The sequence below is a fragment of the Gadus morhua genome, chromosome 7, assembly GCF_902167405.1.
Source record: "Gadus morhua chromosome 7, gadMor3.0, whole genome shotgun sequence".
NCBI classification, from domain to species: domain Eukaryota; kingdom Metazoa; phylum Chordata; class Actinopteri; order Gadiformes; family Gadidae; genus Gadus; species Gadus morhua.
In genome coordinates this window covers 6,943,984-7,015,475 of record NC_044054.1, presented here as the reverse complement: position 1 = coordinate 7,015,475, position 71,492 = coordinate 6,943,984, and the positions used below count along the sequence as shown (strand labels likewise).

The window sequence follows — 71,492 nt, the reverse complement described above, 5'->3', positions numbered from 1 at the left end:
GAAAGGTTGAATGACTGGGGAAGATATACAGGTGGGCGTGATTGGTGATGATGGTCAGGTGCGGGTGATCACCGTGGCTGGGTTGGGGAGTTCAGCAGGCCACGCCCCCGTACATGAAACAGAACATGACAGACAGACAAGACAAACAGAGAAAACTAGCGGCAGCTAGGATCCGGTGGGAGAGACCGTGACAGTACCCCCCCCTCTACGAACGCCTCCTGGCGGACGTCTGGCAGTAGGATGCGCTTTATGGAAATCCGAAATCAATGTATCATCCATGATCATATTCCGTGACAGCCATTGCCGGTGTTCTGGTCCGTAACCCTCCCAATCCACCAGGTACTGGAAACCACGCCCCCTAGGACGTATGTCCAGCAACTGCCGGACCGTCCACACCGGGTGATTGTCAATGATGCGCGGTGGAGGTGGCGCAGGCGTAGCGACCGCCAGAGGGCTGGAGGAGACAGGCTTGATCAATGACACATGAAACGTGGGGTGAACCCGAAGAGAGGGAGGAAGCCGGAGACGTACAGCACAAGGGTTTATGATGGCCTCGATTTCAAAAGGTCCAATGAACCGGGGCGCGAGTTTCCGAGAGGCTACCTTCAAATGGAGATCCTTAGTTGAGAGCCAGACCTTCTGGCCGGGGACGTAATGAGGTGCCGGTGTCCGGTGGCGATTGGCCTGCCGCTGGGAGCGGGTGGAAGCCCGAAGCAGCGCAGCCCGAGCTTTGTTCCATGTTCGTTGGCAGCGTAGGATGTGGGACCGAACTGAAGGAACAGCAATCTCTGCCTCCTGCGAGGGAAACAGCGGGGGCTGGTAGCCCAGGGAGCAGAGAAAGGGAGACATTCCGGTAGTGTCATTTCTGTGCGTGTTGTGTGCGTACTCAACCCAAGGAAGATGAAGGCTCCATGAAGCGGGATTGGCGGCTGTGACGCAGCGTAGCATGCCCTCCAGTTCCTGGTTTGCCCGCTCCGCCTGGCCGTTGGTCTGAGGGTGATATCCAGAGGAGAGACTGGCTGTGGTTCCCAGGGCCAAACAAAAGGCTCGCCACACCTGGGAGATAAATTGGGGGCCCCGGTCCGACACGATGTCCGCAGGGATGCCGTGTATTCGGAAAACCTGAGAAACCATCAGCTCTGCAGTCTCTCTTGCAGAGGGAAGTCCGGGTAGAGCGATGAAGTGGGCTGCCTTCGAAAAACGATCAATTATGGTGAGTATGGTGGTGTTACCTCTGGATGGAGGGAGACCGGTAACGAAATCCAGGGCGATGTTGGACCACGGACGACTGGGGATGGGGAGCGGGCGAAGCAGTCCCGACCGGGGTTTGTTGGTTGTCTTGTTGCGCGCACAGGTGGTACATGCGGCGATGAAAGACCTGGTGTCCCGGTCCATGGTAGGCCACCAGAACCGGCGTTGCAGGAAAGCCAGAGTCCGGTTGATCCCGGGATGACAAGCCAGCCTCGATGAGTGACCCCACTGTAATACGTCTGAACGGACTGCATCCGGAACAAACAACCGACCGGGAGGGCCCGTGCCCGGATCGGCCTGATGAGCCTGGGCCTGGGTAACCAAGGACTCAATCCTCCAGACCACTGAGCCCACCACACAAGTGGGTGGTAGAATGGAGTCCAAAACAGAACACTCCCCGTCCACGGAGTGCAAACGGGACAATGCGTCCGGCTTGGTGTTGCGGGAACCCGGGCGATAGGAAAGGGAGAATTTAAAGCGACCAAAAAATAGCGCCCACCTTGCCTGGCGGGAGTTGAGACGTTTTGCAGACTGGATATAACTCAGATTCTTGTGGTCCGTCCACACGACGAACGGCAGTTCCGCCCCCTCCAGCCAGTGACGCCACTCCTCGAGCGCGAGCTTGACGGCGAGGAGCTCCCGATTTCCCACGTCGTAGTTCCGCTCTGGGGGAGATAGCCCTCGAGAGAGGAAAGCACAAGGGTGAAGCTTACCGTCCGAAGCTGAGCGTTGGGACAGTACAGCTCCAACCCCAGTGTCCGATGCGTCGACCTCCACCACGAATTGCAGCTTGCCATCGGGCTGCGTGAGAACCGGAGCGGAGACGAAGCGTCGCTTCAACACCTCGAGGGCCGCCGCGGCCTCCGAGGTCCATCTGAAGGTCACCTTGACGGAGGTCAGCGCTGTGAGGGGCGCGACGATGCGGCTGAAGTTCCTAATGAACCTTCTGTAGAAGTTTGCAAACCCCAGAAAGCGTTGGAGCTGCTTGCGATTGGTGGGAGTAGGCCAATCAGCTACAGCAGCTACCTTTCCTGGATCCATCTCCAGCCTCCCCTGGCCGATAACGAATCCCAGGAAGGTCACCGATGGCGCATGGAATTCGCATTTCTCCGCCTTGACAAATAGACGATTCTCCAAGAGGCGCTGCAGCACTTGACGGACATGCAGCTTGTGTTCTGCGAGGGACCGGGAGAAAATCAGGATATCATCAATGTACACGAACACAAACTGATGGAGCATGTCTCTCAATACGTCATTGACCAGGGCCTGAAATACTGCAGGGGCATTTGTAAGACCAAAAGGCATCACCAGGTACTCGAAATGACCTAATGGAGTAGTGAAGCCTGTCTTCCACTCGTCCCCTTCTCGGATGCGGACCAAGTGGTAGGCGTTACGGAGGTCCAGCTTGGTAAAAACTGTAGCACCCCGCAGGGGAACAAAGGCAGAGTCTATGAGGGGCAACGAGTACTTGTTCTTAATCGTAATGTCGTTGAGTCCCCTATAATCAATGCAGGGGCGAAGGGACTTATCCTTCTTGGAAACAAAAAAAAACCCTGCTCCTACCGGTGAAGATGAGGGCCGAATAATCCCTGCGGCAAGAGAGTCCCGGATATACCCCTCCATGGCCTCTCGTTCTGGAAGTGAGAGGTTAAACAGGCGGCTGCTAGGGAGAGGGGAACCAGGAAGTAAATCAATGGCACAATCATAAGGGCGATGTGGTGGCAGGGATAGTGCGTGTTGTTTACTGAATACAGATCCTAAATCATGATAGTCCAGGGGCACCAACGTGAGGTCCGGGGACTCCGGAACCGTCGGTGGGGAGACTGCCGTAGGTGCTGAGGCGGAGCGTAAACAGTTCAATAGGCAATGGGTACTCCAAGCAGTGATCCTACCAGAAACCCACTCCAAACTGGGGTTATGGAGACGAAGCCAGGGATGGCCCAGGACCACAGGAGTCTGGGGTGAGTCAATGAGGTGAAAGGAAATCTTTTCCTGATGGTTACCGGAGAGCAGCAAGGACATGGGAGCGGTCTTGTGCTCAATTCTGTCCAGGTGCAATCCGTTGAGCGCACTCACCTCCATAGGCACGTCGAGTGGGATGAGGTCTACTCCCAGCTGTCGAGCCACCCTTCGGTCCAAAAAGCTCTCGTCTGCTCCGGAATCGACGAGGGCGGAGAGGGGCAAGGAGCGGTTCTGCCAAGACAGAGTGGCCTTCAGCAGAGTACGGGAGTTAGAATAGTTAGGGACACAACTCGATCGATAAACTCCCATTACGACCGAGCCGGACCGTTTCCCGGGCGCCGGGGACAGTGAAGGAGGATATGGCCCGTCCTCCCACAATACATGCAAGCGCCCGTCCGTCGGCGCTGGTCGCGTTCCTCCATGGTTAGGTGGACGCGCCCCAGCTGCATGGGCTCTGGCTCGGGAAGGCTCGGAGGCTCACGAAAGGCCTCGGTAATCCGCGGCGGAGGTCTCACTGTCGTGTGCTGGGAAGGAAACGATGACGGGGTCCGGACGACACTCTCCCTCCTTCGCTCCCGAATGCGGTTGTCCAATTGCATGGCGAGAGTAATGAGTGCCTCCAAGTCGGACGGCTCGTCCCGCAACGCGATCTCATCCCGTAGATGATCAGCCAGGGAGCGCTGAAAAACGTCTCTCAGAGCGTCGTCACGCCAGCCGCTCTCTGCTGCGTAGATACGGAAGTCAATCACCAGCTCCGCCACGCTGCGACTGCCCTGGCGTAAATCCAAAAGTCTCTGGGCAGCCTCTCGGCCCCGAACTGGATGATCGAACGTCCGTCGCAGCGCCGTAGTAAAGGCTAAATAGTTCGAGGCCTCGGGACCCCCGCGGTCCATCTCAGCCGAAGCCCAGGTAAGCGCCACCCCTCGAAGGCAGGCGACGAGGTAGGCGATGCGGGAGGTCTCGGTGGCGTAGGTGAGTGGCTGCTGCTGGAAAACTCCTCCCACCTGGAGAAGGAACCCATGACAGGCTCCAGGATCGCCCCCATATGGTGCCGGGGTTGGGACGTAGGGCTCCCGACGAACGATAGGGACCGTAGCGGGGGGATCCGCGGACGGACCAGAGGGAGGGGTCAAGAGTGCCAGCCGGGACTCGAGGGACGACAATGCCGTAGCAAATCGGGCTAGGCTTGCGGAAGCCTCCCTCAGGTTCCGGGAATGTTCTACCCCGAGGCCGCCTTGGCGGCGTACCTCCTGGGTTAAATTCGCTAAGCGAGCGGCCAAGGAATCGGCTGCGTCATTTGTGTCGGCTGGGTCCATCTTTTGGCCAGATCGTACTGTTACGGGCCAAGACGGGGTGAACCCAAACGCACGGCACAAATGACGACAGGAAGAGGTTGGTAGCAATTAACCAGTTTATTGCTACACAGAGCAGAGGAGAATGTCTGTGGCGATCCGGAGATGGTTGGTCGGGTGGATTGCCGGACAGGTAGTCACCCTCGACGGTTCGGAGGAACAGGTATTCCTGCAGGAGAGGAGAGTCGAGTGGTGAACGAGAACAACGAGAATACTAGGAAAGGGCTAGAGAGGTCGGAGGATAACTTAGCTAGGTAAGTGTAGTTGACGATCTGGCGACGAAAGGTTGAATGACTGGGGAAGATATACAGGTGGGCGTGATTGGTGATGATGGTCAGGTGCGGGTGATCACCGTGGCTGGGTTGGGGAGTTCAGCAGGCCACGCCCCCGTACATGAAACAGAACATGACAGACAGACAAGACAAACAGAGAAAACTAGCGGCAGCTAGGATCCGGTGGGAGAGACCGTGACAAGACGAGCAACAGTAGGCAGACAGATCAACAGAAACAATGACAACAGGAACAGAGACGGCAATGACAACAAGAGACATATACAGAGTTACAGATGGAGCAACAGCCGGAGGGTTAGGAAGCTGGGAAGGATAGAGTGAAAAGGTGAGTTTTGAGCCTAGACTTAAAAACAAGGATGGACGGAGCTTTTTTAATGTCCAGGGGCAATTGGTTCCACAGCCGTGGCGCTGCAACTGCAAAGGCTCTGTCACCTTTTCGCTTGAGCCTTGACCGAGGCACATGGAGGAGAGCATTGCCAGATGATCTGAGGGACCTGGTGGCTTGGTGTGGATGGATAAGGTCAGAAATGTAACTAGGGGCCTGTCCATTAAGAGCTTTAAAAACAATCAGTAAAACCTTGAACTGAATTCTAAAATTAACAGGAAGCCAATGCAAGGAGGCAAGAACTGGTGTGATGTGGTCATGTTTTTTAGTGCCCGTCAGCAGTCTTGCAGCTGCATTTTGGGCCATCTGAAGGCGGTTTAGTAGGGACTGGGGTAGGCCTATGTATAAGGAATTACAATAATCCAGCCGTGATGTAATGAAGGCATGGATGATTTTTTCAAGGTCTTTAGGAGACAGGAAAGGTTTGATTTTGGCAATTACGCGTAACTGGTAAAAACAGTTTTTGACAGCAGCAGAAATTTGCTTGTCAAGACAAAGCTCTGAATCAAGGATGACACCAAGGTTTCTAGCATGGGACTTGACAAAAGGTTCAAGGTTATCTAGGTTGCTGACAAGAGTGTGTTTTGATTTAGGAGGGCCAAAGATCATGACTTCTGTCTTATTGCTGTTTAACTGAAGGAAGTTAGTTGCCATCCAGCCTTTAATATCATCCAGACAGTCCAGGAGAGGTTGTAAAGAGTCCTTAGACTTCAGTGGAAGATACAGCTGAGAGTCGTCTGCGTAGAGGTGGAATGAGATGTTATGTTTCCTGATAATGTTCCCTAGCGGGAGCATGTACAGGCCAAAAAGGACTGGTCCAAGGATGGACCCTTGTGGGACCCCATAGGAGACAGGAGCAGTGGATGAAAAGAACTGACTGATGGATACTGAGAAAGTCCTATGTTTCAGATAGGAGCTGAACCAATCGAGGGCTGTGCCTTTAATACCAACCCACTGTTCAAGGCGGGTCAGAAGAGTGTTATGATCCACAGTATCAAAGGCAGCGCTAAGGTCTAATAAAACCAGGATAGCATTTTCACCAGAATCTAATGTGAGTAACAGATCATTTGTCACCTTTAACAAAGCCGTTTCAGTGCTATGGAGAGTTTTAAAGCCTGACTGAAGAGGTTCTGATATTTCATTTAAATCTAAAAAAGGTTGCAGTTGTGACAGGACAACTTTTTCCATCACTTTAGAAATAAAAGGAAGCTTAGAAATTGGGCGATAATTTTTTAGACACTTAGCATCCAGGTTGTGTTTTTTAAGCAGAGGCTGGACGACCGCATGCTTAAAACATGAAGGGACTGTGCCAGAAGCTAGGCAGGAGTTAATGATGTTTTGAATACTTGGGCCAACTGTATCAAAAGTGTCCTTAATGATATGGGATGGGACAACATCATGAGGGGAAGATGTGGGTTTCATATGTGAGACTATCTCCCTAAGCTCCTCTAAAGAAACTTGTTTGAATGTGTTAAAAATGACTGTAGCACCTGAACAGCCAGGCGTGATGTCAGATGGGGAGGGGTTAAACTGGGATCTGATGTTTTCAATTTTCTCAGTGAAAAATTTTAAGAATTTTTCACAGATGTCAGTGGATGCGTCAGCATCTGGGGATACATGGGGGTTGATAATGGAGTTTATGGTACCAAACAGAATTTGGGGTCTATGGGAATTTTTATTTATAATATCAGAGAAATGTTTGGTTCTGGCTTTTTTGGCTGCTGCCTGATAAGTCAACAGTGCATTTTTAAAAATGTCAAAAGAAACAGTAAGATGGTCTTTCTTCCATCTTCGTTCAGCTTTCCGACAGGCCTGTCTAAAAGAGCGGGTGGGTTCATCCAACCACTGTTGGGATGTCAATTTGGGCCGCCTGTATTTAAGGGGGGCTACAGAGTTTAAGATGTCTGAGCAAGAGGAATGAAAGAGGGAAATCAATTCATCTGGGTTGGAGGGAAGCCGATCAGCAGTTGAGAATGCAGTTTTTTTGAACATTTCAGAGAACTGGATTGCAGTGTGGGAGTTAATATAACGGGAAAAACGGCCTGGGGTTTTAACTGTACACATGGGGTTAGATAGTGTGATATCAAACACAATAGGCATGTGATCAGAGAACGATGCGTCCTCGATGTTTAATTTGTCAATAAAAATCCCATAGGAGAGAATAAGATCAAGACTATGTCCGAGTACATGAGTAGCCTTGTCTATGTGCTGGAGAAGACTGAAGGAATCCAGGACGTGGCAGAATTCGCTGACCATGGGTCTGCCTGGACAACAGACATGGATATTGAAATCACCCAATATCAGCAGACGGTCATGTAATGGTACAAATTGCGACAGAAAGTCAGAAAAATCGCTAATAAAGTCTTTATCTGGCTTGGGAGGCCTGTAAACCAATGCGCAGACCAACGGAGTTGTAGTGGATTCTATTTTTACGCACTGTAGCTCAAAGCTAGAGTAATTCCCAGTAGACAGTGTCCGAATCTTTAAACGATTTTTAAATACCAAAGCTACTCCGCCACCTCTTCCAACGCATCTCGGGGTGCTAATGATGGAACAGTTTGTTGGACAGAGTTCACCAAAAGCAGATAACTCACCGGGTCCAGAGGTAATCCAAGTCTCAGTCAAAAACAGTAAATCCAGATCATGACCCGTGAAAAAGTCGTTGAGGATGAACGTCTTATTTGACACAGACCTGCAGTTAATCAGGGCCGCTTTCGCAGAAAACACAGAAACCTGTTGACAGCGAGTGAGTTCCAGAGGTCGGATGTTTTGGAGGTTCACTCCGCCGCTTCGGACGCGCAGTCTTGGTCGGGCCGGACTGGCGGGGATCTGCGTCCGGAATGGAGCGACGGACAGATGGCAGGAGTACCTGGGATCCCACGAACGCCGGGCCAGGTAGAGGTCACTGTGTCCTGCATAGACAGTGGAGAGCTGGCGAGTCCGTGGCTGCGCGGGGGAGAAACTAATTTCTCTCCTGATTCTCACCCGGATGCCGCCGCGATTTCCCCTGTTCCTACGCCGTTTCTTACGGTAGCCAGCGCAACAGGGAAGCTGGTGGATACAATCCGCAAAAGGGTGGATGAATCTGGGATGACGTCTGTTGAAGGGTGGATGAAGGGTGGATGAATCTGGGATGACGTCTGTTGTGTGGAGCAGGAGGACACTCAAGAGTTTGAGACTCCTGAGCGCTTTTGATGCGCATCAATGCGCATCAATGTTGTGACGAATAAAACTCAGGGAGGAGGGGTATGTTTTTACATTAACCAAAGGTACTGTACTTCGGTAACAGTGCGAGAACGCATCTGTACGCCCGATGTGGAACTTTTGTCAGTATCATTGCGCCCCTTTTACCTGCCCAGTGAGTTTCCCCAACTCTTCATCACAGTTGTATATATCCACCCCAGAGCACACGCCCCCTCCGCTTGTAAAACTGTTTATGAGGTAGTACAAAAGCTGCAATCTATCTCCCCTGAGTCTCCGGCTTTTATATTGGGTGACTTCAACGATGTTTCCCTCAAGAAATTGGTCCCCAATTTTCACCAATATGTAACCTGCCCCACCAGACGGGACAAGACTCTAGACCTATGGGTCAGTAAAGGAGGGATATAAATCACTTCCGCTACCTTCTCTGGGCCACGGAGACCACAACTGTGTGCATCTCATGCCCACATACAGAACTGTTCTGAAGAGGGGAAAGGTATCTACAAAAGACATTAAAGTTTGGACTGAAGAATATGTGCAGTGTCTAAAGGCCTGTTTTGACTGTACTAACTGGGACATGTTCATAGAGGGTTTTGGGGAAGACCTAGATCAGTTAGTCGATGTAATATGTTCTTATGTAGCATTCTGTAGTGACATGATCATCCCATGCAAAAAGGTACAAATGTATTCTAATAATAAGCCATGGGTCACTAAATCCGTCAAAGCCTGTATACAGGCTAAGAAACGTGCCTTCAAACATGGGACTGCCTCTGAATTGTATACAGCCAAAAAATACTTGAAATTTGAAATCCTTAGAGCTTAAAAAGGACTACAAAACTCTGGAAAATAAAATTGCTGCTAAAAACTTGGGCTCAGCCTGGTCAAGCATGAAATCTATTGCAGGCATCAGTAACTCTAAAAACATCGGCACTGTTTGTTATCTTAGAGAATTTTGATTCAGACTCCGACCTCGCAAATGCTCTTAATACATTCTTTTCCCGATTTGACACTTATGACTTCAGTACAGAAATACAGGAACTCAGTCATAATTTAGTCGATCAGAATCACGTTGCAATTGAAGAGGGTAATGTAGAAAAGGCATTATCTTCCATAAATGCAAATAAAAGCTGTGGTCCTGATAATATTTGTGGTAGACTGCTTAAGTTCTGTTCTAAGGAATTGTGTACAATTTTTCATTACATTTTCAATAAGTCGTTGCAAACCCAGCATGTTCCAAAATGTTGGAAGGATGCAGTACAGTCCCTGACAAGTCTTGTCACTTATCGATTTTGTAGAAACAACAGCTTATGACCTGACTTTAAATTAATCCATTGGTTTTAGAAATGGCTCATATGAAAGCTAAAACCCTCCCAAATTAAGTTTAATATACTAAAATTAATTTGCTTCACTGAAGAGAGATTGATCATTTAATGAACACAGAAAGGTCAGATTTTGGCAAGATAAAAGTTGTCGCCTACAGAGTAATGTGAAAATTGAACAAATAATTTACTTCAAATGCAATTTTTTTTAAAAAAAAATTAAGTAGTGGTGCCGTGAGATCCATATTTAATATCTTTTATGACTTCCATGAGCTTGAAGGACTGCATCCATGCGGTTCGACAATGATTCATACAATTTATTGATTAAGTCATCAGGAATAGCAAAGAAAGCAGTCTTACATGCCTCCCAGAGTTAATCAAGATTCTTTGGTTTCGTCTTCCATGCTTCCTTTTTGATTCTACCCCATACATGCTCAATGATGTTCATGTCTGGTGACTGGGCTGGCCAGTCCTGGAGCACCTTGATCTTGATCTCTTAAGGAACTTTGATGTAGAGATGGAAGTATGCGATGGAGCACCATCCTGCTGCAAAACTTGACCCCCTTTATGGTTGGGAATGTAAGAGGTAGCTAATACTTCTTGATATTTTAGGCTATTGATATTGCCTTCCACCCTGCAAATCTCTCGCACACCCCCATACTTGATGCAACCCCAGACCATGAATTTTCCGCCCCCAAACGTAAACTGTTTTCTGGGTTCTCGGATCCATGCGGGCTCCAGTAGGTCTCCGGCAATATTTGCGGCGGCTATTATGTAATTCAACCGAAGATTCATCTGAAAATCCAGCTTCTGCCACATTTCCAGCGTCCATCCTTTTAGCAGGCTGTGGGCCTTGAAAAATGCCATACGTTTTTTTAATTGCCTTTTGTTTAGTGCTGGTTTCTGGGCACTGATTCGACCATTGAGGCCATTTCGAGACAGACTTCTACAAACTGTTCTGGTTGACACGGGGACTTGAGTTGACCAGGCCTGGTGGAGCTCTGCTGCAGTGGAAAAGGGGCTGGCCTTAAGGCCGATATATGCTCCGTTTTAGACGTAACGCGTAAGCACGTAAGATACATAACCCCCCCTTGCGCGGTAAAATATCCCCCCTTACGTGCTTAAGTGCGTCGCCCAAAATTCCTGACTATGCGACTAAAACACTACGGTCCTACGCAGCTCGCAAAGATTGTGATTGGCCAGCTAACCACATCCTTTCAGGAGTCTCACATTTCCGGTTTTACAGCATAAAAGCGCCATTTTTAAAAGGCCGTGACAGAAGCGAATGAAGAATTTTGAAGAAGGAGAAGAAGAAAACACAAGAACGAATTATGGAAGAGATCGAAGAGTTGCTGTCCGAAGAGGTGCGTCAATTTGAACATCTATACAACCCCTCATTGAAAGATTATAAAGATACACAGATGGCTCGGAACTCCTGGAGGCAGATATCCGCGAACGTGGGTTTGCCAGTGGAGGACTGCAGCAATATGTGGAAGAAGCTGCGGGACAGATTTGTCTGTGCCAAAAAATTAGTGAAGAGCAGAAGTGGCGATGGAGGGGGGAGAAGAATCCCTCCAATTTACATTCTTCTTTCGTGGTTGGGACCGCACATCAAACATCGAATGACCTCGGGTATCCCGTATCCCGTGTGCCACGGGATACTATTTCGTCCTGCCATTGAACTGCTCCCCCAGGCGTCTGGAAGAACTGCATAATGTCATTCCTCACAACCTGGGCAGCTCTGGTGGCACGGGTCCTGGACATCTGTGGTGTCAGTGATAGACTGACGTTGCCAGCCACCACTCTGCGCCACTCACCAGGTGTTACCGATCCTCCTGACTCTGCATCAGAGTAACCATCTGGTATGTAGTGGCCCCCAGATGACACATCCGCACAGGCTAGGAAATTGTGTAAAACAACACAGGCCTTGACAACATCAACAGCTTTATCTGGCTGGAACTCCATTGACCTGCCCAGAATCCGCCATCGTGCTGCCAAGATGCCAAAGGCATTTTCAATGACCCTCCTAGCTCTGGAGAGTCTGTAATTAAAAATCTGCTTTTCCCTGCTCAGATCTGCACCTGTAACAACAAAAAACAAAACATGCAGAGTGTTACTTACTTATTAGAACACGTTGGCACCACAACCATATAGAGAAGATACTACGTTCTGTCAAAAATCTATGCAATTAATTCTTATGGTTTGTGTCATACCTGAAAATGGACGCATGATGTTCACGTGCAGGGGAAAGGCAGCATCAGCAAGAATTACGTGGGGGGCATCGATCGTGGTCCCGGGAAGAAAAGCTGGCGGTGGCAGGTTCAGCTTGTCTTCGAGCAGCCGTGACCCAAATTCGCTCTCCTTAAAAACACCGCCGTCGCTCTCCCGTCCATATCCCCCGATGTCCACCATAGTGAACCGATATCGAGCATCACACGTCGCCATCAGGACAATAGAATGACTTAGTTTGTAATTGAAGTAGTCACTCCCGGCATGAGGTGGGGCCTTGATGGTAACGTGCTTCCCATCGAGGCTTCCGACACAGTTTGGGAAGTTCCACATTTGCCAAAAATCCTCTGCTATCGCTTCCCACTTGTGGGTGGAAGGACAGGGCAAGTATTCTGGCTGCAGAGCTTTCCACAATGCCTGGCAAACCTCTGACACAATGCCGGACACAGTGCAGGAAGCCAGTTTGTAGCTTTCAGCTATAGCCTGCTGGCTTCCACCAGAGGCTAAAACTCGTAATGTCACAGCAAGTCTCTGGGCAACATCAATTGGCATGCTGTGTGTGCCACAATGCAGTAAGTGAGGTCGCACACGACAAAGAAGGTCATCAAACCTGCATGCCGACATTCTAAAATACTGAAAGTGCTTTGCTTCGTCCATATTCCTCAATGGTAGTACCAGTGTTGCATATTCACCAGTACTCCATCTCGATTGATTCAATGGACGCACATCCCATCTCCGTCTCCCTCTCCGTAAAAGTTCTTCTCGTATCCTTTTCCTCCTTCGCAATATCATCTTTTGCTTTTCAATGCTTATCAGCTGCAGCTCCCTCAACTGTCTTCGACTCAACCTTAACATCGTTCAGAGTGTGGAAAAAGACCGCTAACCTAAACTTAGCTACTGCTACTCTCGTCGAAAATACTGGTAGTGCATAAATATAAACAAGCCAGCGATTTCCACTTCCACGCCCACAAATTCGTTCGTTGCTCCCCCTACTGTTCTGGCGGAGAATCCCCTTGCAACACGCGCAATCCTTAAGGAACCTTAAAGGAACCTTAAATCAAAACTTGTCTAAAACAAGTCCCTTGTGTAAATTACGTGCTTACGTCTCTGCGTCTAAAACGACCCTAAATCGGCCTTTAGATTTTCGAGCTAACAAACGGTCCTCCCGAGCAGTTGTCTTGCGGGGTCTGCTGGACCTGGGGTCTCGTTTATAAAACTGTGCGTGGGATCGTTACAAAAATTGTACGTACGCCCAAAAGCCAAGTTTTGCGTGCGGCAAAAAATATTCAGATTTATAAAACCCTGTGTACGCACACCGTAGGCAATCTTTGCTTCATAAATCACAGAGTGCCTACAAGTGTGCGCAGCTGAATCAGCTTCACGTTCCGCCCTGTACACGCCCCTTTTTAACCATATCATGAGGTCAATGCAAATGACCTCATGGATGCGATCTGCATATAAAACAGACTCAGATGCAAGTATTATGTCTTGTCGGAAACAATGGCAGAAGGACTGAGAAAATCAAAAAAGGCGAAATTTCTCGGAGGTTGAAGTGGAGACACGAAAAGTAGTTTTGTTCGGCGGTCACGGGATTGGGATCGCCAACAACAAAAAGCAGAGTGAGTGGCAACATGTTACTGCAGCAGTGAACTCTGTCAGTAGCACGGAGCGCACAGTCCAAGAATTAAAAAAGAATTGGTCCGACACGATTTAATGGTTGGCTACATAAAAATATGTAGCCTAGCATTAAATCGTTATGGTCCCTCTCCCTCCGAATCCTGCCATTTGCATGGTCCACCAGAAGTGCCATATGGTGCAGCATTACTACGGCGTTCACCTCTGAATTTATAGGTTTACGGTAATAAGACTGACCGAGAACACCTTGGATAATCAGTTTGTAATCACCCACTTAAAATGTTCTTGAACATAGCCCCTTTTTAATGCCTGATTTGTCAAGAAAAGCATCAAGAGTAAAGGACAACGATTGTGATGAGGAGTGTGGCTTGGTTTTCCACACTTGGGATTTAATTGACATTTGATTGTGTTTAAAATGTCACATAAAAATATTATGTTATTGACACATGTTGGAAAGATGCATTATTCCATGCAGTCGCGTGGTCAGTGGACAGTATGGAGTGACGGGATTAAAGAGAATTTTTTTTAATTTATATTCTAAGGAGATGTTTCTGGAGTTATAACTGAGAAATAACGCAGTTGACTTAAATTATTCTGATTACATAAATTTAACGCATGATACGGGTTGAAATTAAATTTATGAAGGGCGATGATAAAACATAATCGTTCTTCTCACTCTACAATTCTTCTGTCTGACTTCAGTTCACCACCACACCATCTGTGTCGCCAATTCTCCTTTTCCTCCAAACCATGCGTACGCATGGGTCAGTTTGCTTAGGGCTGTGCACATTCTCCTGTCAAGTTGGTTTTTGATAGATCACAACCTTGGCGTGGAAAGTCACGTACGCCAATTTCAGCCCCGTTTTGTGTGTACGCAACGGTTACAAATGAGACTCCTGGGCTTGTCAAAAACATCTCCAGTCTCTTCAAATCTTTTTCTTATTCTTTGTACTTGACGCTGAAACACATTGAAGGTGTCAGCCGCCTCAGCAGTGGATCTGGTCTTCAGCCTCTTGATAATCAACGCTTTGGTCTCAGGGTGAATCTTAGGCATGTTGTAAGAGGTGAAGTTGCAGTTGATATGAAGGTCTGGTGTGCTGGGGTTCTTTTTATACACGTCCACTAATTAATTGATCAATTATTGATCACAGGTGAGGCTGTAATCTAGGATTGGGTGCATCATATGACAAGGCGACAAGACTTTTGTCTTTGCAAAAACTGACTCAGTGGGCTTTACCAAGCTGTGAACGTTAGAATGCTTTTCAGCAGTTTCGTTTGGCACCAAAAAATTATTTCAAAAGCTGTTGGTTTTGAAATTAACCATTTCTTGTAAAAAAAATTAATTAGACATACATTTGAGGGGCACTTAAGTTCAACTTGTACCCAAGCGATGTTACGTATTTCACACATTCATACCAACAGGCCACATCTGTCCTTGGCGACTAGAGAGGTCTCGTGGGGCCTGCCCGTAATTCCGACGCCTCATTGTTCCGACGTCTCAATGTTCCGAAATATTTCCCATTAGATCGACATGCCACTATTCCGACGATTCAATGTTCCGAAAACGAAACCCATTGGTCCGAAGGTCCGTTAGTCCGACTTTTCAAAAAGGAGGCGCATTAGGCCGACGGTTCAATATGCCGAATAGGAAAAAGAGTTTTATACCTCACTCGCTCCTTCTCTCTCTCTCACTCTCACTGTGTGTGTGTGTGTGTGTGTGTGTGTGTGTGTGTGTGTGTGTGTGTGTGTGTGTGTGTGTGTGTGTGTGTGTGTGTGTGTGTGCCCGTGTTGAGAATTATTAGACCTCCGCTCTCTGTCCATGGTGCTGCAACACTGTGTTGAAATGAAGTGAAGCGTTGTCTTTTTGCCCTCCAAAATTCATCGTGAACTTGATATGTAGGCCTAGGTTGTATTTTGGAGACAGAGACAGAGAGAGAGTGAGAGTGAGAGAGAGGGGGAGCAAGCGAGGTATAAAACTATTTTTCCTATTTGGCATATTGAACCGTCGGCCTAATGCGCCTCCTTTTCGAAAAGTCGGACTAACGGACCTTCGGACCAATGGGTTTCGTTTTCGGAACATTGAACCGTCGGAATAGTGGCATGTCGATCTAATGGGAAATATTTCGGAACATTGAGACGTCGGAACAATGAGGCGTCGGAATTACGGCATGGCACCGGTCTCGTTCCCATCCCAAGGAGGGATCCGGCTCCTAGGGAGGCGTCCGGCCCATACAAGAAGCCATTCATTCCCGTATCAATTCTACAGATACGAGCGGCCCAGGTGTTCGGCGAACTCAGAAGTTCAGGGCCACATAACAAATTGCAATGCCAACACATTGCCACTAGGGGTCAGCACAATACCACAAAGCAAGTTGTAATGCCAACACATAGCCACAAGGGAGCAGCATAGAGACACATACAACATCCAGAGAGGTGGGAGTTCAGCACCATGCTTAGCCAATCAGAGCACATAACTGAGTCCACGCCTGCCCAGTAGATAAGTCCCAACACATAGCCCAGGGGGTTAGAACGCTCCAGGTAAAGCATCCTTTTGAATGCCCTACTAAGTGTATCTCCACGCGTGTTTGTACAATTCCCCTCCTTTTGCTTCATGTATGCTAGTCCAAACCTTTGCTAAATAAAGTGAGTTAAAGCGATCCTGACTTGGCAGACTTTTTCCAAAAAGAACACGGCAGGGACAAGACTTTTGTCAGGGAGTGTAGTTGTTCCAGTACCCAAGCCAAGGTGCCCCAAAGTACAGAATGACTTTAGACCTATTGCCCTGGCATCTCTTGTCATGAAAACCTTTGAAAAATTAGTAAGAAATTAAATTTTAAAGAAGACTCGGACCTATTCCAGTTTGCCTATAGACCACACAGAGGTGTTGAGGATGCCATAGTCACTATGACAAACATGATTTGTAAACATTTGGAAGGTAAGGGAACGCATGCTCAGATTTTATCTGTAAAAGCTGCTTTTAACACAATTCAACCCCACATTTAAACAAAGACTATTAGAGCAATTTGATTAGAGCAAAAATATTGTGGGCTGGGTTTTAGATTTTTTAACTAATAGGACACAAAGAGTGCTAGTCAATGGAGTATTGTCTGACCAGGGGCCGTATTCACAAAGGATCTTAGGGCTAAAAGTAGGTCCTAACTGGCGAATTTAGGAGTAACTCCTAAAAATAATGGGCGTGTCACTCTTAAATTTAGGACTCCTAACTTTTTTCACTAAGAGCAATTCACAAAGTATTTTAGGCCTAAAAGTAGCACCTAAGTCTAGGAGAGCTTAAAAGTCCTCGAGAGGACTCCTAACTCACTAAGACCTATTCACAAAGGATCGCAAAATGGCTGCGAGACGAAATGTGTTGGAGACAATGGATGACTGAGTTGATAAAGAGATATAGGCTTAATCGTGAGGGCATTAAAAATGGTTGTGGAGTTAGTGCGGGATGCAATAACATCCCCGACTAACAGAAACAATCCAATTGGTCCCGAAATAAAATGTTTGGCAGCACTGCGCTATTTAGCAACAGGGAAAATGCAACTTTGCAATGCCGACGATTTAGGAATATCGCAACCATCAGTCAGCCGTGCCATAAACCAAACCATCAACACGCTCTCTAGACCACATATAATCCAACAGTTTATCCGGTTTCCTTTGGGCATTCAACATTTACACAGGATCAAAGCCAACTTCATGGCAATTGCAGGTATGGTCGCTGTTATTGACGGGACGCACATAAAAATAATCGCGCCATCAAATGACGAGGACGCGTTCGTCAATAGAAAGAAGGTGCATTCCATCAACACCCAGGTTGTTTTTGATGCTAATTTTAACATACTGGATGTTGTTGCAAAGTGGCCTGGAGCTACCCATGATTCGTGCATTTTAACGGAGAGCGGTCTGAGGCAGCTTTTTGAGAGGCACCATGTACCAGTTGGGTGTCACTTGCTGGGTGACAGTGGCTATCCCTGCAAGACGTGGCTCTTGACACCCTACCTCAATCCACAACCGAGAGCACAGTTAAAGTATAACATGCAAGTGATTACGCTAAATCCTATGCAAAAAAACACATCGTATTGGCTCTTTGACGCCTTTTATTTGTTGAATCCATATTAATTATTGTTAACTGTTTTCCTTAGAGCACACAAACATACACGAAATGTTGTGGAGAGAGGAATTGTGCAGATGAAACGTCGGTTTCATGTCCTCCACGGCGAAATTCGCCTCACCCCAGAGAGGGCAAGCACAGTAATCACTGTATGTGCCATTCTCCACAACCTCTGCAAGCGGAGGAACATTCCACAACCAGAAGATGATGACGACGATGAAGAGGACGACGATGATGATGATGGCGATCAACATGACGAGGAATTTGGCCGTGTGGAACCGAGTGGACTGGCATTTAGGGATCACTTTGTGAATACACATTTTAGGTAAACACCTTGGCACAAATCAGTCAACACACATTTGTGTAGTTCAAAACATTTATTTTCTTTCAATTTTTCCATCTTAAGACAGTAATATTCAGTCTTCATTTTTATAAGCCGCTCTTTCGCTTTGAGGACCTTTCTTTGCCTTTTTAAAACCCTCATTTCCAGCCTCAATTTCTTCTCCAACAGTGAACTGGCACCAGCAGCAGGAGGGAGAGGAGAGCCAGTGGGTGCACCAAGAGGGAGAGTTGGAAGAGGAAGAGCAGGGAGAGGAAGAGCTGTGAGAGGAGGTGCAGCTGGAAGAGGACGAGCTGTGAGAGGAGGTACAGCTGGAAGAGGCTAGGAGGGGGAGAAGAGGAAGAGCTGTCTGATGTGATGCTGCAGCTGCAGCAGGACTTTGTTCTTCATTTCTCCTGTGGGGAATATATATATATAATTTGTCACACATTTTTGGGAAGTGGGTTGACCAGTTGTACATTGTAATTCTTCTGTAAATATTAAACAAAGGTTTTTCATGGAGCCTATTGCAATCATTGCATACATACCCCTCAATCTCCTTTAGCAAATCGACTGCAGGATCAGCTGCACCCTCAAGGCCAGTTATACTTATGTCCGAGCCTAGGACGGCGTACACCACCGATGCGACCGGGGACAACGGCTTTGGTGCAGGTCCTCCTCCTACAAATTAAATTTCAGTTTTATTCACGTTTCATAACACTGTAGCCTTTGTTAATTGTAAATTTAAGACATGCAAATGCATTTCCCAAATGAAGGCAAGCAATGTTAATAATGGACTTACCAGTAGCCGCGACAGCTCTTTTATAGTCGGCAATCTCGAACCTACACTGTGATTGCAGGGCATACCAGCGTTTTTCGCAATCGTCGGTAGAGCGACACACAGCAGGGAAGGAAGCATTGATGTAAAATTTCTTCCCATGCCTCCCGCTTCTTCTTGCTGGTCACTCCAGCCCCGAATCTACCCTTTATTACCACCCTCCGCTCCAGCACAAACTGGGAAAGTAGTAGTAATTGGTCTTGGGACCAATTGGCCTTTCGCTTGCGTTTCACTTTTTCATCATCCATCATGATAGGGGGACTTGAGTTCCGGTATGGGCTTGTATTTATAGGAAATATGCTAATTAGATAATAGTTTGCAGGGTGTTTTAATTGCCTCCGTGATTTAATGCAACGCATTTTTATTGTTTGCTTTCTCTCTATTGAACGTGCAGGCTACAACGTCATTATCGTGGTCTGCACAAACTTGTCATCATGCGTGTATTCTGCTAACTGCACTATAACTACTTAATAGGAACTAATTTCTAGCCTAGGCTATTTCCTTGTTTTTCGGTGATTCAGTGGGCTCGTCTGAACAACCAATCACCGCACTGACCGCTTCTAAACTCGTGCACGAGAATTGACGTAATCCATAGCAACGGCACGTCACTCTTTGTGATTTATCCTTAGTAAGAGTAGGTCTCAGCGGCTTTGTGAATGACTTTTAAGAAAAAACTCCTACGTAAAATGTTTTAGCGAGAGTTAGGAGCACTCCTAGCGGTAAGATAAAATGCTTTGTGAATACGGCCCCTGGTGTAGAAGCGGATGTCTTCTGGGGAAGTAGCAAACCGCTCGAGCCCAAACATAGTATGCAGCTGGTAGCTCTGGACCTGCTGTCTGAGCACCTCAATCTCTTTTTGTATAGCACTGTAGTGCTCACGGTCAACACACACTGTACTAGTAGCACTGTACTCATGGTCTAAGACCATCGGAACGGGTAGCTCAGGCTCTTCGGGGTCGGAGCAAGGCTCGGGACTCGCCGGTCTCTCTCTTCGCTCCCACACACCAGCCCGTGTTTACCTCGCGATGAAGTTGTTCCAGTTGAACAAAGAAGGCACTGAGTTGGGCAAAAGGACCTGTAACCCTTTTCCAGTTGATGTGATCAACTTGTCGTCGAAATGCCGACTGCACACCTTCGTGTGGTTGGTGACTTCAAACCCCGTCCTCCTGATCTTCTGTATCCACTGCGCCCGAAGAATTGGGTTTTTTGGGAAGCGGTGGAAACTTAAACTGCCATTATACCGGCTGGAAGCTGAGCACAGCGGTACACAGCAGTGTTGGTTTGATCCGCCTTCACTCCGTTGAAGCTTGTGAAGTCTTCTAACATTAAATTTCCTTTGTTTGGTTGGGTTTTCCATGTTTTTACTATTTATAGTTGCCGTGGTAACTGATACGGGAAGTAGACCGGAAACTAGTATGCCGACAACTGGCGACACCGGACGTTCGCTTCTAGAGTTGAGCACAGAGCCTATTAAAGGGTCAAACATGAATAAATGGAACACGCAGAAAAACCAATGGATTTTTTTCTTACAGTCTTACAAGAAATATATAATTATTTTCAGACACCATTAAATATTTAGATATAAATATAAGTTTTACTTTTGGAAATAACTGACAACGGTAATGAACATTTTCACAAAATTCTAATTTAGAGGTGAACCTGTAAATCCAGTGCGACCTTTTTAAAGCCAAATAATGACAGATTATACATTCACATTTAATTCACAAGTTTCTTTAATTGTTTAACAGCAACCATTTAAACAACAAACATCCAACATTTGTGGAACCTTTTTTTAGTAGCAACGAAACAACGAAAAGGCTGAATAAACTTTCCATATTCCACTAGGAACTGTGTAAGGATATCTTTTTTATAACGATTATTCCAAGATTGCTATAAAACGCAAATATGTCCTTATGTTAATTAAAAGGTCAAAATGAATAAATGTAACATGCACACAACGAAATGGATTGTGTCTTACACAAATGCTAACCTTGGCAACCTTTGCTGATTTAAACTGATTTAAAAGGAAAAACATTTGTGAGCTGAGCTTTCTGACAAAACAGTGATTTATCTTCAGGTGGCTCCTCACAGTAAAGATTTGGTTCTTCACTTGAGGGTGCATACATAGTGAACATCATTAGAAAAATATATATGTTTTCTGATCATTCCGAGGTAACCATTTTACGGTTTCCTTTTTTTCCCCATTGTAATGCCACGATTCCTGACAAAGTCTCTGATGTTTTGTACAGTGCGACCAACGAGAGTTGGATGTTAGGCTGTCTTGCACTGTTTGCACTCAATCGTCGTGACCAGGTTTCCTTTTCGGATATGTCCTTTAAAATGTCTCATCACAGATGCAGTGGGAGACCACTTGTATTTTTTTGCTCTTCTGGCACTTTCTAAAGAAACTACAAAAGAAACATCATCAATAAAAAAAAAAACGCACACCATCCCTCATGTTTACTTCCTGCAAATGAAGGAGAAAAGGAAGGGGCAATTCCCAGTTTCTACTCTTGTACTTCTGATATCCAAAATGAATAGTACTGGTATTAGAAAATGCTAAAAAGAATAAATATAAGCTGTGTCTTTTCTATATTAACTGTAATGCTATATGTTATTACTCTTGTTAATTCAATTATTTCCGAAAATCAGGGATGTGGCAAAAAATCTTTGTTATATTGTTTTATAAATGTTTGGTTCTGTGCTTATTTAAAAAGTTAACTATGTGAATACATTATTAAATGCATTTAAATAGATATAGATAAAGTAGTTGCTGGCTGCTGAGTTGAAAACATTTCTATTCCCCATTTACCTGTAGGAGTACCTTCTTGGTTGACTTCAAGATCTATGGATGACATGTAGAAATTGATATTACAACATGTATTACTTTTAACCGTACATGCAATCAAACAAAGACGACATGTTGGTAGACTAAGGTTGATGGCTAACCTTGTAAGGACAACACAGACATGCCAGCAGGTTCCTCAAGAGATTGCCCGGCTCCCTCCTCAACTGCAGAGCCTAAAACAGTTTATCATACTTTATTAAATGCAATAAACAGACAAAAGGAAATCCTTATACCAGTGAAGTAAAATAGGAAATTATTAACAGCCTTTTTTTGTTGTGTTGAGACTTTAAAGGTTTCAGTTAAAGTAAAGTAGTAGTAGAGGTACTACATGTTATTTATGCAGAAAACAAAAATCCATGCTTTCACATTACTGTTCCTCTGAATAAAGTCTTCAGAACATGTTGTAGGCTGTGTATGATTATTTAGTGTAAATAAAGCCTCCACCTGTAACCAGAGTTTGGTAGTACAAATGTAATTGTTTTAAACACTGCAGAACATTTTCAATATGTTATAAAAAAGCCCTTCACATTTTAAAATTAAATTATTATTATTTTTAAATGATTTAACAGTGCTGTTTCAGCACCTTAAACCCTGCTACAGGCCACTGGAACTTTTTACCAAAGTAGGCTCTCCCGTTTAAGTATAAGCAGACTAACTCATTAATATGGACTACTTGTACTTAATAATGAACAATTCTGTAAAAGAGAACTAGTCTTACTACACTCCGTGTGTAATAAATGACTTTATTCCTCCACAGTAACTGACTTGAAATTTCAAATGGTTAGGAATAAATTATAGTAAGTAGTTACACTGTTAAAGGCCTAACCTTTTGATGACAGAAAAGATGTGCCTGAATGTTCAACAGGTTCTTCTGTTCTGTTCTTTCCTGCAGAATCTGAAGTAAAATTCAACAATGGTCACATGATTTTATAAATATTATACAATTCATGTTAGAAAATCATGCTGCACTTACCTAAGTTGGTCTGTGGATCAATGGGGGGAATTTCTTCCCCTGCGTCACTCGCCTTACTTTGATCGATATCACTCAAATCCAGGTTTTCTAACAAAACAAATTATTACCATTCTTAAAAAAACATTTCTTGGTTAGGATTTAGTTCCTAGATTGCTCAAACATCTGATAAATGCCGTTGCTACCTTTATAAATTATGCAGATGAATTGCTATAGATTGCCAACAGAAAATCTTTATCCCATTTTGCCATTTTGCAAACAATTATTATTTTTAACAACACAACAACTTTAAATTGCATTACCTTCAATTTCGATCTCGTCCAGTGTTTTGCCTCGAAGACTTGAAAAAGACCCTTTCTCCATGGCAAGCAGCAGTTTTGATATTTTAGCCAGCTGGGTGGTAGCCTCTGGAAGTCTGTAATATTCCCTGTGAACGCGTATGTCATGCTGTTACCCCGAGATGCTGCTACCCCGGGCTCCGACCCCTCCATCCGGAGAGGGGAAGCCGGGGGAGACCCCCTCCTCGCAGCGAGGAGGGGGTCTCCCCCGGCTTAGTATTATGTTTGCCATAGTTGTTTTGCACAGTTTGCCAAATGATTGTGGTGATGATGTATTTTCCAAGTCTTTAAATGCTTCTTCTGCAGTTTTTGAAGGATGTTTGTGAAGTCGTTGCACATCCTCTGTGAAAGGCAGATTGGAAGGCTTGTTAAAGAGTCGCTCATTCAAGGTAGTTAAAGCTCTGTGTGACACGAGTTCAGACCACTTTGTGGCAAACAAGGTTTTGAATGTCTAAGTTGACTTTGTCAGCTCGCTGTATTCTGCCATTAGAGCTCTGCAGTGTACAATGTTGTTTATCTTCTGCAATGAGTGACCCAACTTAAGCGCAAGGCTTGGAGTGTCATAGCCATTCTTGTCTTCATCAAACCCTGACACTTTCTTGACAGCCTTAATAACTGATGGAAAGTTTGCAGGTCTTACAGCATCCTCCAAAGTTGCTATTGAGAATTCTTTACACAATGTCAGCAGAAGTCTTCCAATCTCTCTGAGTTTCTGTCGAATATATTCAGATTTGGTAGGATCCTGTCCATGTTTGTTAAAAAATGACTGCGCCAGCTGAAGAATGCAATAGTCACTGCGCACTGTAGCAGTTATCTCGTCAGCTTTCATCACAGTTAAAAACGTCCACACACCTTGGGATATTTGTTCATTCATGACCGACTCAGACATAGCGGCTAAAGACAATACTTTGGTTTTTCCAATCACTGAATTGACTCCAGCTGGTTTTGAAGAACAGTTGCGAGCATGTTGCCACAGATCTCTTCTGAGATATAATGCCTGGCAGTACATGCAGTGGACATGCTCTTTTTGGTTATATTTGTTCTTGGCTGTGCGTCTATGTTTTAGCAATCCAGCTCCACTCTTTAAAACCTCTTTGTTATGGATGTAGTTCCCTCTGTTGTGTAGCTTAGTAAGCATTTCAATGCGCTCTTTTGACCTCTTCTGAGGAATTAACACACGAGCAACTTCAGCATGTGTCTTCTCATGAGTTATTAAGTGGCGTGTAAACTTTGTCTGTGGCTTCCCACAAATGTAGCAGTGACATTTATTTCTGAGAGGGGAGGATGTGTTTGAGCTCTGCATGCCTTCAGCTTCAGTGCCATCATTGACAAGCATGTCTTCAGCATCAAAATTCTCAACTTCAGCCTGACTTCCTGATATTTCAGGATGATTTGAGCTGGCTGCATCTTGAGGCAGTGATTCTGCAGCTTCAAATAATGGTTCAATATCTTCCTCTATGAGTCTGTCTCGATAGTGCCTTTTCTTTTTCAAAGGAGGCTTCCTGGTGGACACCTCAGAAATCTGTACTTCAAAATGTTTTGGATCGATTTTTGAAAGCTCTAAGATGAGTATCAGGCACATATTCCTCCTCTGATGAGGTCATCTCACTTGAACTTTGTTCTTCAGAGGTCTGATAATCAAAAATAAAAAGGATTACTGTTTTGTGTACTATTCTCAGCAAACTGTTCAGAATAATTCCAGGAAACACTTACTTCGGGCAGATGTACAGTAGTGGTCTTCATGTTTTTAACATAGCAACTTTTGTGCCAGGACTTGGAGGAAACTAGACAGAAAATTAAGAATTTAGTAAAGGAAGAATTGATAGTCATTTCATGAAATTCGTTATAGTGACTATTTACAAGCATCGTAGCCGGGATGGTCCTTTATACATGGGTATCAATCACGTGACCTTTTTGTTGTGGCGGCCATCTTTAGGACCATAGCGCCAACAACCGATTCCAGGGGAAATGGCTTTGGCTACCGTTAATCAGATGATCTCTCATCTATCTGATGAAGAAAAGCAACGCTATTCCCAAAAAATTGATATTTTAGGTTTTGATCCATATTTACTTCCCTATTTAAAGAGATTTAAATTTATGCAAAAAATTGCGGGGGGAATACAAAAAAAAAGTCTAATCAACCAAAACTTTCACGACCCCCCCTGCAGTACCTCCGCGGACCCCCTGTTGGAGACCTCTGCCCTAGAGGGAGGAAAGCGAGCGGATCATAGATCACAGATTAGAGCAAATAAGGGTTCGATTTCTCTAAGTGGTGTTCAGGAACGAGTTGGGAACTCACGCGTGAACCCAAAGAGCCTGTGTTTACACACCAGAATTCACATGCAACCCTGATACCCTTACACACACACACACACACATATGGGCAGACACACAAATACACGCACACACAGATACAAATACACACACATAATAGGGACACACACAAACAGACGGGCACACACATTAGGGAACACACACACACATAAGGGCACGCACACACACACACACAGAGACACACATATACACCCACACAAACACATAAGGGCACACACACAAGTTAGCAACAATTAGCCGCAGTCGCCCAAACACACACGGAGGCATTGTTCTGCTCATGCTAAGTGCTAACTCAGGCTCCTAAGGGGGGGGGTCTGTGTGTGTGTGAGGTGGAAGGAGAGAGAGAAAGAGAGAGGGACACACACACACACACACACTCAAGTACACACATACCCGGGGCCTCCTCAGTCATGGGCCAGATGTTCCGGATGAAACAAGGACAACAGCAGTCATTATTAGTGTGCACACACACCTGCGTGAAGTTGGCACCCCATGTGTAAAAAAAACATGTAAAACTATTTCAGATCGTTTGTGCTTCGTTTGTGCACGTTTGTGCACGACAAATGAAAATTTGTGCTCATTCCGTTTTTGAGATATCAAACATTACATTTTGGAAACATATGACGTCACTCAGCACCCCAATATTGTCCGAACCGGTTCAAATGTGTCTCAATCATTTGTGCATCGTTTGTGCACGACAAATAAACATTTGTGCTCTTTTAATTTTTAAGTTATTAAGGTTTCATTTTTTTCACTCAGCACCCCAATAATGTCAGAATTGGTTCAAATTGGTCTCATTCGTTTGTGCATCGTTTGTGCACGACAAATAAACATTTATGCTCTTTTAATTTTTAAGTTATTAAGGTTAATTTTTTTTCACTCAGCACCCCAATAATGTCAGAATTGGTTCAAATTGGTCTCATTCGTTTGTGCATCGTTTGTGCACGACAAATGAACATTTGTGCTCATACCGTTTTTGAGATATCAAACATTACATTTTGTAAACATATGACGTCACTCAGCACCCCAATATTGTCCGAATCGGTTCAAATGTGTCTCAATCATTTGTGCATCGTTTGTGCACGACAAATAAACATTTGTGCTCTTTTAATTTTTAAGTTATTAAGGTTTCATTTTTTTCACTCAGCACCCAAATAATGTCAGAATTGGTTCAAATTGGTCTCATTCGTTTGTGCATCGTTTGTGCACGTTTGTGCTCTTTCAAATTTTATGTTATTAAGGTTTCATTTTTTTCACTCAGCACCCCAATAATGTCCGAATCGGTCCAAATCGGTCTCAATCCTTTGTGCTTCGTTTGTGCACGTTTGTGCACGACAAATGAACATTTGTGCTCATACCACCTTTGAGATATTAAACATAACATTTTGTAAACAAATCACGTCACTCAACTTCCGAAGCTGGCGCCCCAAAGGTGAAAAACATATAAAACTTCTTCTGATCGTTTGTGCTCGACGCATGAATATTCCTGCTTTTATTGTTTAACAAGTGACGCAGTTGGTCACGCGGCGTAGTAGTGCTGCAGAAGACAACCGCGGGAAGATCTGAAGGCTTCGACTCAAACGTCTCCTGTGCACCGTGGTGAAGTTGGTTTGAAGTTGGATATTCGACAGATATTCGGCCATTCATTTCCTATGGGAAATTGCTTTTTGCTCAATAGCTTCCGAGTTATAGGACCCAGAGGCCCCAGACCAATGTTGACCTGTCCTACTATGTGGTACTAACAACACACACCTCACTAAAAATAAATATTTTGCTCCTCCTATTTTATTTAAATATTTTAAGAATCCCATTCGTTTCCTATGGGAAATTGCTTTTTGCTCAATAGCTTCCGAGTTATAGGAGCCAGTGGCCCCAGACCAATGTTGACCTGTCCTACTATGTGGTACTAACAACACACACCTCACTAAAAAATAATATTTTGCTCCTCCTATTTTATTTAAATATTTTAAGAATCCCATTCATTTCCTATGGGAAATTGCTTTTTGCTCAATAGCTTCCGAGTTATAGGACCCAGAGGCCCCAGACCAATGTTTACCTGTTCTACTATGTGGTACTAACAACACACACCTCACTAAAAATTAATATTTTGCTCCTCCTATTTTATTTAAATATTTTAAGAATCCCATTAGTTTCCTATGGGAAATTGCTTTTTGCTCAATAGCTTCCGAGTTATAGGAGCCAGTGGCCCCAGACCAATGTTGACCTGTCCTACTATGTGGTACTAACAACACACACCTCACTAAAAATTAATATTTTGCTCCTCCTATTTTATTTAAATATTTTAAGAATCCCATTAGTTTCCTATGGGAAATTGCTTTTTGCTCAATAGCTTCCGAGTTATAGGAGCCAGTGGCCCCAGACCAATGTTGACCTGTCCTACTATGTGGTACTAACAACACACACCTCACTAAAAATTAATATTTTGCTCCTCCTATTTTATTTAAATTTTTTAAGAATCCCATTCATTTCCTATGGAAAACGGCTTTTTGCTCAATAGCTTCCGAGTTATGGGACCCAGAGGTCCCAGACCAATGTGGACCTGTCCTACAATGTGGTAATAACAACACACACCTCACTAAAAATAAATATTTTGCACCTCCTATTTTATTGAAATATTTTAAGAATCCCATTCATTTCCTATGGAAAACGGCTTTTTGCTCAATAGCTTCCGAGTTATGGGACCCAGAGGCCCCAAACCAACGTGGACCTGTCCTACAATGTGGTAATAACAACACACACCTCACTAAAAATTAATATTTTGCTCCTCCTATTTTATTTAAATATTTTAAGAATCCCATTCATTTCCAATGGGAAATTGCTTTTTGCTCAATAGCTTCCGAGTTATGGGACCCAGAGGCCCCAGACCAATTTAGACCTGTTCTACTATGTGGTAATAACAACACACACCTCACTAAAAATTTATATTTTGCTCCTCCTATTTTGTTTAAATATTTTAAGAATCCCATTCATTTCCTATGGGAAATTGCTTTTTGCTCAATAGCTTCCGAGTTATAGGACTCAGAGGCCCCAGACCAATGTTGACCTGTCCTACTATGTGGTACTTACAACACACACCTCACTAAAAATTAATATTTTGCACCTCCAATTTTATTTGAATTTTTTAAAAATCCCATTCATTTCCTATGGAAAACGGCTTTTTGCTCAATAGCTTCCGAGTTATAGGAGCCAGTGGCCCCAGACCAATGTTGACCTGTCCTACTATGTGGTACTAACAACACACACCTCACTAAAAATTAATATTTTGCTCCTCCTATTTTATTTAAATATTTTAAGAATCCCATTCATTTCCTATGGAAAACGGCTTTTTGCTCAATAGCTTCCGAGTTATGGGACCCAGAGGCCCCAGACCAATGTGGACCTGTCCTACAATATGGTAATAACAACACACACCTCACTAAAAATTAATATTTTGCACCTCCAATTTTATTTGAATATTTTAAGAATCCCATTAGTTTCCTATGGGAAATTGCTTTTTGCTCAATAGCTTCCGAGTTATGGGACCCAGAGGCCCCAGACCAATGTGGACCTGTCCTACAATATGGTAATAACAACACACACCTCCTTAAAAATTAATATTTTGCACCTCCAATTTTCTTTAAATATTTTAAGAATTCCATTCATGATATACTAATCAAACACACCTTCATTTGTTTTCCCACTTCATTATGTGAACTTGCAAATTATATTTTAACTTCAGACCTTTCTGTAATATTTCCTTCTTGCAATCCATGGCAATGAATCAGACTATGCACAGTATTGGTGTAAAGCGTTTCTCAATCAACGCAGCTGTTGTGTTTTATACACTGACTCAACAGAATCTTTTGGTAATCAGGCATTGATCTTCAGTCCTTACGGTATAGCCTAGGGTTAAAGTAAGTGGAAGGGATCCAATATCAAAGTGTATATGGCTGTAACCAGAGAGAATAGATGAAATGGAAATGTGTGTGTGTGTGTGTGTGTGTGTGTGTGTGTGTGTGTGTGTGTGTGTGTGTGTGTGTGTGTCTCCCCTCCCCATTCATGCTTTCCACATCTTCTGATGTTAACACGCCTTTTACGTTTTTTTTAATCACATTTCTAAACAAAACCTGGCACTTGGACGAGGCACAATTTTCCTCAACCTTGTCATCGGCATAAAACACACAGCCATTGCCTTTTCTTGAGTTCCTTTAACTTATTTTGGTCCATGTTCAAGCAAAGGTTATGGAACCACCGGTCACAATTATCACACTGGATCTGTTGAATTGAAAAAACAATTAATGATTCATTCATGTACATGACTTTGTCACTTGGTAGGACACTTAGGCTTAAGTGGTATGTCACCAGCATTGGGGAAGTTACTTCATTACGTTACTTGTGTGGAGTAATGCCTTATGTCACTTGTTACTTTTGCGTTACCTGACCCTCCAGGTGAATTTAATTGAGCTGAAATGTCCTTACGGGGCAATTTGGTTTCAAAACAGGTAAATAATAATAATAGTGATAATAATAATTTCCATTTATATAGCTCCCTTCTCAAACCCAAGGTCACTTCACATAGTGGAAATGAAAATACAACCACAAACAAACAACAATACAAAAAAAGAGAAAAACTAAACTAAACAAAGGGAGCCTCTAGTCTAGAGGATAGAGCTATGTGTTTGGAGTGGGAGAGAAGTTAAACAGAAAGGTCTTGAGATGAGCTTTGAAGAAAGGAAGAGAAGGACAGTTATGCCGCGATCCAGTTGTATGGAACTGGCCGTACGAGTCGTAAGGTGTAGGCCTAGGCTACATCTCCCAGCTGTCTTGCGGCATTTCACGGAGGCACGCCCCCTTTTGGTCATAATATCAACATTGCCTCTCGTTGTTCTGAGGATAGACCGAGTAGAACAAACCCTGTTTTTGTTTGTTAGACTCAGGTCACCAAACCAGCAGATTATAGCAAAGGTTAAGTTTGAATCAAAGAAAGTTTTCTGTGAACATTGAACCCCTTCAACTTTCTTGGCCTTTTTACATATTGCTATCAAAATTGAATTATCTTTGTTAATTAACTTTGTTACTAGTTACTACCAACACTGTATGTCACATTACGTTACAAAATGTATGTGCTGCTCACAACAACTCACCCAGTCTGTAACGGGAGGTGCTTGTCCAGGGGGCTTGTCAGCTCCACACATCGAACAAGTCTCCTCATCAAAGACTGAAATAAAGTGTATTTGCATGACATATTTAGGGCCCAATTTTGGGGATTTTATCGGCAAATGGTATGTGCCTTTTTTTAAACCCGCAAGAGGTAATCGGTGGAGACTCTGATATGGGCAAGGCCTGTGGCTAAGGGAAATTGCATTCGCCAATCACATTCACCAATTCTGTTACCATATCATTCTCAAAATTGGGCCCTTAATCAGAATATATTTGGAATGCCTTTAAGTTATTCAAAAAAAGATGTATACTGCATTGTATACCTGATGATTCAAGGACTTGGAGAGCCATATCTCTCCTCGCCTCTTCCATGGCTCTCCTTTTTGTTGAGAAGTTCATTTTGGGGAACTCAGGGAAGGCTTCCATCACTGCTCTGGCCATCTGAATTAACAACATTAAAGTGATTGTCTTTCTCTTTTAATAGAAAACTAAACCATTTGTCAACACATGCTTGGTGGGGAGGTTTTAGAATCACTGCTGCCAGCTTCTAAATGGTTGCCTATGGGCATTCATGGTTCGTAAATGCCCATAGGCAGCCATTCTGAAGCAGGCAGGGGCGATTCTAAATGAGCCAAATACCCAGAGACAGGACCAAACGTCAACATTTCAGTGTCAACCATTCTATTTCATCCTAGCCAACCGAGAAAGGGGGCTCAAAGTACACAATAGTGAACTTATCCTTTGAAATCATCTTGTATATCTGTGGAAACACCCAAATGTAAGCTTATCTCCATCATCACAAAAATTAAAGAAACATCATGTTTCCTCTATGCTACATATATCAACTTACTTCAACAACAATGACACCACAGCTGCAACCATCCATTTGCACTGGGTGGGGCATCACTCCTCCTTTCCACTTCACATCCACCCAGTCAGTTTTCCCCTGATGTTTTCTAATCTTCAAGTATTCCCTGAAGAAATGTGATACTTTTCTTTAAGTGCTACCAAAACATTTTCCATCCACAGATACAATTTAGCAAAGTTTGTATTCAATTATAAGGTATATGGAAATATCTTCAAAACACCACAGCTGCCATTGTAGAATAAAAGTAAACATGATTGACATTTTAATGTTTAGAATCCTAGCTTGAATATTTACTGTAGTCTCTGAGCCGCATGGGTAGAGTCCTCAAGCTCAGAGGATGCTGGTGAGGGATCCATTTGGTACACAGTACCAGACTTTGCATGAATGTACTGAGAAAAAAGAGAGGGTATTCTTTAACTAGAGATGCAATTCCCAGAAATAGCAGGGAGAGTGCATGCAAAGCAAGAAAAAAGGTGATGGGTCAAAGTAAACTTAGAATCAAAGTTTCCCTATGCCAATTTCACAGTCGCCAAATGAGTTGAGTGGATGAAATAATAAGCCAAGTACAGTTTCGGAAAAATACTGTATTGAGAAGTTGATGAGTATCCATCGCTGCATGTGGCGATCGATACACATGCAAACCAAATTTACCCAAGGGTATGAATAAAGCAACCTTGACCATGACCTTGATACTCGCCGCAATACTTTATTTCACTATGTGAAAACCCACATTTGAATGAATGAATATTAATGAATCAACATACCAGCATGTTCCAGTGATTTTTGTTCACGTGGACAAATGACAGGATTCCGTCAAAGTTATCGAAGTTTACCTACAGCATGAAAAAAACAATGTTTCAGGATGATTTTATGAACATGTTAGTTAGCTGTCCACCTATGATAAGTATAGTTAAGCAATAGATCACGACAGGCTGTGGCAGGCTGTGGCTGCGCGTCGGTCCGAACAACGCCCCTTAACAGTGGTATAATGAGCACATACTACTGACTGAAGTGATCTATAAAAAAACAAACAAGAAAGTCAAAGTAGCTGTTTTATTAAAGAATACAAAAAAGTAGTCCCTCCTGGCTGCCTTCAAAATGCACGACGGTCGCTATGCAACACACTTTAGCGTCCCTCCGAGAGAAGGCTCCGCTAGAGCGGTACGCCGGCAATTTATCCTATGGAGCAGTTCACTCGCCATGTGCCTAAGCTTTCGTTAGTCTCTCCATCGCCTTGCTCACTCCCGGAGTAACAACATTTACACCCTCTCCATCATTCAACATATTTTTTACTTTGTAACTGTTTCTACTTCCAGGCGCGGAGTGATATGCAAACTTTCACAAAATGATTGGGCGTCATAGCAGTTATGTATACGCTTATTATACAACAGTTAGGAACCAATCAGATCGCTGGATTCAAGCCACCCGTTGTATAATATAGTATATATAACAGCACAATATGTGTTGCAGAAAGGAAATGAGTGTGCAATAACACTTAAAGCGCACTTATCCTTTACGACATCTAAATGACACATCAAAATGGTACCACTTTACTTGAGGTCTAAAAAATGTATTCATTATACTGTAATAGTGGTTTCATGAAAGCCAGTTCTGTGACATATCCTGTCACACAATTATCTAACCAAGTGCTAGAGTTTGTCTGTAACCTTGCTCATCTAATTGTAATAATGATTATGTCATCATGTCAAAAAGAGGTGGATTTTCTGTGTATGTTAAGTTTTCATGACGAAGTTCATGACAAGAGTCATGTCACTCTTATGTAGATACCTTCAAATAAAGTGTTACCTTCTCATCACAGTTATTTCATGCACTGTAGTAATTACCCATCACGCAACATACCGTAAAATGCACAAACATACACTGAACATATTACCTTAGGTAAAGTGTGGCGACGTGTAGTAGCTCTGTCACCAAATAAAAGTACACCTGCGGTGTAATAATCCATTAGGTAAATGGTGTCCACCACGTTGTACGTGAAGGCACTGAGATGCAGCAATCCCTGAATTATCTGATAAACACAAAATAATGTTTGATTAGCATCAGCACACAGCATCACCATATGAACACAAACTAGTTTCTTTGGCCATTGAAATTAATAACGAAGTTATGGCCTACTGTTGGCTTATCATGAGATCACCACTCACTCAGAGGGGGGTGGCTTCATCTCAGTGGTTTTCCATGTACAACAGAAAGAAAGACAGGTAATAACAAAGAGGGATAGTATGTCTGTCTATCTGCCTGCCTGTCTGTGTGTGTGTGTGTGCGTGTTGTGATATCCTTAAGTGCCAAGGTATCACCACAGTTTTAATGTACTTCAACTGATGTCTTTATTCCAACTGTGGACAAACGCAGACAACAAGCTCGTGGCTAAACTTCTTGCTCTGCCTATTGTTCTGTACTAGCTTGTTCCTTAGCTCCAGAACGTTAGCCCCCTTTATAGGATATATTAATGCTTGCATGTTAATGCTTTTTCACATTGACATTATTACGTGTGTGTGTGTGTGTGTGTGTGTGTGTGTGTGTGTGTGTGTGTGTGTGTGTGTGTGTGTGTGTGTGTGTGTGTGTGTGTGTGTGTGTGTGTGTGAGTTAATGGAGGTCTTCAGTCCTCCAAATACATCAGTTTGAAGGACTACAAATTGAAAGACAGATAGACTAGCAGTGAGAGGAAGAGCTTTTAATACGCCTACCTCTCCTGTCAACCACAGGTGGGGTCGTAGACACCGTAGATCAGTGTGGTGGATGAAGAGGCTCCGACCCTTCACTTGGGATGGCAGGGTTGCAACAATTATCTCTGTTCCCCTCTTTTTCCACAGCAAGTTTAACTGAAAGTCAGAATTAACATTGAAATCCATGTAGCAATTAAGGTCTATGATCTATGGTTTAAGTGTACGATGTGAAATGTGAGGTTCTATTAATAATTATATTGCATCCTCATTGTCTCTACCTAGGGCAATGAGGAGGAAAAAAAACATTTTCATTTCATGTCCTTTATCTCACACCTGTCATTTAAAAAAACGTCACATTACTTACTTGTGCATCTTCAACCCGTTGATTCTGCTCCACTTTTATGATCTTCTTGCTTTTGGTCTTGGTCTTGGGGTTTGGAATGTTTTTTGGAGGATTGAAATATTTTGACTTGCGCTTTGAACTGCCAGAAGAGGTGTCCCTCTTACACCATTGCTCTTCTGGGTCATCTTCCAGCTTAACAGAGCTTTGAAGGTTTCTCTGAAGTACATCAATTGGCAGGCTTTGTTGAATCACATGTTCAACATACCTCCCCTGCACTGAGGCAAACATTTTAGAGACAAACTCTGCAGGTCTGAGGTATTTTCTTTTGCACAGAATGCTGTGTTTCACCAACCTAAACCATAGTTCGACATGGCAGTTGGTTTCCCGTGTTTTGCACCCTGTTCCTCTTGTGATAGATCCTTTAGAGTGCCTCGATAGATCAGCGAGTAGTACACCACTCCACAAGGGAAAGATGCCCATGTATGTCTTAAGCAAGACATTTATTATACCTGGGCAGTGGTAGTTGTTGTTTTTGTCTGCTTCCTCATCAGACAGGACGTCACATGTGGCTTGCTCCCTTCTTAGGTCAAAAGCCTGCATGAAGGGGGACCTTGCGAGAATGCCATTGGAAGGGTCACTGGAATCACAGATCCTGCTCCCCTCTTGTGTTTCCTCAATATCCATGTGTTGACTCTGCAAAATGCAGCCATTCAGGTACCTTTCACTGGTATTGATTGAGTCTGTGTGCTGTTCTGCATCAAACAGCACACACATGTGGTAGAAAACCTCAAGTGCTTCTGGCAAGCTTGTACAGTTCAGCAGGTATGCAAAACTGTATGTTGCATACTCCTTTATGCCTCTGTCACTGGTTGTTCTCCCAAAGGCCTGGGAGACTGCCTTAAGTATATGTGCAGAGCACAAATGGAGCACAGTGAATTTTGGAATGACTTTGAGTTGTCCCGACACAATTTCGAATGCTCTGCAAAGGTATGCAGAGACATCCTCGTGGTTAAAAGAGATGAGCACACTGTTCATCAACGCCCAGCTGTAATCTGTCTCTATTTGTGCAATTTTTCTCCCGGTAATGTGGGACAGCCTCCTATTGAACTCCATAAGCCAGTGCGATATTGATGGAACACTATGGCTGTTAGTCACGAACTCCGCGACTGGCAAAGGCGGCTTGTCCTTGCCCATTCCAGGCAGAACCAGGGCATAATAGAGAACTCTTTTTGACTGATGGGGTACTTTCTGAACTACCCCACCTGTTGCATCGAGGTATAGGGTAGTGGGCATGGGTCCTCTCAAATGTTCAGCCAAAATTTGCAGGCCCGCATCAGTGTATAAGTGGGTTGCAAAAGGGTCAATCTGGAGGAGCTGCAGATAGCCGTTCGATGATGCATGCCGAGTTTGCCGACCACTCTCTCTGATAATCCTCTGAGTGAGCATTAGCTCCAACAATTGGTCATTGTGAAGCCTTGCAACGCTTCTGATCTCGTAAGATATGATTTTTAACACGTCTTTTGTGAGGCTTCTGGTTATGTTACCAGCCATGATCTCCTCCACAGGTGTGTTTTTCAGCAATTCGTAATAGCAGTTGCTCACACCACTTTTTACTGCTTTTGCTATTTTTCCTCTCCTGAGGTATCTTGCAGGCCTACATTTTCTCTGAGACTTAAGGTGTTTGACTTCCCCAAACCGTGTCACCATGACAGTAATCTTTTTTGCGTTGTATTTTGGTGGGCCTTTCCTGGTGAAAGTGTAAACCGCCTCACAACCTTCAAACGTGCACTTGGCTGTGGCGCGGAGGTATGGTGATTTTTTTTTCCGGCTGTCACGTGTTCTAATATTTTGGTACTTAAAGGCCAATGTGCACGATGGGTTGCTTTTTCTAAATTCATTGTAGAATATATCGGTCCATGGGGGTCTCAGTTGTCTTTTTCCCTTTTCCGGCTTTATTTTTATCCAATTTTTTCTTGCGACCTTAAATTTGAATTCTTTTGGACCGACTACGCACGTCCTGTACGTGTCCTCTTTATCATTTTTTTTTGTGTGCTCTTCTCCCTTTGTCTCCGAAATTTGTTCTTCTTCATTGTCACTTTCTGTGAGTTCTTGAACTGTTGGTGATGGTTGATTTGTAATTTTGAAATCTCCTTCATTTGTGTCATCACTTTCTTCTCCAGAGTAAACAGCTGTTTTTACTTTTCTCCTTCTTGTCATTGTCGCTGAAAGTTGTTCTTCACTGTCACTTTCGGTGAGTTCTTCAACTGTTGGTGATGGTTGAATCGTAATTTTGAAATCTCCTTCATTTGTGTCATCACTTTCTTCTCCAGAGTCAACAGCTGTTTTTACTTTTCTCCTTCTTGTCATTGTCGCTGAAAGTTGTTCTTCACTGTCACTTTCGGTGAGTTCTTCAACTGTTGGTGATGGTTGAATTGTAATTTTGAAATCTCCTTCATTTGTGTCATCACTTTCTTCTCCAGAGTCAACAGCTGTTTTTACTTTTCTCCTTCTTGTCATTGTCGCTGAAAGTTGTTCTTCACTGTCACTTTCGGTGAGTTCTTCAACTGTTGGTGATGGTTGAATTGTAATTTTGAAATCTCCTTCATTTGTGTCATCACTTTCATCTCCAGAGTAAACAGCTGTTTTTACTTTTCTCCTTCTTGTCATTGTCGCTGAAAGTTGTTCTTCACTGTCACTTTCGGTGAGTTCTTCAACTGTTGGTGGTGTTTGCGTTGTCATTTTGTCGTCCCCTTCATGTGTGTCATCATTTTCTTCACCAGACTCAACAACTGTTTTTGCCTTTCTCTGCTTTGTCTCCCTTGCCTCCGAACTTTCTTCATTTTCACTCTCATTTTCCTTGTTTCCGTCAACTGTCTCCCTCTCATTTTCCTCTCTCCCTTAATATAATAATATAATAGTAACGTTATTGATAAATATTAAAAGTTTCAATGTCAATAATCTACAAAAATACAAAAACAATATACAACAATATGTTAGTTTTCACCTACTACTGTAGGTGAAAACTAAATCCTGTTAGATACAGTAGCATCACGGTAAGCATCCCTTAACTATGAGGGGCCACCTGGGACAGAATTCATACTTGGTCTTACACACACTATTATAATCTTGCATATACACCACTATACTCATACACACACACTATTATACTCCTTTTACATGCATGTATGAGTGTATAGTCGTGTATGTGAGAGAGTATAGTAGTGTATTTGAGAGAGTATAGTAGTGTATGTGAGAGAGTATATTTGGGTATGTGAGAGAGAATAGTAATGTATGTGAGAGAGAATAGTAGTGTATGTTGTGTGTTTGAATGTGTATGTTTGAATGAAACGGACAGAGGTGGGACAAAGTCACTGTTTTGCAAGACCCAAGTAAGTCCCAAGTCTTAGTAGTCAAGTCCGAGTCGAGTCCCAAGTCAAGACAGGGAAAGGCAAGTCCAGTCCAAGTCAAAGTCACACCAAAGCAAGTCCAAGTCTAAGTCCCAAACTTTTCAAGTCTTGAACAAGTCTTGAAAAAACAACCATGTATTTTTCTTAATAATGTCATTATTAGACTATTGATCATAATTTCAACATATCACTTTGATGTACAGTGTCACAATGCTCTCGATTTTGTCGGCGGGGGGCGTATATTAACATGTGACTGCATACAAATGTGTCCATAGACATGGTGACTACTGTATGATAATAAGCATTATTGGCCCTTAACTCTAATATTCAGAAACAACACTTCCTCAAAAGGCTATTGGCTCAAGCAAGACCAGTAGAGGCATATACTTTTAAACGTTGCAAAAGTTGAAACATGCAAAAACATAATTATATATTCACGTGGCATTCAGTCCAATTTCTAAAATATATCTGTGGCATTCACTGACCAAGTGTTTCTTTCTGTTGTGTTCAATAGATTGAATTTTATCAATCCCCTGTAGGAGAATCTGAAGGGTCTACTTAACCACTCCCCCTACTCACTTCAACCAAAGCAAAGCGGACAGCACTGAGTATGGGAGGTGTAGCCTAACTGCTTTGTGAACAACCCAGAGAAACGCAATGCAAATTCAATGTGAACATGTATGAGGATTTAATAAAATCCCGGACGATTTTGATATTCCGCCACACATAAAGCGTCTCAAAGAGGGCATGTCCGGGCAAAAGAGGACGGCTGGTTACCCTATGTACGTGAAACCCATTTGATACCTACCTGTCCCAGTGTTAGGTAGCGGCGCAAATTGGTGGGCGCTATCCTGGTAATTTCTCTGCGTGAGAAATACGACGCCATGGGTTGAATTGCGTGTATCTCACGCCGAATGCGTGAGACTTGAGAGCCCATTTCTTATCAATAGTTATAATATGTTCATTGTTTCTGTCTTCAAATGGGATCCTTCTCTGTGCATTCATTATTAATGAGACTGTTCTGACCCCTTAGTTATGCTGCGTTCGCACCAAAAAATTATTTGTTCGTTTCCTCGCGTGGTCGAGTTTGAGAGAGGCTTCCTCTTGTGACCGCCAATTCATTCTAAACCCGTCTCTACGTGTTGTGGAAGTACCAGAGACGTCAGAAAAACCGAAGCAGTCGTTTAGGATTCATAATATCATCCGTTCTATAAAATATTCGAATCTAGAACACTCCGAGAGCTCTGGCAGGAGTCCAGGTCCTCTATATCTAAATAATATAAGATGATATAATATAATATATTAATATCTTTATAATATAATATTGTAGCGTCACAGGCTTTGGGAGATGGGGGCGGGCCTTAGCGCGCGGGGGGGGGGGGGGGGGGGGGTTACCGGCGTTGTCGTGGTTACAAGACTTTGGGGAGAAAAAAGATCGTCCTGGCGGCCTTAAACTGACTCAACACCGCCGCCTGCTGTTGTGTAGTGTGAATCACAGGACATTTATTTGTCACGTGACTTTTGGCACTCATTTTCCGCCTTGCTGATCGCAAATGCAATCCGATTGTACTTTGTGTAAAACATACTGTATTTGTTTATGAAGCAAAATGCATTAGTTTGTGAATGATGTTTTGTATTTGCAAACCACACACTGGAAAAAGCCTTCTGTTGAACCAAGTAAAAAAAACATGGGTAATGGTTCACATCTATATTACATAACTTGAGCCAATGACAAATATATAGCTTGCCTCAAACAATATTTCCTATGTTCATAAAAACAAAACAATACAACTTGGCACCAAGTATAATTCTATTCTTTGAATGAAGTTAATACATTTAAATCGTATGTTAAATCCTAAACAAAAAAATATTGATTCACTCCAACAATTGGTTCTCATTTAAGAAATATCTATCAGAAATAATTTGGTTTATCCAATCAAAAAGATTACAATTTTATCAAACAATTGTTTCTCATTATTGTATACATCATCATCATCATTTATTCCCGCTCGGCTCTCGCCGCTTCATGGCCTTGAGGCGGTTCTGTCTGGATTCGACATCACATCGCGACATCAGTCAGGGTTAGGTGCTTTGCCAAAGACACCTCGATACACTGCTTGGTGAAGCCGGGGATTGAACCAACAACCTTCAGATTACCAGCCAACCCGCTCTACCACCTGAGCTACTGCCGCCAATGAGTCATCGTCACTCTGGTCAAGGGTAGTGGTTTCACCTCAAAAAGTCGCCAAAAGTCACCAATAGCAGCTGAAAAAGAAGCTAGATTTGTCGCTTGTCGCTGTTTTGAAAAAAAGTCGCCAAAGGGGTCTGAAAAGTAGCTAAATATAGCGACAAAATCGCTAAGTTGGCAACACTGCGGTTTGGTCCAGTAGTCGTAAGCGTCTTTGTATTTAATGCGCATGCGCAGGCTTGTACGTAACCTTGACATTTTACATTTGTCAAAATAGATATTTCTTAATTGAACTCCTAACTAAAAATATCTATATTTCACAGTATTTTGAAATAAAAAAAAGTTATTTTAAAAATAAAACAAAAAATGTTTATTTGAATTGAATTACAAAATAATAATCAGATGAAGTGCGGCATAAAACCCTTTTTCCAGTGCACTGAGCGTGTGTGTGATTCATTTTGTGTGAGTAAAACACGTTTTGTGTGCGTGTGAATCGTTATGCGTGAGCAAAACACGTTTTGCGTGTGTGCGGGGTTTTGGCATGAATCTAACTCCATACTATGCGACTTTCCTTGATAGGCGCCATGCCTATAGATCAGGTTGAATCTGGAATAATGTTCTCGTTCTTTTACTAGTTTGCGCGCGAGAGGCTGTTTTGCGCGCGCAGAGGTAATTTGCGCGCGCGCAGAGATCATTTGCGCGCTCGCAGTTAATATCTACGCGTATGGAATAATATAATACGCCCGAATGCATCTGTTATCACATTAGTGAATTATGACACTAATGTGTCGCCATACAAAACCCCCTGAAACAACTTCAGTCTCACATTCTTATGCCACCATACAACAGTGCAAGCAGGCCAATGGCAACCAAGCGCGCGGTCCTTCCTCCCTCACTGCAAAAACGACCAGCCTCAACTGGTATAGCCTACACGTGTGTGTGTGCGTGTGTGTGTGTGTGTGTGTGTGTGTGTGTGTGTGTGTGTCCTCGTATTCATCACTGTGTGGGGACATCGTTCTGTTTACACAGTCACCATGTGGGGACCGCTGACAGTCTGGGGACCAAAAATGCGGTCCCCAGACTGTTTTCCTTCTTAAAAGCCTCCAGGAGGTGTTCTAAAGGTGCCCAATTGATTTTTGGCCAAGGCCCAAAAAGCATGTTTTATCACAATTACTTGAGTGAAAGTGTGTGAAAGTTCCCCCCCTATATGTCTTTGCATGTAACTGCACTCACCGCTTCACACTCACACACCTTCCAAATATGGTTGGGACCGCCCACTTCCTGGTCCCCATTAGGGAGGTTTCAAGAAGCAAAGGAAAATGCATGCTTTTCAATGGAAATTACATTTATTACACTGTAAAACATGAGAAGATTAGAATAGAATGTGACAGATGTCAACATGGAAGTATGATACATAATGTATTGTATTCCAAATTATAATTACTAAAGAGCATTTGAAGATAAAATGATCAACACAGTCATTTGTGGACACTAAGTTTCTTTTCATTTAAAGGTGCAATCTATGATGATGTTCAGAAACACTCATACTGGGTGAAATGGTCCTTCTCTCCCAATAGTCGTCAATGCAATATGTGATCAGAAAAACAAAATAAATCTGACCATGGTGGAAGCTGCAAAACATTAAAAACATTGACCAGTCGTATCATTCAGTCCGACTCAGGGCCCCCTGTGCCCCGCATGCACACGTATCAGGTTCACTGTTGCTGGAAATGCTCGCTGCTTAGCAGAGACACCGGGTAGCAGGAGAACACCTTTATTCGGACACAATGGCAGAGAAGAAGCAGCCAAAACTGGTTTATTTTCCTTTACAAGGCCATTATGCATCAACTACCAGCCTATTTGTGTTCGTTACTGACTCAAAAGCCTGTTTGTAGTCTAAATCTTCGCTCTCATGGACAAATCTTGTATCAAATTCCTCGAACTCGCTCTGCTTTTGGGGAAAGAGCTTTTAGTGTCTATGCTCCAACTTCCTGGACTGAGATCCAGGCTCATTTTAAACTTGATCACTGTATCAGCTTAGACAATTTTAAAACTAGAATTAAGGATCACTTAACCAGTGTTTGCACTTGTTTTATAAATTAGCTGATGATGATTTAATCCTGGATGTAATCTTTTATGTTTGTTATTCAATGTGTGTCATTTCTGTGTAACTTTTTGTGCTGCCTTCTTGGCCAGGATCCTCTTGAAAAAGAGATTTTTATCTCAATGAGAATTTCCCTGGTTAAATAAAGGACAATAAATAAATAAATCAAATAAAAACACCTCCAGCGCCCGTGAGGGCTCAACCCCACAACCAGGCAGAGAGAAGAGACAGACACAGGCAGGAGAGGCTGCCATGAAGAAGGTTGGAAGAAGCTGGAGGACAAAGAGGAGCCAACATGGCAGCCTCCAGCTGAGTGGTTACATCTTGCAGCCTTACCTGAAATTTTTAACGTGTCTTTGAGTGTTTCTGAACAATATTTCTCATTGTTACAATAATAACTAGAAAATTCCACAGGAGATTTTGATATGTGTGCTGCCCATCTGCTGCCGCTCCCCGCTTGCCAATTGTGATGGAGATGCAGCAAAGCATCGGTGCACTACAGTCTGCTTTTTGTTTTTCGGAAGTGTGGACATGCAAGATCGCCACTGAGTGAGACATGTACACCAATGAGCCCACTCTCGAGACGTGTCAAATATGGTGTGGATACGTCAAAGCATTGATGAATCAGTGCCTACTTCCTGTTTTTTGGCTGTTGGGACATCCAAAATGGCCCCCGAGTGGGACATGTTGTGAGAGTGGGCTCATGAGTGGATGTGTCAAATATGGTGCAGATACAACAAAGTGTCAATGATTTGGGGCCTTTCTCCTGAATCTGACTCGACACACAAGGAAATCAGGTTGTGTCTGTGTTGTGATGGGCGTCGCCTGTCCTTTGAGTAGGAAACATCTCACAGGTGACACTCATTTTGCTCCACTAAGCCTCAGCCCTTCAGAAGGGCCTGAACAGACGGAGGAGACAGGAGGAGACAGAGGTCAAATCACATTTCTGCCTCAAGATATAACATCACAATCCAGCTCCTAGTACAAAAAAGTGTAACAAAGTACAAAACCCCAAAACCCAAAAAGCGGCTCTGTGCCATTAAAAATAATTGTACAAAAAAATACGGTCGCGTACGCGCGCATTTCCTATTCCGGTTAAGTGATTTTATTGTGAAATCACACAGGAAGCGCGCGGTACGGTTGACAGCAGCTTAACAGCAAACTCCGTTCTCTCGGTGAAGTACAAGTCCTGTCAAAAGCAAAAGTGGAGCAGAAAGGCGATTTTGTTAGGTAAGTACCGCAGTATTTTTCATAAAATGCAACATATATAATCAGTTCTAGAGTTTTATGTCGTGTGACGCGGTTTATTGGTGATAACTGGCGCGGTAAGGATGCTAACCACACGCAGTTGCGTGCTTAATTAATTGGCATGTTGGCTTTAAATGTCGGGGCCCAGTGTGGAGGTGCTTGATACACAGGAGCGAAGCGGGTTTGTGTTCGGTCAGTACGTGGTATTTTTAATTTAAAAATATGCAATTCATGGTTAATATGAAGGGAGTTTTTAACCCTCTGAGACCCATTGTGGCGTATACGCTACAAATAATCATGTTTTCTTTAGAGCGTCATAACTCCGTAATGGTTTACGCTAGAAAGATGCGGGTCATTTCCTCTTAAACTAGAGAAACGGGGCTAAACAACGGTACCCTGCTTGTGCTGATTCTGGGGATGTGTATAACTTGATGATACACTAAAAAATGACAATTTTATAGGCAATACACAAAAGTATGACAAGACGGAAAGTTCTCTATGTGGGTCTCAGAGGGTTAAGGTGAACATCGGTTGTACTTCGAGTGGAGTGACTCAATGAGTCTGCCGCCGCCTTGAACTTAATGCTAGCTAAGTTGGACTACCATGCTAGGCGTGTCCCCTAAAGTCACGTGGCCTGGAACACGCTCGTGTACATTGACTTTGCGTATAGACACTAATTTATATTATTAATGAACCAACATTACTTAAGTGAGTAATATTGGACTACCAAACAGAGTTGGCATTACATTTTTGTCAAATTAAGTTACATTTTGAAATGTGAGGTGCTTTCATTTTACCTGTAGTAGCTTTTTACCTGTTCTGGTTCAGTTTGACACAATGTCAGTAGCAACAACTAGATTAATGATAGTTTTCTATATTTGGCAGATTGGACAGAGATTTTCTCAAATTTGTTGAAATTTGTGGTCCCTGTTTTTTATCAGTTGTCAATAAGAAATGTATTGTTGTCAATAACGCTATATATATTTTTTTAGATGTATGTCTGCAGTTTCAAATGCCACCAAGGCTCAGTCCGACAAGTGATGCCATCCGTCATGTTCTCTCAAAGACGGACAAAACTTCAAAACTGGAAGTTAAATACATAAATGCAGAGAAAGGTAAAACATTGATGTGTTTTTTGCTTTTTATTTTCTCCAAGTAATTGATAAGTTATGTTGATGCTCTTTCCTGTACTATTGAACATATCTATTGTTTTTTTTGTTGTTTTTTTCTTTAAAAGGACGAGGAGTATTTGCCACAAGCAAATTTCCCAGAGGAGAATTTGTAGTGGAGTACCGGGGTGATATGATCAATGATGTTGAAGCCCAAAGAAGACGAAAGGTTTTCCACCCATCGTGTACTGCCTTTTTTTTTGCTTTCAAGTGGCGAGGGAAATTTTGGTGGTAAGTTGCAATTAAACTATACTTGGCACACAAAACACCAAACTCTGTATATTCAGAAGAACAACTAGGAGAATTATTAATTAATCAAATTGTACCATATGTTAACATTTATGTTGATTTGATTTCTATGTAGAGGAACGGCATGTATTAATATGAAATGGGTTTACTCGCAATACCTTCTTCCTTCATCTAAGCATTGATGCCTCAAGAGAGGATGAATCATTGGGGCGACTTCTTAATGATCAGCACAAAGGCCCTAACTGCCGAATGAAAAAGATTGATGTGGATGGGATGCCGCACTTGTGCCTATTTGCTATCAAAGACATAAATGAGGGGGATGAAATCACCTACAACTACGGAGGGGATGACTGCCCATGGAGAAGTCAAGTATGTGGAAAATTGTGGTTCTGCACAATTTTCAAATCCAGAATAATTTTATACTATGTGTCTGAACTTTAAAAATGATCAATTGTATTTCATGAATTGCAACAATTTCCATGTGAAATACTTGCAGGCAAGCACACATGCTAAACATGACCCTCGTGTGGATGGCTCCCATGCTGATGTCCCTCCAGGGCCACAGATGGATGATGACTCCACATCCAATCAACAGGTACATCATGTGGAGCACTTAAGATGAATTCATAGAGACATCCAGAGTCACCACTTGTTGTTTTTTAGCTTCATTTAAGCTGGTGGACAGACATGGAGAAGTGTATAATCATGGACTTGAATGTGAATCTGAACTGTTAGACATTTTAGTATGAGATGTGTTGATGGCTAATGTTAAATGGATGATCAGGACACAATTTTAACTTTGTGGAGATTTTACAATTGACAAAAAATCCCTCTAATCTGGGACATGTACGGGGTCCCCACAACACACTTTCTTACCAGTTTGAGTTTGCAGGTTGTGTGAGGTTTTGAGTAGCTCTTTGAGTCTGGACACCCGGTCCCCACAAGTGGTGACTTGACTGTGTTTGACATGTCCCCATGAAGCTTGTTCATTCAGTTGGTGTGACAGCAGATGCTGCTTAATGAAACGGGAAGAATCTCTGCAGTTCAACTTAATGTCTTTCAAATTTGGTTTCTCTGTATCCACACATCCAAATTCATAGCTGTACCCTTGACCTGAAAATGATGATTATGGCTCATAAATTGCAATAATTTCCATGTGAAATACTTGCAGGCAAGCACACAAGCTCAACATGACCCTCGTGTGGATGGCTCCCATGCTGATGTCCCTCCAGGGCCACAGGTGGATGATTACACCCATGACGTCATGTCCATAGAACAGGTACATCATGTGGAGCACTTAAGATGAATTCATAGAGACATCCAGAGTCACCTCTTGTTGTTTTTTAGCTTCATTTAAGCTGGTGGACAGACATGGAGAAGTGTATAATCATGGACTTGAATGTGAATCTGAACTGTTAGACATTTTAGTATGAGATGTGTTGATGGCTAATGTTAAATGGATGATCAGGACACAATTTTAACTTTATGGAGATTTTACAATTGACAAAAAATCCCTCTAATCTGGGACATGTACGGGGTCCCCACAACACACTTTCTTGCCAGTTTGAGTTTGCAGGTTGTGTGAGGTTTTGAGTAGCTCTTTGAGTCTGGACACCCGGTCCCCACAAGTGGTGACTTGACTGTGTTTGACATGTCCCCATGAAGCTTGTTCGTTCAGTTGGTGTGACAGCAGATGCTGCTTAATGAAACAGGAAGAAACTCTGAGGTTCAACTTAATGTCTTTCAAATTTGGTTTCTCTGTATCCACACATCCAAATTCATAGCTGTACCCTTGACCTGAAAATGATGATTATGGCTCATAAATTGCAATAATTTCCATGTGAAATACTTGCAGGCAAGCACACAAGCTCAACATGACCCTCGTGTGGATGGCTCCCATGCTGATGTCCCTCCAGGGCCACAGGTGGATGATTACACCCATGACGTCATGTCCATAGAACAGGTACATCATGTGGAGCACTTAAGATGAATTCATAGAGACATCCAGAGTCACCTCTTGTTGTTTTTTAGCTTCATTTAAGATGGTGGACAGACATGGAGAAGTGTATAATCATGGACTTGAATCTGAACTGTTAGACATTTTAGTATGAGATGTGTTGATGGCTAATGTTAAATGGATGATCAGGACACAATTTTAACTTTGTGGAGATTTTACAATTGACAAAAAATCCCTCTAATCTGGGACATGTACGGGGTCCCCACAACACACTTTCTTGCCAGTTTGAGTTTGCAGGTTGTGTGAGGTTTTGAGTAGCTCTTTGAGTCTGGACACCCGGTCCCCACAAGTGGTGACTTGACTGTGTTTGACATGTCCCCATGAAGCTTGTTCGTTCAGTTGGTGTGACAGCAGATGCTGCTTAATGAAACAGGAAGAAACTTTGCGGTTCAATTTAATGTCTTTCAAATTTGGTTTCTCTGTATCCACACATCCAAATTCATAGCTGTACCCTTGACCTGAAAATGATTATTATGGCTCATAAATTGCAATAATTTCCATGTGAAATACTTGCAGTCAAGCACACAAGCTCAACATGACCCTCGTGTGGATGGCTCCCATGCTGATGTCCCTCCAGGGCCACAGGTGGATGATTACACCCATGACGTCATGTCCATAGAACAGGTACATCATGTGGAGCACTTAAGATGAATTCATAGAGACATCCAGAGTCGCCTCCTGTTGTTTCTGGCTTCATTCAAGCTGCTGGACACACACTTTTCTATTGTTGAGTTGGCAGGTTGTGTGAAGACTAGCTCTGGATGTCGGTCCCGACAAGTGGTGACAAGTGGTGACTGTGTTTGCCATTCCCCCATGAAGCTTGCTCATTCTATTAGTGTGACGGCAGATGCTGGTTAATCAATATTCTTCACAAATATCTAAATTTTTTTCAGTGTGTGTGTTGTATTGCTGTTCTTCACAGAGTGAGACAAAATTCCAAAATGAAGACGAGATTGCTGTCCCAAGACTTAGACGGACAAAAAGTATCATTGTAAGTACTCAATTATGTTGGATCAGTGGCAAACTGATTAAAATGTCATATGACGATGCACCTAATGTCACAATGTTTAAACTGTGAATTGGGTGTCCAATAATGTCAACTATCGATCCATCCTCTAAGTTAATGAATTTATTTTCAGATGATAAACACAGATTTTGAAGACTTGAGTGAGTTATACGACTCTACATCAGAGAGTGGCGATGAGTATGTGCCAGATTCCACGTCTGAAAGTGACGAAAGTGATGTCAGCATTTCAACAACTGAAAGGAAACAAAGGTGGCCAGTGGGTGAATTATTTTCTGACTCTGAAGTGGTGACTCCAGTATGTGACTCCACAACAGTAGGTGACTCCACAACAGTAGGTTACTCAACGACACCAGACCTTGAAAACTTGAGAACAAACATCAGTACATGTGATGTCAGTACAGACGAAGAACCCTGCTCAAGTCAAGATGCAACTGACACCATACTTGTGCAAGCTTCACAAAAGAGGCATGGAAAAAGAGTTTACAACAAACGACAGTATTGCTTATATTGCAAAAAAGCAAATGCAAAAATGGCCAGACATCTAGAACGTGCACACCACGATAAAGTTGATGTGGCTCAAGCTATAAGTTTACCAAAGGGTTCCTTGGAGAGAAGAAAACTGCTTGACTATATTCGCAACAGAGGCAACTATGCCCACAACGCTGCTGTGCTGGAGTCAGGGAGAGGAGAGTTGGTTCCATTTAAACGCCCGAATAAAGATGCACAGGGGAAGGATTTCATGCATTGTGCATACTGCCAAGCTCTTTTCACACGAAAAGTCCTGTGGCGACATATGCGAATTTGCAAACTTAAGCCTTCATCGATACCTGTCAAACCAGGAAAAAATCGTGTTCAGTCTATGTGTACATTCATGCAGCCTGTGCCATCACACATCGGGAAACAGATGTGGGGAGTTATCAGTGCCATGGTTGCTGATCCGATCACTGATGCTGTGAAAAAAGACAATGTCATCATCCATGTTGGGCAGCACCTGTTGAACAAGGGTGGGATGTCAGCCAAGAATCAACAGTGTGTGCGTGACAAAATGCGAGAAATGGGAAGACTGGTTCATAATGCCAGAAAAGTTACCCCCTTAAAAACAGTGGAGGATTTCATAAATCCAAAGAATTACTTGCAGGTGATCAAAGCTGTCAAGGTGACTTGTGGCTATGACAGTGATTCTCACAAATTCACAATACCATCACTTGCCAAGAAAATTGGCCATACATTGGTCAAAGTCAGCAAACTCCTAAAAGCTCAGGGCTTGATCATGAACAACCATGAACTTGTGAAAAATGCCACTGAGTTTCAGGAAGTCCACAACGAAAGGTGGAATGAAATGATTTCTGCGACAGCACTACGTAACCTCAATGAAGCAAAGTGGAATGTTCCCACTCTGATGCCGTTCACAGAAGATGTGCAGAGACTGCACCAGTTTCTCAGTCAAAAGCAAGAGGAGTACTGCAAAGAACTCTCTGAAAGTCCTTCCACAAAGACCTGGATAGACTTGGCAAAGGTGTGCTTAGCACAGATCATCCTCTTTAACCGTCGCAGGGAAGGAGAAGTGGCAAGCATGCCCTTGTCTGCATTTTTGTCAAGAGACGAGTCTGATCATCACCAGGATTTGGACTGGGCACTGTCAGAAGTAGAGAAAAGACTCTGCAAACATTTCACAAGGATTGTGATCAGGGGAAAAAGAGGTAGACCGGTTCCTATTCTTGTGACTCAGAAAATGCTCAGTGCACTGGAACTCCTGGTTTCAGAGAGAGAGGCTTGTGAGGTACTCAAAGAGAATTGCTACATGTTTGCAAGGCCAGCTGCTAAAACGCATCTCCGTGGTTCGGACTGCCTCCGTGCTTTTGCAGTAGCATGTGGTGCAAAGTGTCCCAAGGCACTGACCTCCACCAGGCTGCGGAAACATGCTGCAACACTCTCAACGGTTCTCAACATGACGGATACAGAGATGGACCAGTTGGCTAACTTTCTTGGGCATGACATTAGAGTCCATCGTGAGTTTTATCGACTACCTGAGAAAACACTGCAGCTTGCCAAGGTTAGCAAGCTTCTCATGGCCCTTGAGCAAGGAAGATTGGCTGAGTTCCATGGCCAAAACCTGGATGAAATCACAATAGGGCCAGATGGTATGTTGTTTTGTCATTTTTCTTTTGTCCATCATGCTTTTGTTTATATTTGCTAATCAAGTTTTTTTATATCTCCTCTAGACATGGTCATTTGTCCTGTTGAGACTGATGAGACAGCTAAAACCAGGGGACGACACGATTCATCTCAAGGTATATATTCATTTATCTCAAAAGAAGGGTTTACTGTGTGTGTTTCTCAATGTCCTGTAATCTTTGTCTTTGGCAGAAGAGACTCTTCCACTGACAGAAGAAGAAGGCCCCCCACTGACAGAGGAAGAAGGCCCCCCACCAACACGCAAGAGAGATACACCATCAGCAGCAGAAGATGACCGTGTCGGAGCCGCAACACCTGTTGAAGGTTGTTTTTTTTAATTCCTTCTTTGATTTTAGCAGAATAAGTACAATGGACACCAGAAAATTACAAAAAATATCTCAGACATGGCCTTCTCTTCATCAGAAAACAGCAGCCCAACTATCATAAAGGTGAATATAGCTTTGGCCACTGTAACTGTAAGCCTGAATGCATTAAACAATGGCTGGGTAGACAGTGAAAAATATCTGATACTGCTGGTTCTGTAATTCTGAACATCGACGTGTCCCTGAATCGAGATCGAGGGTCCATTTTCGATTAATTGCCCAGCCCTACTGGTACCTGTACTTTTTATTTTTTATTTTTTTACCTGCTCCTTCAGGTTTCCACAAAAGCAGCCTCGTACTTTATAAAAAGTGACCTCGACACATTGCAGACACTGATTGGTTCCGAGTTTTGTCACGGACAATAACCACGCACGGGGTAAAAGTGTCTAGGCATCAGTTGCAGCAGCCAAAAAGGGCACGCCATGCTCTTTGGGGGAGCTACAAACCTTCATGTTGCTCACTTGCGAAACGACAGAAAGGCTGGATGACTCCACTCATATCTAGCAAGTGGACCAGCAGCTTTATGGAAGTCCTGTGCGTCATCCAGGGGGTACTATTTTTGCAGTGGAAACTGTCCCCCCAAAAGGTACCAGCTTCCAAAAGCGAGTAGAGCCAATGCGAGTGGGAACGTGGCTTAAAGGAGAGATTGAAAGGGATAACATGTGACTTAATTAATAGAGAAATTACAACATCAGAAATTAAGTCCACATCTTTCAATCTCATCAAGCATACAATGAGTCCCGCTGCACAAAGGCATTTCCTCTCATGTTTGTTTCTTTGTCTGTATATCTAACAAATATATCATTCATCTATTTCATAGAATCATCAGCAGAGGTGAGGAATGCAGTCCCATCAGTGAGCAAGAGGAGCAAGCCACTTTCTGGAGATGATGACCGGCTCACAGCTGTGATGTCTGTCAAAGGTGATTTAAATCTTTTTTTTTTTCATTACAAATCAGATCAACTCAAATGTGAATTGCAACAGCAGTACGCTCGCAGTGCCACTGCTGAAAGCTAATGGGTCTGGTGATGTTCCATGGTGGCATAAATCACTGGGTGCCAGAACACAGTAATAATCTTCGTTGATGATCTTGTGTGAAATGGTGACTGAACCATGTACAGTCCTTTGTGTGGTCAGGTAAACAAGATATGTACTACATAAGTGTAAGGTCTATGTGTTGACATTTTTTTCACCCACTCACAGGTAAAGCTCCCAGGAAAAGAAAACCATGGCAGGACGAAGAGGTAAAAGCCGTTGAAAAGCATATGAAGCGGTTCATCACTTCATGCATCGTCCCTTCAAAGAGAGACTGTGAAAAGTGTCTAAGAGCTGAGCCAGCAGCTCTCAATAATCGGGATTGGCAAATGTTAAAATATTATGTATACAACCGCATCACAGCGTACAAAAAGAAAGTCCAGCATTCCTAATGTTTAAAAAAGGCTGATTCTGCTAGTTTTGTGAGCAGTGCTTTGCTTATGTCTTATGTTATGGTTATTTTCACTGTTTTTCTTAGCTTGATACTTGAAAGCTTAAAGTTGGGGCCAACGTGGCAGGCCATCTGTTTATTAAACAGTGACAATTATTTCAATTGATCTGGAGTTGGTCCTTATTGATAGTCATTACAAAGAACTACATCACTCAATGATGGTTTGAAGCAATATCACATGACGAGGTCATTATGTGCTAAATACTACTGTATTATTATTCTGTGCTATTGCCATTATACAGCGCTTAAAAGAGTGGACGGAAATGCAGATAAAGAATTAGGACAGAAAAGATTTAAGTATTTTATTTTATGACAAACAAAAAGGTACAACCATTGGTTACTTGACGTGGCTCCATCTTTTCCTGGAGCCTCCAGTACCTCCTCCTTGCTCTCTAAGCCCAGTAGCTCCTCCTTGCTCCCTGCAAGACAGTCTTATTTGTTAGGTCCAACTATTATTGGTTCTAAGATAGTATCACTAATTGACATTATGACTCTACAATTATGTAACATTTGAAGCAGCGTCTTACTGTCATGAATTCCCTTGCTTCAAGTCCTTCATCCAACAGCTTCAATGTGGTGATGGCCATGAGGCTGTGGTTGTTGCGAACAGCTGCCTTCTTGCTTTTTTGTACAACCTTGGAAGCATCTTTGCAGTGGACCACGCACCATCATGCCAGTTGTGAGGTACAAGGTTCTTGCGTCAAGTGAAAGGTTGCACAGTAGTTTTTTTTTCAGGGAAGTGTCTGATGAGATGCCTGACTCTCCTACATGGCACCTCTTCCATTTTTTGTCCTCCTGATGTGTCCTTGCGGTTTTTAGTTGATTAAATGTACTAATTTATGGTTTGAGTATGGCATATTAAAATCAAAAGTAAATTTAAGATTTTTAATGATAATAACTGATAATAATAACGATGGACATGACTTTTTGGGGACCAGTATGGTCCCCAAAAAGTCAAGTATGAAGGTGTGAATTATGTAAATTCTTTGCAAATTCATGCAAATTCGGTCCCCTATCAACACATTGACTTGATTTTTCAGTGGTCCCCATATATGATGGGGAAAACATTTTAATGGAAATTTGCAGGTTTTAAGGCATGTATAGGCTAACTAAACAGTAGTGAGTGTGCTGAATTTTTTTCACACCTCTAGCACCTCTAGAAAGGGTGGTCCCCACCAGTGATGATTAAAAAGTTGGTCCCCAGTAGCCATGAATACCAGTATGTGTGTGTGTGTGTGTGTGTGTGTGTGTGTGTGTGTGTGTGTGTGTGTGTGTGTGTGTGTGTGTGTGTGTGTGTATACTGGTGTTTATGCGAAATTATAGTCCTTTTTCCATCAAAAAGATAATGCGCTTTAAAATGATGCTCATCAAAAGTTAGTGCGACATATGTGATGGAAAAAGGGTTATATCGCTCTAACGCCGATTTTGTCGCACTAAGTTAATTCGCTCTGCAGAGGTGGTTTTGGGAAAGTTCTAGCGACATAAAAGTAATGGAAAACGGCTGAAGCGATATATAAAATGTCGCGCATACGCATTGACAACGGAAAATCATCTAGCGGGTCAGAAAAATGCGCTTCAACACGAGGCATTGTGACACCATTTTAATTCGCTATAATCATTCTGTCGATGGAAAACCGTTTAGCCGCTTCTTATGTCGCTACAAATTAATTCGCTTTAAGAGTTAATTCGCTTGAAAATCTGATGGAAAAAGGACTTGTGTGTGTAAGACCAAGTATGTGTGTATAACGACAGTGTGTAAGACCAAGTATGAATTCTGTCCCAGGCGGCCCCTCATGCTTAACAGCCTTTCTTATGGTCTTGGACAGTTAAAATTCTACCTACAACATAAACTGTATTAGGGAGCGTACCTTTTTGCAGCACTTCAGTGCGGACTCCTTGTCTGTCCTGCTGCCAAATAACCTTCAACCACTTCTGGAGGTTTTCCTTGTCTTTTTTAAATAAAGCAAGTGTGACAGAGGACCACTGATCTGTATTGACATTAACTTTGTGAGAAATTAAAGATTTTACAATATTTTCTCTTCCTCCTGCTTCTTTCCAGAGGTCTTTATTTTTGCTAGTCTTTCCACTCTTGAAGCGCCCCATCATTGATATCGTCTTCCATGTCCTCTTCAATGTGCTCTAACGATTTCTTCGTGTAGCCTGAATTTGGTCCCGAGCTCAAGGATGCCACCTACTGGATCTAAGGATTTCAGTCAACCAAATCTGGCTCCTCCCGCGCAATAAACATCCCGCTTTGAACGGTGAACTATTTAAGCCTAGCAGCTATAAAAAGCTATAAAAAAAATAAAAACTACAAAATGACTCTATTAATGCAGGCTATGTGGAAAATGCGCCGACTTTGGCTCAGCCTGGCTCCGCCTCTTCCGCTACGTAGCGAAGATTGCTGCCGTTGAGTACGGGGAGTGTACTTCGATCCACACTTCACGATTAGCCCGTTTTGAGTACGGCATCCGGGTCCTTGAAGTATACTTATTTTCGCCGGATCAGAATTGGAACGTACTCAAATTTTGGCTAGTAAGTACGGACAGTACGGGTATTGAAACACGTTTTTTTCTTTGGATTTTTGGCTTATTCCCAGAGAGTCACAATTTTCACAGAGTAACCCCAAGATGAACCCTGGTTTAAAGTCTAAAAGACAAGTTTGTATCACTTGTCAACTGATTTAGACACATTTCTAGCAACGGCTTGTTGCCAATGCGTTTCAATGGTGCATTTGATGATGCTGTGTAAGCCTTTCCTGTTATAATAATAATAATGATACATTTTATTTAGAGGCACCTTTCAAGACACCCAAGGTCACCGGTTACAGAGCATATAGTCATCATAAATCGTTTAAAAAAACAAGACATTGTGGAAAAAATAAATTAAAACAAAAACAAGACAAAACAAAACAAACAAAGAATCAAAACAGTGATCAGTTAGACGTTGTGTGCGAGTTTGAACAGGTGAGTTTTGAGTTGTGAGTTGAAGGTTGTAATGGTGTCTGACCGTTTTATGTGTGGGGGGAGGGAGTTCCAGAGCCTGGGTGCTGAACAGCTGAATGACCGGGCACCCATTGTAGTGAGTTGTGATGTGGGGATACATAGTAGTCCAGCAGAGGTTGAGCAGAGGGAGAGTGAGGGAGTGTATTCTTGGAGGAGGTCGCAGAGGTAACTGGGGGCTAGGTTGTGGAGAGCTTTGTAGGTGAGGAGTAGGGTTTTGTATTGGATGCGGTAGTGTACTGGGAGCCAGTGAAGTTGGATGAGGACAGGGGTGATGTGGTCAGATGATTTGGTGCTGGTGATGATCAGGGCGGCTGAGTTCTGAATGGTCTGCAGTCTGTTGATGAGTTTGGTGGGGAGTCCGGTGAGGAGGGCGTTGCAGTAGTCTATGCGTGATGTGACAAATGAGTGAATTAGGATTTCAGTGCTGGATTGGGTCAGTGATGGGCGGAGTCTCGCGATGTTGCGGAGGTGGAAGAATGCAGTCCGGGTGATGTTGTGAATATGGGGTGCGAATGAGAGGGTGTTGTCCAGGATGACGCCGAGGCTCTTGACTTTGGAGGAGAAGGGTACTGGGAATCCATCGATGATCATGAGTGGAGCTGGGGTGTGTTGTGATTTAGTGAGGGTGGATTTGGATCCGATGAGCAGGGCCTCGGTCTTGTTTCCATTGAGTTTCAGGAAGTTTCTGCTCAACCAGCTCCGGATCTCTTCCAGGCACGTGATGAGGGAGGTGGGCTTGCGTGTCCTATAGCTTACTTGTTAATGTCCTCGACTCAGTCACCTATTGCATCACTTCCTTTAGGGCTTAGGCCTCCTAATTGATCATTGTAGTATATTTGAATGCCCTCTTTCATATATATGACACCACCACCACTGGGACGTGGCAACAATTCCCCATATCCATATGGGGAGGGGGGTGGGTGCTTGTGGACAGTATGGGTGTACACTAGACCTAAATAGGAAGCACACTCAAGAGGAAGAATGGCCTCTCACACATATTCAATTAATTGTTTCAAATAACCCTGCCTCGATATATAAATGTTTTGCTTTAAAAAATAGGTTACAGGCTGTCACTATAAAATGTATCCATGCGTGTCTCTGAGTGACGTAACAAGCCACCAGACAGCGATTAAAAATACCCGAGTTAAGTTCATTAAAAAAAGTCACTTATTAATTATGTCTAAACTGCGGAGAATAGATACATATTCCAAGGTGCCTTTCGAAGGAAACCTTGGAATATCTGTCTATTTCCTAACCAGCGGACCCTATGACAAAAACAACATAATTGACGGCAGCTCCGTTGCCGCCCACGTGGTAGACCATAGCTTTTATTCAATTGTCGTTATAACAAGATCTGTATCCGACCATTGACCATCGACTCGTAAATTCTATGAATTTAATTCATATTGACGTATGGCGATGGACCGTATGGCACTGTATCCCTTAAATCCCATTTTGAATTTAATAGACCATTCTCGTTGCTTCGAGGAAGTCTGGTGGTCTCCGTATATAATAAATAAATATATAAACATATTTATTTATTTATTCCAGCTCTTCTCAATGCTGCGGAACGCTCACTAAAATGTTTACGTAAACAATTTTAATGGTGTAACGATACATAAATATCTTACCCACCCAGAATAAAAAGTATTTCCGCCATTTTCACAGAAAAATATCCAAAAAAACATCCAATAGGAAAGATGCTCACAGCGTCTATTGGAGACGTAGTCGGGTTAATACAGGAGTGAATCGGCTGCTGGAGCACCCCATTTCCGTCTGCAGACTACGCCGAAGGGTACCTTTCCCGTCAGCCACCGACGTTCAAGTGCCTTGGCCAACAGTCGGTATTTGATGTTCTCGGAGTCAGACTGTGTTGGTCTGCATTGGTCTGGGGTTTCTGGGTCCCATAACTCGGAAGCTATTGAGCAAAAAGCCGTTTTCCTTAGGAAATGAATGGGATTCTTAAAATATTTAAATAAAATAGGAGGAGCAAAATATTAATTTTTAGTGAGGTGTGTGTTGTTAGTACCACATAGTAGAACATGTCTAAATTGGTCTGGGGCCTCTGGGTCCCATAACTCGGAAGCTATTGAGCAAAAAGCAATTTCCCATTGGAAATGAATGGGATTCTTAAAATATTTAAATAAAATAGGAGGAGCAAAATATTAATTTTTAGTGAGGTGTGTGTTGTTAGTACCACTTAGTAGGACAGGTCAACATTGGTCTGGGGCCTCTGGGTCCTATAACTCGGAAGCTATTGAGCAAAAAGCAATTTCCCATAGGAAATGAATGGGATTCTTAAAAAATTTAAATAAAATAGGAGGAGCAAAATATTAATTTTTAGTGAGGTGTGTGTTGTTATTACCACTTAGTAGGACAGGTCAACATTGGTCTGGGGCCTCTGGGTCCTATAACTCGGAAGCTATTGAGCAAAAAGCCGTTTTCCATAGGAAATGAATGGGATTCTTAAAATATTCAAATAAAATTGGAGGTGCAAAATATTAAGTTTTAGTGAGGTGTGTGTTGTTATTACCATATTGTAGGACAGGTCCACATTGGTCTGGGGCCTCTGGGTCCCATAACTCGGAAGCTATTGAGCAAAAAGCCGTTTTCCATAGGAAATGAATGGGATTCTTAAAATATTTAAATAAAATAGGAGGAGCAAAATATTAATTTTTAGTGAGGTGTGTGTTGTTAGTACCACATAGTAGGACAGGTCTAAATTGGTCTGGGGCCTCTGGGTCCCATAACTCGGAAGCTATTGAGCAAAAAGCAATTTCCCATTGGAAATGAATGGGATTCTTAAAATATTTAAATAAAATAGGAGGAGCAAAATATTATTTTTTAGTGAGGTGTGTGTTGTTAGTACCACTTAGTAGGACAGGTCAACATTGGTCTGGGGCCTCTGGGTCCTATAACTCGGAAGCTATTGAGCAAAAAGCAATTTCCCATAGGAAATGAATGGGATTCTTAAAAAATTTAAATAAAATAGGAGGAGCAAAATATTATTTTTTAGTGAGGTGTGTGTTGTTAGTACCACTTAGTAGGACAGGTCAACATTGGTCTGGGGCCTCTGGGTCCTATAACTCGGAAGCTATTGAGCAAAAAGCAATTTCCCATAGGAAATGAATGGGATTCTTAAAAAATTTAAATAAAATAGGAGGAGCAAAATATTATTTTTTAGTGAGGTGTGTGTTGTTAGTACCACTTAGTAGGACTGGTCAACATTGGTCTGGGGCCTCTGGGTCCTATAACTCGGAAGCTATTGAGCAAAAAGTAATTTCCCATAGGAAATGAATGGCCGAATATCCGTCGAATATCCAACTTCAAACTAACTTCACCACGGTCTCCTGTGCTAACACCGGTTTTTGTCTTCTGAGAGGTGAGTAAAGTCGTAGCGTACATGTGTGGCCTGTGGGATTAGGTCTTCTCTCTCTGTCTCGTGCTGATGTTCCCTGCTACACGTAGTGATGGGCAAATTAAGCTTTTATGAAGCATCGAACCAGTTGAGCCAATGTTTCGAAAATGGGTTCATTACTCGAAGCTTCAGTGACCTCTGCTGGCGAAGTTCGAGGCTGCAGTGGATTCAACGTATCCCTGCTTTGAAAACGATTTGACGCACAAACACACAAACCCAAATACTTAATAGCATGATCTTTTCACGAATAAAGATTGATCTAAATACAGATGTCTAAATTGTTCTTAAAGGGATATACCTAGCCTTCTGTCCAGATAGGCTAACTGATGTAGGCTAGGATATAATTGAAACAGCATATAAAAACTTTCCCCCCAGGAATGGGTTTCGAACCCGGGTCCTCCGCTCCACAGTCAGTGTGTTATCCCCTAGTCTACTCTAATTGATACCTTACGTTGATCTATTACATAGATAGCGTACTATGCACAACTCCCGTAAACGATTGTAGCATCGATTGTGTTTTTTTTTTTCATTAAATAATTAGGTGGTTGGGTGTGCTTGAGTAACTCTAGGGGGTGATTATGTGGGATGGGGTTAGACACTCAAAGATTTGTATAGAGGTAGGCTGCCTTATGGATTGAGTCGGTTTCTTTTTTTTTGCTCAAAGCTTCTCCACCGAGCCGCGGACCAGTCAAGTGATTCATTCAGGCAACGAACCAGTTGCTGCTTCGGACGTCACATGTCACGTGTTTTTTTTTTGATCTGAAGCAAGCTTCGAAGCAGTGCTTCTTGGGAGTTGGTTTGAAGCACGTATCGAAGCTTCAGTGTCACACTGCCATCACTAGCTACACGTTCTCTTTCCCCGTACCGCTGACGTCACCTAATAGGGGTGGGACAGGTGGGCGGTTGCGATCAGGCAGGTGTAAAGGCACCCGGGGTCCTCATGCCTGTAAGGCAAACGGGGTCCTCATGCCGGTAGCAGCAGTGTCTAGAGGTGTGGGTCGCAGCGCAAGTGGTCGTTGAGTGCTCGCCGACGGTGACACTGTCTGTGCGAGTGTCGAGCCTGGGTCTGCGTTCAGCGATCCCGATGGGAGAAGGAACAAGACGCTAACGGCAATCCGAGTGTCGGCTGCTGTTCTCGTGATTGGGGTGAATGAGATACGTGTGCAGGTGCTGCTTTTAGGACGCGTTTTGTATTTCTGTTCGTTTGGTTGTTTGCTTCATGTGTTCTTTTTTGTTTCTTTCTTTCCCCCTAGGGCCTAGTCGGTGGACTTTGAGATTTGTGCTGGTAGACTAATTGTGACCACCGGCTAGCGGCCCCCCCCCCCCCCCCCCTTGTTTTTGTTTTATGTACTAATGGGCGTCCTATTTTATTGACGACCTACAGCGACTAACTTTGAATTAAATGAGAATAAAGAATATATTTTTATACCTGTAAGTCAAGCCTGTGCGTGCGTTTCTTGAGTAAAATAGAGTTCCCCTGCTCTTGTCCTAGGGGTGGCGTTGTCAGCATTACTCAGTCGTAGCCCCGCCACACATGTATCAAAGATGTGTCAGTTTGTTATTCCAGAGACTTATATCGCCTACGTTATTGAAAGCAGTTGTCATTATTCAGGTAAGACACGCTAAATCACGCTTTTCAAACGTTAGGATGAAGTGAGTTGAAGGCAAGGGCGTCAGTTTGTTTTTAGAAGTGGTGGGGACAATAACCATAAGCTTGAGTGTGGTCTGAAAAGTGCTGGGTACCCTTATATAAGCTATTCATCCATTCAACGCTGCGTTACAATATGCTCTACAGTGCATTGTCAGATGTTGAAATTATTCGAATATTCGAATACTGGTTCGGAAAATTAGTATTTGAAGCTTAAATCAGTATTCAGAGCTTTTTTCCACGTAGGTGACTTTACCAGAGCGAGGGAGGCAAACTATAAGAGTCAGCGACACCAAGCAGAGAAGCGAGAGAGGTGGAGGAAGAATAGATATCTTGTTTCCCTTTACTTTATAACACAACATTAGCGGGATCTCTGGAGGAAAAGTAATACTTAAAACCTTAGCTTAGTTGTTTGTTTACGTTCGCTGTACAGCGCCGCGCCAAGCTGTGACTGGCTTGCTGCAGAGCGTGAGCGTCTTGGGAATACCCGGTCAATATAATGGATATAATATGGACACATAAGACAATCAATATTCGGTATTTTATATGGATTTATTGTACAAATTCCCTGAAAAGATGCACGTTCCAGGATGAATTGAAAAGCTCCCGTAAGGGCTTAGATTACAGAGAACAGCTGATTTGGAACGGAGCAAAGGCTGTTCGCTTTCACGGGGAAAAACTAAGGAACTTCAACCTACTTAGGCCTACTAATTAACGTTCAAAAGCTATTAAATCTTCAACAAAATATGCAGATACTGTCAAAATCGCTTCCAGGGAGTATATAAGGATTATTAATGTTGTTTTTGATGGTGTTTTTTTCTGGAACGAGTATTCGAATATTCGCTCGGAAAAACCAACGAGTATTCGAAGCCTGAAAAAATGGCATTCGGGCCAGCCCTATGAAGATCCTATTCGAACAATAAAAGTTGAAAACCACAGTTTGTGTTTTGGCTTGTTTTGCAAAACAGCGTTGGAAACACCAGGGTATTGGCTCGGGATATGTAGGCCTAATACTAATACACACAGGACAAAGAACAGTGTTGGCAATTTAACACTTATCTTGACATCAACAGAGTTTACCAGACAAACAATGCCAGACTGTAAAGGGGGTACGAAATGAAACGAGGTACTGAGCATCAGCCTTTTGAAGACGAGCAAGGGCTGCTGGTAGCATATGTTATGCTGCATTAAAAAAAGAAGAAATACAAGCACCGAGAGGAGAATTGCATCTGCCAAATCCTGACCACCAGTAAACACTTGCGAAGGACCAATGTAGACTTCACTCGTTACAACATCATAAGAAAATTGTCCGCAAATAAAATCCCCTTCAGTTTAGGATAATCACACAGGTTATGCGAGAACATATTTATGTCAGGATAGGCCTACCAGGCTCCAAGTCGTCACATATCTCAATCAGACAAAACCAACTATAACCACATTGGCATAGCAATCGCACCGTGTGTAGCTGCTACTAGCTGCAATCTATATATAGGCCTACAATGCATACTAACTGGAGCACCAACCAGAATCAGATCACAATCGCTTGGGACCGTTGGTAACCTTTGGCCAGGTCATCACGATTCACGAGCAAACAGAACCTGCAGCAAAGTTTACGTAAACCAATTTCTTACCTTATGTGGCCCTCCACATGCAGGCTAGATGACGTATCCATATCGCTATTATCCAGCGTCACAATCATGCTTTTTATAGGAAGCAAAAGGACCGGCTATTTTCTGTATAAAAATGACAATTTTGGCTGTCTGTCTTGAAACTTCTCCAGTGCGTTCACACCAAACGCAACGGGACGACAAGATCCCATACAAAGTGAACGTATAGACGCGTATCGGGCGAATATTTTTGATTTGTCGCGCCACACTTTCGCCGTGCACAGGCAAGCGCGTTCACGAGGATTTGTGGCGCTAAAATTTTCAACTTTGACACGAATTTCGCGTGATGACAGCCAATCAGCGTTCAACAGCGTGGCCACTGAGTGACATGTGTAACGTAACAGCCAATCAGCGTTCAACCGTCAAACTCAGCGCAGTGCAGTCCGGGGTGTACTGCAGCATGGAGGAGAAAGTGATTGTTGCCGTTTGCGACTCTCGGAGCTCTATATATAATAGTATATAATATAATATAATTGTATACATAATATCACGACCAAAAGCTCTGTGTGCCTCCGGATGGCCGTAGGGCAGGGATCTCATAGGGATTGGGCTTCTCGGGAGTCGGGGTTTGTTTACCGGCGTTGCCATGGTTTCCGGTCTTGTGTGTTCCAACGGTTTATTAGGTAGGCCTATCTAATAAATTATGTCTTCGAGCGCGCCTATCGCATGATTTTAGACTCGACGATTTCGGTTGAGTATGTGGGGATTTTAATTTTTTTTTTTTTTTTACACATTTTTAAAACTGGTGGGGACAAAATTCGTATTTCAAATAGTGGGGGGGACATGTCCCCCCCGTCCCCCCCGTAATCAACGCCTATGGTTGAAGGTCAAGTGCAGATGGCAACATGGCCAACGGAGGAAGATGGCATGTCTTAGTTTGTGATTGTCATATGTTAAGAAAGTTTAAGTTAAAAAACTAACCAAATTCATTGTATTTAGTAACAAACTTGGTCAATTAAAGCAGATGCAGATTGTGGTTCTGATTATGTTAGATTTAAGAGAAGAATCAATGAAGAATGTTTAGTTGTAAGATGTGTGATGGCAAAACAGAGATGAAAGAAATGAAAACCTGAACCACAGAGAAAATTGTATTTACTGAACAATGAACGCATGTATGGAAGAGAACTGAACTACATATTAGGTTTTCTGAAGGAAACACAAGTTTAGGTTCTGCACAGAGTATCATGTAATCATTGTTATTCAGTTGCTGGTCATGTAGAAAATGTGTCATACTGAAGAAAAAAAAAAGAAATGTTACTGTGTGCTTGTAAGCCCTAAAATAAACTGATGGTGGGAAATTAATTGCAGTAAGTTGAAGTCTGTCAGTGCAACAAAAAACAGTCTCAAAAAAGCCTCTGCTGACAGAAGGACAGGGCCCAGGGCAGCCTATATGATGTGATGTGATGGTTGTTGGCGGAAAGGTGGCCAAGAGGCAGGAACACAAAAGTCAATTAAGATTGATTGGAGAGGATGGATGGCTGTTTTTTCACTCCTTTGTATAAATTATGACATGTGGTTGCATTTATGTTTTGGCTGGTGAAGTTGTGACTTTGTTGGCGAGGTCATCAGATCGCTACCAGAGAACAGACGATCTCCTGCAGAAGGCCACGTAGTGTCCAAGAGAGCTCCTGGTCGGCCCTGGAAGATATGCCACAATGCCTCGAAGTGTAAATGGCTCGTTGTGTAAGGTGATGTTGGCGGGGAATTCCTCCAGTGCAAAGAACCTCTCTGTGCCTGTTTCGATGTACAGTGCCGCTCCAGTGTTATGTGTGTGTAACCACACCTGTGCACCTAACAATGCCAGTTGAAGGGTCCTCTGTTTTTAGGGGGCTAGGACAATTTCCGGGGGACTGAAGTGGTCGAAAACATTTTGAAGGGGGTAGATTTAATCACCCCTCAACTGACGCTTGAAGTGCTCGCATTCCCTCTGTATGCAGTGTGTGCACATGAACTTGAACTAGAGGAACATCTCTTGTCTGTTTCAGGCTGTAGCTGCAGTAAGGAGAGGAGCACAAGGCTTGGAGCACAACAGATGGGGCCTCCTTCATTGTTGACGTTATTATGTTTGCAACATTGCATGCAGCATTGACTTCATTTACGCCTGACACCAACGGTTCACAGCTAAAAGCTTCAACCAGGATTTTTGCCCTTTGCTTGTACGCATCTTTGTTTACCCCTTTTGTTACGATGAAGTGGACCAAATTGAATAATGAACTCTTGCTCTGTTGGATGTACCTGCTGAAGCTGTTGCTGTCGCAGAAGGCAGAGCACAGGCACTGGAGGAAAGAGTCAAATGCACATGTATTTTTTACGGCTACATGCATTTTCCCCAGTTTTATAGGGTGACTGGCAAGGTGGTTGCCATTTTTCATTAATCCAATGGATATTTTTTGTTGCGGGGCAGAATCTTTGTGAAGCCACTCTGGACATAGTGTCAAATATGACTTCCTCTTTTTGGGGGGCACACCAAGGCCTCGCCAGTTTTCAATCGGCTCATTTTTGTCTGTGTCCAACAGTGTTTCATTGTCTTGTCGTCCATTTTGTTGTCCTCTATCGTCATTGTCTTCCATTGTGTTGTCTTCCATTTTGTTGTGGTTCTTTATGGTAGCAGCGGACAGCTTCATACTTCCCTCGGTCATAGCAAGATGTTGTGCTACAAAGCAATCCACCCGTATGGGCAAATTGTCATGTTTGAAGAGGCCCTTCTTCAAAATTTTAAACTGCCTCAACGTGAGCAGAACTGGCAGTAATGTTTTGGCTTTTGAAGGCTGTTACCATAATCCCAGTCCATAGAGGAAGGTAGGAGGACAGTCGAATGAGATGTGGGACGAGCTCGGGTAAAAAATGCAAATTGTCCCTGTCACCATCATCGGCAGCAAGAGACCTGCTCTCCTCACATATGTCACTAACCCCCCTTTGGACATCGCTTCTGCAGGCTTGTAGTGTGTCATCAGTCCTCTGTGGCACATCGGCCCTCTGTGGCACATCTTCTGTGAGAGGTTCCCACTGTTCTGCGATGGCTTTCTTCAGGTTAGTCTTGCATATTTCGGAGAAGACCGGTGTTCCCTTTGCATCACTCCTTCTGATTCGCTGAGGGCCACAACAACAATGGAGCGAATCAACTCTTTTGCCTGGTCCATTGTGACAGACTGCAAGAGCTGTGCCATGGCTCTCAGGTAGAACTCCCTTACCCTGTTCCCTTTCTTCCTGAGACAGTCCCATCGAGTGATTATTTTTATGCAATGAGCGACATCCACCCTGACAAAGCATGGAGGTAATGTGGAGTACTCTTTGCCCATCAGTACCCCGAAACACTGATCAATGTAAGTTTTGAGGTCTGGTTGAAGAGTGAAGGCCTTAACAACTCCTCCCAGGAGTGCGAGAGAGAAGTCACACACAACTTCTTTTGGGACAGCGGCACCTGCTCGTCGCCATTCAGACAACCAGTTTTGTATCGCTTGGATGTCATGACGTTCAGAGAGCATCTGAACCACTGGAATGTGAACTCCAGGTGAGGACAAAACCCCTTGATAAAGGAAGATATGTCCTGATGTTCCAGTGGGTCGTTTTAGTTTTTTCACCACTGTGCCTGTGGCATCAAAACTAACAGTGGAGCCTGGTATCTTTGACATTGCCTTGTATACATGCATTTGAGAGGGGGTCCAGTAGTGACAGAAAAATTTGTCAAGGCCAATATCATGGATGCTTCCACTGTGAGGCACACTGTGTTTTATCACCTGCAAATGGGGTCTTGGTTACCTAGCTCCTTGCTCTTTTTTTCTTGTTTTGCTTTTCTAAGGGTAGCTAGATTTGGCAGGTGGCTAGGCTCTGGATCACCTAAATTCATAATGTTGTGAGCCTCTGTCACTCGCCATACATGTGGAAGTTGTTTGCCCTTACACAGCTCCTCTGACACAATTTTTCGCCGTGCCCCAGTTAATCTCGTCTTCCTTTTCCCAGTGTGTAGATTGTCATCGACATTCTGAATTTGACATTGTAGCAGCACTGGTTTGCCCTCTTCTGGCATGCTCTCACTCACAATGGATAATCTTGCATTGCATTCAGTGCAGTACCCAGTAATATCGATGGGCTTTGACAGACTATTTGGGTACACTTTGGCTCTTTTGAATGTTATAGTGCATGGGGATTTAGTGCTCTCCCATATCTTTTGATTCAATAAATGAGTCCATGTTCCACGCTTTAATATTGTGTACTGTCTAGTTTGTCCACTTGTATTACTGTATTCAACTTCTTCTTTCCATACAGTAGCCCACTCGTCATAGGATATGGTCATTTGAAAATCTGTGTTATGTGGGTTTTCATCAGGGTCATCACTGATGTATTCTGGCTCAGTATCAGTGCAATCAGGTTCTTCACTCTCTTCATTTTTTATCTCTAGGGTTTCCCAACAGTTTTTGGGTGACATTTCCCCTCTCAGTAAGTCACTAAGCTGTTTCCACACTGTATTTGTAGGACCTGCAATGCCATGCTCAGTTACCACACTGTGTTTAGCAGCCTTGAGTACATTTATTACTTCCTCCTTGTCCCAAGCTGACGGTCTTGGCATCTATCAAAAAACAGAGGGAATGGACTCAACTCGGGGCTGGACTGGGGACATTTTTCAGGCCGGGCATTTTTAACCAAGAGCAGGCCACCACCAGGTATTGACGGGGAAAAATGTAAGCGCGCTGTGTGACAGCGTGGGTTTTTTCCCCAACTGCTATTGACATGCGTACCCCTTAAGCCTTTTTGTCACACCATGAGTACCCCTTCACTCATGCAATGACTTTGCTGCACACATTCGTTAATTTATCCACATACCCCCTGCAGTTTGCTTGCGCACCTCAGGTGGTATATGTACCATATACCCCTTGTTGGGAATCACTGCCTTAAACGATCAATGTGCACTAGGAGACAAACATTTTAACACTATGAGAAGCATTATGAAAAGTTCTCCCAAAATACTGTTAGGCTTATCAAAAGTATGATCTATTGACCGTAGGTCACATTACTTTTTAGACATGTCATTTCTTTCAACCTTGTTACTTAAATTTAAGTAAAGGAATTATATTAAATATTAATTAATTCATTTTAGTTAATATAATTATAATAAATGTAATACTGTAGGCTAAACTATGAATAATATATCATTACTTGTGTGATACAATGCATTATTAAAGCAAGAAATGACTGGATGACTGTACCAATGACTGGATGCAAAGGCTGACCTAAAATTGCAATACACAAAAAGGCCACAAGATGTTTATCTCACTACAAGCTACAAGTAACAGCAAGGATTTCTCTTATTACCAATTTGTGTTGCTAATCAACTGTCAATACAAAATAAAATGTTAGGTGTGGGAAATTATGCCAGGACTTGGAAAGAATAGGATTTTCATCCATTTAATTTTGAATATAAAATAAAAAGTGATGACACACATAACAATTGAAGTTAAACACTTATATTTACAATGAGTCAATAATTTCTTAACTGTACAAAATAAAATAAATTGCTTAACTTGACTGTACAAAATAAATAGAAAAAATAAAGTAAATAAATACACAATTATACTGTATATTAAGAATATGAATATCAATAAAACAAACATTAAAACGAAAAGGAATGGGTAACTTACATGCAGCATGCAAACCAATGAGAGCTTTCAAATGGACCAGAACACACACACACACACACACACACACACACACACACACACACACACACACACACACACACACACACACACACACACACACACACACACACACAATCCAACAAGTGGGAGAGATGCTGATGCTACCCCATCTGCCTCTTCTCAGCAGCAACACCCAGCATGGGAACCTTAAGCATGGGAACCTTAAAAAAGATGAAAAGACAAAAGAAAGATAGAAATGTGAGAAAAATAACACAGGTGATCATAGTAGTGCATTTCAACTCTACAAAAACGTTCTAAGACTGTGACACAGTAAATGCGTATTCAGATCTAATGTTTTAATTCTAAATGACAGTGATTCTAATATAAGGTCTCATGTGCACTAAAGGTAGATACTGCTTTACATTTTCTCTGCAATGTACTTTGTGCAAGGACAGAGTTTAACTTAATCTGATCCACTATGAGTGTTTCAAGTCAGCGTATTATTTTACCTCATCACAAAAGCAGGTGCCCAGAAGTGAGGAGTGAGAAAATACATTAGTTCTGTTCTATAGAAAGGGACCGTCCACCCCATCGCTTAGTAAGACTGTGCAAAACAGCATATTTCGTAAGGCCGACGCACGACAGTCACACAAACAAAATAAAGAATAAAGAAGCAACCCCGCGGTGGCAGCGTCGTAGCTAGCCATGCACACCATTTAGCCTAGCCTACATTGCTAGGCTAGGTTACATGACTGGCAGTGAGCAGCACCAAAATAATATCCGACGGTCCGACATTAATTCATATCTGAGTGACAAGGTTAGACAGCACTTAACTTCGACAGACGATCAATATTTCTTTCTCACACATAGATGTCTGATTTATAAACATTTTGCTGTTCATTAATTAATAGCTGAAGTTAACCTTGACTTACCGTCATGGCCGCCTCGTCCACCTGCTGTCGAGCATCTTCTCCTCCACTACCTGTTGATGCTGCTGCTGCAGATGTGGAGGCTCCATGTCCACGAGCAGCAAACATATCAGCTATGTTTAGGCATTTCGTAGCATCTGCCTGAAGGGCTGCTTTTTTCTGGTCCCTGGCTCTTTCAGCGCCACCCTTTCTTTTCTTCCAACTAGGGTCCATATTGCCCGTTTTCGATCTGCCTGCTAGCAGTGGCTAACCAACCAAGTCACCAACGGAGGCTGAGATGGAGGGGTAGGCGAAATTGGCCTGCCCCTCACCTCATTGGCCCAGGCTTCAATCAATCATGATAAAGGGCAGATCTTCCAGTTTAACTTGCATTAACTTGAATTGACGTTAATGTGGCCTGCATTGAAGTTAACGTGGCCTGCTACGTTAGACGCGAGTTTGGCATGAATAAAAAAATAAATAAAAGGCTTCAGGCCACCGGGCATATGCCCGCCATGCCCTATGCCTAGTCCAGCGGTGCTTGTGGCTATGTGTTGGCATTGCAATTTGTTTCGTGGCCCTGAACTTCTGAGTTCGTTGAACACCTGGGCCGCTCGTATCTGTAAAATTTATATTCATACTGAATGAATGGCTTCTTGTACGGGCCGGACGCCTCCCTAGGAGCTGGATCCCTCCCTAGGATGGGAACGAGACCTCTCTGGTCGCCAAGGACATATGTGGCCTGTTGGTATTAATGTGTGAATTATGTTACAGTGCATAAAACGGCCTATTTGGCAGTGTAAAAACGCTCAGTGAGAGAGGGCTGTATCTGAGGAGAACGTGTCAACTGTGTTCTCTGTGTTGTTCTACTAAGCAGCGGATGATTGGTGGTAACGTATTACGACGTGATGACGTATGTCAGGCAACCGTACTCAGTTGAGATGCCTAGTATGAGCACAGGCCAGCGCACACCGGGGGGGGGGGGGTAATTGCACTTGAGCACGGTGCAGGTGTGAAACGGACTTTGGCCCGTTACAGATGGCCTAGTGTGAGTGCGCCCTCAAACACTCACACACACCGTGGCCGGCGGTAGCCAGGGGCAAGGGTGGGCTTACCCAAATGTCTAGACCCACTATCGGACGGACCAGTTTGTTTGCTGTCCAAAAAAATGTCAAATAAAATTCAGCCAATTAATTAATACTATAGAATATACCATCACCATGCATTGCTTCTAATTGGGTGGGCAGGACGGACTGCCTCCGAGTTACCCACCCCACCCGCTTATAGTGGTCACTGGTCAGCGATGCCAGGTCCGCTTTTTATAAGCGACTTGTTTCTGAAGAGCAGTCACTTATGGTGACACGGCACTTTAAGCAGCAATGTTCTGCATTTCATGTTGGACGTAGACACACGCATGCACACACGCATGCACGCACGCACAATGCATTGACTGTAAAGGAAATAGGCCCATTTGAGGCATCAAATAAAATTAGCCAATCAAACACTTACATCAATCATTTATTTTATATATATATATATATATATATATATATATATATATATATATATATATACACACACACTATCTATATATCTATATCCATAAGGTTCATCTACGTCATGTTTTTTTGAACGCCGCCATTTGCACGACTGATCTCGCCTAGTATGGCCGCCCACACCGCTCATCTGAATGTTAAGAGAGAGACAGAGATATCTGGATGTCTTGAAAGCGTTCAAGAGCACTGATGCCTACCAATATGCTGTGGCTGGATGGGTGAAGGACGCTAAAATGAGGCACTTGGCCACCAATAATCTTTATCTGGTAATGGCAAAGTTAAGAACTATATATTTGTGACTTCATGTGAACAGTTTGTGGTGGGTTACTATCATTGATCGTTGAAATCAGTCATCAAATCATAGACGATAATTTCGCCGGGGACGCTTTGGACGAGTTTTCGTCAAGATTAATTTTGTACGATGGAACGTCCGGTGTCATGGCGGAGTGAAGACGTCCCTAGTGAGCTCCCTCGCATATTACATAATTTATCGGCTTAAAGCCTTATTTCTGAGCTAACGACACGTATTTTTCCCCTCACCATCCTTTGTCACGTTACTGATACCTTCTATCCGGTTAACATGACGAACAAACAGAACAGAGGTAAAAACGCAAAGTCTGAGCAGTCCCTGCTAACGAATGCCTTTGCTAGCAAACCAACTCCGCCGAGCAATGCTGCTAGCGAACCCCCGCCGAGCAATGCATGTGTGGAGTTATCGCACGGGGCTCTAAAAGAACTGCGAGAGGCCATCAAAGCTGATGTGGCCGCTATGAAGGACGAGATTTTATCAGAGCTACGTTCTTCTATTTCAACCCTTCAAGCTACCGTTTCTGTGCACACCGATAAAATATCTGACATTGAAACCTCTCTGACGGACGTGGATGGGAGAGTGGGTGAGATTGAAACTTGCTACGCTGCTTTGCAAGATGAGAACTCCAAGCTGTACGCTAAATTAGACTCCCTGGAAAATTTCTCCAGGAGGAATACTATAAGAATTACTGGTTTGGAGGAGAAAGTCGAAGGAATCCACCCTACTGCTTTTATGGAAAAGTTCCTGATCGAGGTCTGATCACTTTCACCCGCCCACCTGTGTTTGACCGTGCCCACCGCACTTTGAGACCGCTGCAGCCGACTGGTCCCCCGCGGGCGATGGTGGTCCAGATGCACTACTACCAGACGAGGGAGCAGATTCTACGGTTGTCGTACGAGAGAGGCCAGCTGACCTACCGAGGAGCGAAGATCAGCTTTTACCCTGACCTCAGCGCTGACCTACTACGCCGGAGAGCCGCTTTCCTTCCAGTCAAAAAGCAGCTGAGGGAGGCAGGAGTGAAATACTCCCTACTACACCCTGCAAGGCTCCGGTTCGTTTTCAACGGGAAGAAGCTGGAATTCGCTGACCCCTCCAAGGCGGCTGCTTTTGCCAAGTCAAATATTTCTACGGTGGGCACGGCGAGAAACGACGGGGAGTGATGGTATGTGGGTCTTCAACCTTATGTTGTAATTGACTGTGATCTTCCTACCCAAACCAATTTGTGTTATAGCGTTGCTTGTTTACTTTAAAGTTAATCCGAGGCTATTAGTCTGAATATTCAACCCGGTCTCACGAAAAGTCGTGACACTGTCACGTTATTTAATCTATTGAAACGTGATCAGGATCACGTATTTTCAAATTTTTCGTGTTTTACAGCACAAATTTCAAACCCATGTATTTCAAGTCAATGATAACTAACAATATGACAGCTTTTGGCCACCCAT

The 71,492-nt window shown here is 43.2% G+C and overlaps 3 protein-coding genes and 1 long non-coding RNA gene across 6 annotated transcripts; 3 read left to right on the top strand and 1 right to left on the bottom strand.

Moving 5' to 3' along the window:
• Positions 1 to 17,341: 17,341 nt before the first annotated feature.
• On the top strand, positions 17,342 to 18,347 carry LOC115546722 (putative nuclease HARBI1). Its single transcript, XM_030360422.1, has 3 exons — positions 17,342 to 17,667; positions 17,773 to 17,986; positions 18,267 to 18,347. Exons 1-3 carry the CDS (start codon positions 17,342 to 17,344, stop codon positions 18,345 to 18,347), a joined length of 621 nt encoding a protein of 206 aa, XP_030216282.1.
• Positions 18,348 to 29,464: 11,117 nt separating this feature from the next.
• On the bottom strand, positions 29,465 to 37,574 carry LOC115547752 (uncharacterized). 3 transcript variants are annotated; one of them, XR_003977414.1, is made up of 10 exons: positions 34,468 to 37,574; positions 34,125 to 34,259; positions 33,311 to 33,445; positions 32,181 to 32,249; positions 31,711 to 31,805; positions 31,399 to 31,522; positions 31,188 to 31,308; positions 30,872 to 30,989; positions 30,533 to 30,606; positions 29,465 to 29,663 (listed from the first exon to the last, which is right to left on the bottom strand). XR_003977414.1 is itself a non-coding variant. In XM_030362185.1 (9 exons), the coding sequence occupies exons 1-9, from the start codon at positions 37,183 to 37,185 to the stop codon at positions 29,553 to 29,555; spliced, it is 3,579 nt and encodes a 1,192-aa protein (XP_030218045.1). In that variant the 5' UTR covers positions 37,186 to 37,567; the 3' UTR covers positions 29,465 to 29,552. The 3 variants fall into 3 exon arrangements, 2 of the variants coding, with proteins under 2 accessions (XP_030218045.1, XP_030218046.1); XM_030362185.1 differs by lacking the exon at positions 31,188 to 31,308 and having other exon boundaries at positions 34,468 to 37,567; XM_030362186.1 differs by lacking the exon at positions 31,188 to 31,308 and having other exon boundaries at positions 34,125 to 37,565.
• A 2,895-nt stretch (positions 37,575 to 40,469) lies between these two features.
• LOC115547751 (uncharacterized) lies at positions 40,470 to 45,135 on the top strand. Its single transcript, XR_003977413.1, has 4 exons — positions 40,470 to 43,375; positions 44,386 to 44,508; positions 44,631 to 44,793; positions 44,988 to 45,135. It is a non-coding gene; the product is annotated as an uncharacterized LOC115547751 (long non-coding RNA).
• A 17-nt stretch (positions 45,136 to 45,152) lies between these two features.
• Positions 45,153 to 52,005, top strand: LOC115547750 (uncharacterized). The gene is made up of 11 exons (XM_030362184.1): positions 45,153 to 45,180; positions 45,308 to 45,406; positions 45,983 to 46,090; positions 46,667 to 46,774; positions 47,345 to 47,452; positions 47,751 to 47,819; positions 47,968 to 49,996; positions 50,078 to 50,146; positions 50,223 to 50,354; positions 51,234 to 51,335; positions 51,617 to 52,005. The coding sequence occupies exons 2-11, from the start codon at positions 45,377 to 45,379 to the stop codon at positions 51,838 to 51,840; spliced, it is 2,979 nt and encodes a 992-aa protein (XP_030218044.1). The 5' UTR covers positions 45,153 to 45,180; positions 45,308 to 45,376; the 3' UTR covers positions 51,841 to 52,005.
• The last annotated feature ends 19,487 nt before the right edge of the window (positions 52,006 to 71,492 follow it).

Bases quoted from the DNA above. Each gene is read 5' to 3' on its own strand.
- LOC115546722 (XM_030360422.1), top strand. From the start codon at position 17,342: ATGGTCGCTGTTATTGACGGGACGCACATAAAAATAATCGCGCCATCA. The intron at 17,668-17,772 runs GCAAGTGATTAC...TGTTTTCCTTAG, and splicing joins GCACAGTTAAAGTATAACAT to AGCACACAAACATACACGAA. The intron at 17,987-18,266 runs GATCAACATGAC...AACTGGCACCAG, and splicing joins ACGACGATGATGATGATGGC to CAGCAGGAGGGAGAGGAGAG.
- LOC115547752 (XM_030362185.1), bottom strand. From the start codon at position 37,185: ATGACAACGCAAACACCACCAACAGTTGAAGAACTCACCGAAAGTGAC. The intron at 34,260-34,467 runs GTAAGTAATGTG...TCTGACTTTCAG, and splicing joins AACGGGTTGAAGATGCACAA to TTAAACTTGCTGTGGAAAAA. The intron at 31,523-31,710 runs GTAAATATTCAA...ACATTTCTTCAG, and splicing joins CATGCGGCTCAGAGACTACA to GGAATACTTGAAGATTAGAA.
- LOC115547750 (XM_030362184.1), top strand. From the start codon at position 45,377: ATGGATGATGACTCCACATCCAATCAACAG. The intron at 47,820-47,967 runs GTAAGTACTCAA...ATTTATTTTCAG, and splicing joins GACGGACAAAAAGTATCATT to ATGATAAACACAGATTTTGA. The intron at 50,355-51,233 runs GTTGTTTTTTTT...TCTATTTCATAG, and splicing joins AGCCGCAACACCTGTTGAAG to AATCATCAGCAGAGGTGAGG.